Source organism: Ascaphus truei, chromosome 14 (assembly GCF_040206685.1).
Source record: "Ascaphus truei isolate aAscTru1 chromosome 14, aAscTru1.hap1, whole genome shotgun sequence".
Classification (NCBI taxonomy): domain Eukaryota; kingdom Metazoa; phylum Chordata; class Amphibia; order Anura; family Ascaphidae; genus Ascaphus; species Ascaphus truei.
Window position 1 is genome coordinate 54,521,920 of NC_134496.1, and position 72,089 is coordinate 54,594,008.

The 72,089-nt window shown below is 48.0% G+C and overlaps 1 protein-coding gene across 1 annotated transcript; it reads right to left on the reverse strand.

Moving 5' to 3' along the window:
- Positions 1 to 30,027: 30,027 nt before the first annotated feature.
- CLDN1 (claudin 1) lies at positions 30,028 to 47,102 on the reverse strand. Its single transcript, XM_075571037.1, has 4 exons — positions 46,668 to 47,102; positions 34,184 to 34,348; positions 32,656 to 32,740; positions 30,028 to 31,930 (listed from the first exon to the last, which is right to left on the reverse strand). The coding sequence occupies exons 1-4, from the start codon at positions 46,888 to 46,890 to the stop codon at positions 31,768 to 31,770; spliced, it is 636 nt and encodes a 211-aa protein (XP_075427152.1). The 5' UTR covers positions 46,891 to 47,102; the 3' UTR covers positions 30,028 to 31,767.
- Between the last annotated feature and the right edge of the window lie 24,987 nt (positions 47,103 to 72,089).

Consider the following 72,089-nt stretch of genomic DNA (forward strand, 5'->3'; position numbering starts at 1 on the left):
ATCTTTTAGGTTTAAATATCACCTCTATGCTGACGACACACAAATATACTTTTCAACACCTGACCTTACACCTGCTATACAAACCAAAGTTTCTGAATGTCTCTCTGCTATATCATCCTGGATGGCCCTCCGCCGCCTTAAACTCAACATGGCTAAAACAGAGCTCCTCATACTTCCTCCCAAACCTGGCCCTACTACCTCCTTCCACATTACTGTTGGAACTACGATCATTCACCCAGTAGCCCAAGCACGCTGCCTAGGGGTCACACTGGACCCCTCTCTCACATGCGCCCCTCACATTCAAAACATATCTAAAACCTGTTGCTTTTTCCTCCGCAATATAACAAAGATACGCCCTTTCCTCTGTTGCTCGACTGCTAAAACTCTGACTCAGGCCCTCATTCTCTCCCGTCTTGATTACTGTAACCTCCTGCTGTCCGGCCTTCCTGCCTCTCACCCGTCTCCCCTACAATCTATCCTAAATGCTGCTGCCAGAATCACTCTACTCTTTCCTAGATCTGTCTCAGCATCTCCCCTCCTGAAATCCCTCTCCTGGCTTCCGATCAAATCCCGCATCTCACACTCCATTCTTCTCCTCACTTTTAAAGCTTTATGCTCTTCTGCTCCTCTTTACATCTCAGCCCTAATTTCTCATTATGCACCATCCAGACTCTTGCGTTCTTCTCAAGGATGTCTTCTTTCTACCCCCTTTGTATCTAAAGCCCTCTCCCGCCTTAAACCTTTCTCACTGACTGCCCCACACCTCTGGAATGCCCTTCCCCTCAGTACCCGAATAGCACCCTCTCTATCCACCTTTAAGACCCACCTTAAGACACACTTGCTTAAAGAAGCGTATGAATAGCACTGGGAATAATACTGGGCACGTTACATAAAGCTTGGCCCCCTGCAGACGCACTTACCAGAATTCCCTTCTACTGTCTCTGTACGTTCTCCCTACCTACCAATTAGACTGTAAGCTCCTCGGAGCAGGGACTCTTCTTCCTTAATGTTACTTTTATGCCTGTAGCACTTATTCCCAATGACCTTTAATTTATATTATCTGTTATTTATTTGATTACCACATGTATTACCACTGTGAAGCGCTATGTACATTAATGGCGCTATATAAATAAAGACATACAATACAATATCCACCGCTACCCTCACACCTGCAATCTCGTCACAAGTCTCGGATAGCCTCCCGACTATTTCCTCGTGGATGATGCTTTGCCGCCTTGAACTTAATATGTTGAAAACTGAGCTCCTCATATTTCACCCTAAATCTGTCCGTTTTTATATTTTATATGACCCTCTTTTCCATCACAGTAAATGGTACTACCAACTACCCTGTTGCCATAGCACTTTGCCTAGGAGAGACATTTGACCCCTCCCTTTCCTTCTCCATTCACTTTCACAGCATGGCTAAAACTTGTTGTGCCTTCCTCCGTAATATTGGTAAGATCCGCTCTTTCCTCTGTCACGCTACTGCTAAAACTCTAATGCGTACCCTTATCCTCTCCCATGTGGATTATTGTAACATTGTAACGCTTGCGCTGCCCACGAGCAGGACAGGACCACGGTACTGAGGGGGGGAAGTAGCAAACCCCGCACCCAGCAGCGGAAGCGTGTCTGGCAGGCGGATTGTCAAACGTAGCCGGGTCTGGGTTGGAGAGAGCGGGTTAGTTGATACTTGCCGAGGTCTTGGAATGGAGAGGTCAGAATGGTCAAAGTCCGTTAGCCGTGGTCTGGGGTTGGAGAGGTCAGAATCATGGAAGTCGTACAGCCGTGCTCTGGGGTTGGAGAGGTTAGAATTGTGGAGGTCCGTATAGCGGTGGTCTGGGTTGGAGAGGTCCGCATAGTCGAGGGTAAGCCGGGGTCAATATCCAGAGGGGTTTCAAAGTCAAGCCGGGTCGGTACACAAAGAGTCAAACTGCAGGAAGGAACACAGGACAAGGAGCAAGGCACGACAGACGCAGGAGCTCAAGGCTACAACCAGTTATGCGCAGCGAGGTATGACAGGAACTGCAGGGTGTTTGTAGCACACAGGAACCAGTATCAAGGGAGGCGGAGCGGAGGCGTGGCCTCCGCGGGGACAAGGATTGGCTACAGGAGACAAGTGGGCTAGATGAATACTTGCCACGCAGCTGGAGAGCGGTGCACGTCGTCACGTGAGCACGCCGCGCGTGAGCCGCGCGGTGCATCCGAGGGGGTGGAGCTAAGCTCCGTGGCACACTAGAAGAGCTGCGCGTGCGGGCGCACTCTGTAAGCAGAGTGGGGGTGCGCACACGCGCTGGTGCCAGAGCGGAGGTCTGAGTAAGGAGGGAACATGTCGCAAAGGACGTGTTCCCCGATTCCTTACAAACATGCTGCTAACAGGCCTCCCTGCATCACAACTTTCTCATTTGCCATCGATACAAAATGTGGCTGCTAGAATACTTTCACTCCCAAAACAGTCTCTGCTTGTCTCCTCCTTAAATCCCTCTCTGGCTTCCCATCAAGTTTTCAATCACCCACAAAGTTCTCCTCCTCACCTTCAGGGCTCTCCACTCATCTTCTCCTCCCTACATATCTGCTTTGATCTCTCGCTATGCCCCAGCCCATATCCTGCGTTCTGCCCACACGTCTTCTTTACACCCCTTTCACCTCTACTGCCCTCTCTCTCGCCTTATACCTTTTCCCTCACTGCCCCTTACCCGTGGAACTCCCTCACACTCAGTATACACCATGCACCTTCTCTCCCCACCTTCAAGACAAACCTTAAATGAAACATCCCAATAGCCTGCGCTCATGGCTACTGTCCCACACCCACAGTGACACCTACCACCCATTGTGGCCACGCACTGCCACCTCCCGCACTTATTCCCTCACCTGCTGTCTCTGTAACTCTCCCAACAGACCACTTTGATTGTAAGCTCTGCGGGGCAGGGATTTCCTTTCCTACTGTCAATGTGTTACACTTATACTATATTTCCCTGTACTGTATTGTCTTTCTTCTAAGGTGCTAAATATAGCGGTGGGCGCTATATAGAGATTTACCTACATATGTAGCCCTGAAAAACAGGCTTCATGATTCTGAAAGGGATTGCCATGGAGATCACAGAAGACAAATATATCAATAACTGCTTCTGCCATTTTTTGGCACAGTGGTGGACACATTTTCTTTAGATCCATATAGTATTTTCCATCCACAGCCATTGAATTAACATTGATGAGTCCTGTTGGTGTGAGGTGGAGGATCAGTGAAATACTGACCTCTAGTGGTTGTTGTTGGGACGGCATCCCTCAACAACACAATACAGTATATGGAATTTATAAATGAGGGAATAAATTCGATATACAGAATGTTACATTCATATTTATAGAATTTTTAATCTTTAAATTATAAAATTTTGGAGGGGGGATCGTACAATGCATGGTGTGTCATTTGTCCCAGCGCAGTTTATACGGCTCTACATCATTTCTGTGCGCTTTTCATACTTAAATGCTTTTCCAACGCTCCTCATTTTGACTTATTAATATTTTATCATACAATTATCAATTTCCCAATAAATGTGCTAAAAAAGGTTTGCTGCTTTCTTAAGTGTGATCTTATTATTTCTTGGTGCTGAATTGTTTCCCGTAGGAACACATCTCCAGTTATATAAGGGGAAAATAGGGTTCCATATACGGAATTTCAGTTTATGGACAACGTTTCGGGAACGTATCTGTTCCGTATATACAGTACTAGCTGAGAGACCCGGCGTTGCCCGGGATGTAAATGCGTAATAAGTCGTATTATTTATTAATGGTGGAACAATAGGTGACTATTTGTTGGAAAGGTTGGATAATAATGTTGAAAAGAAAGATGGAAGAAAATGTAATACGATGTTGTATAAAAATGGTTTATTGTAAACACACCACAGTACAATGTATATTTTGGTGACATAAGTGATGTGAAAATGTGAGGCGTGTGTCCTGCTAGGGTGTGAGCGTGTGTGAGGCGGCGGGTGGGTGTTCAGTACGGGTGGCGCGTGGGTAGTGAGTGCTGGCTGTGGGTCGGGGTCCTGCTAGGGTGTGAGGCGGCGGGTGTGTGGCGAGTGCGGGTGACAGCTGGTCAGTGATATTGTTGCGTAGGGGCAGGATGCGGCAGGTGTGTGTCGAGTATGTGGGGTGGGTGAGAGGCGGCGGGTGTGTGTCGAGTGTGGCAGGTCTGTTTAGTGCGTGCGGCGGCTGTGTGGCGCGGGGATGTGAGCGGTGGGCGGGTGAAAGGCAGAAGTGCGGGTGGGCGAAAGGCAGAGGCGGGAGGGCGGACGAAAGGCGTTGAAGGAGGGGAGGTGAGGTCGGAGGGGTGGTGGGGGGTGGTGAGGGGAGGTTAAGGGGGGCGAAGGGGAGGTCGGAGGGGAGGTGAGGGGGGGGTGGTGAGGGGAGGTGAAGGGGGGTGGAGGGGAGGTGAAGGGGGGGCGGAGGGGAGGTGAAGGGGGGGCGAGGGGAGGTGAAGGAGGGGTGAGGGGAGGTGAAGGGGGAGAGGTGAAGGGGGGGTGACGGGAGGTGGAGGGGGTTGCCGGGAGGTGAAGGGAGGGGGGGGTGACAGGAGGTGAAGGGAGGGGGGTGAAGGGGGTAAAGGTGGGGGAGGGGAAAAGGGGGGGGAGGAGGGAAAGGGGGAAAGAGGGGTGGAGGGGTGAAGGGGGTGGAGGGGTGAAGGGGGTGGAGGGGGGGAAGAGGGGAGAGGGGGGGATGGGGAAAGGGAGGGGGGGATGGGGAAAGGGAGGGGGGATGGGGAAAGGGAGGGGGGGATGGGGAAAGGGGGGAGGTGGAGGAGGGGAAGTGGGGAGGTGAGGAGGGTGAGGAGGGTAAGGGGGGAGGTGAGGAGGGGAAGGGGGGAGGTGGAGGAGGGGAAGGGGGGAGGTGGAGGAGGGGAAGGGGGGAGGTGGAGGAAGGGAAGGGGGGAGGTGGAGGAGGGGGGAGGTGGAGGAGGGGAAGGGGGGAGATGGAGGAGGGGAAGGGGGGAGATGGAAGAGGGGAAGGGGGGAGGTGGTGGGAAGAGGGGGGAGGTGGTGGGAAGGGGGGAAGAGGGGGGAGGTGGTGGGAAGGGGGGAGGAGGGGGGAGGTGGTGGGAAGGGGGGAGGAGGGGGGAGGTGGGAAGGGGGGGAGGTGGTGGGAAGGGGGGGAGGTGGTGGGAAGGTGGTGGGAAGGGGGGGGGAGGGTGGGAAGGGGGGGGTTGAAAGGGGGGGAGGTGGTGGGAAGAGGGGGGAGGTGGTGGGAAGGGGGGAAGGGGGGGAGGTGGTGGGAGGTTGTAAGGGGGAGTGAAGGGAAGGTGAAGGGGGGTGAAGGTGGGGGTGGGGGTGAAGGGGGGTGAAGGTGGGGTGGAGGGGAGGTGAAGGGGGGGGTGGAGGGGAGGTTAAGGGGGGGGGGGTGGAGGGGAGGTGAAGGGGGGGTGGAGGTGAGGTGAATGTGGAAGGGAGGGGAAGTGTAGTGAGGGGTGGGTAAGGGGAGGTGGAGGGGGGGTGGAGGGGAAGTGAGTGAGGGGAAGTGATCACTCCGCTCCCCCGCTGAGTGTAGCGGCGCCGGGGGGTGGTGGAGGGGAAGTGAGTGAGGGGAGGTGATCACTCCGCTCCCCCGCTGAGTGTAGCGGCGCCGGGGGGGGGGGGGGTGGAGGGGAAGTGAGTGAGGGGAGGTGATCACTCCGCTCCCCCGCTGAGTGTTGCGGCGCCGGGGGGGGGTGGAGGGGAAGTGAGTGAGGGGAGGTGATCACTCCGCTCCCCCGCTGAGTGTAGCGGCGCCGGGGGGGGGGGGGGTGGAGGGGAAGTTAGTGAGGGGAGGTGAGGGGACGTGAAGACCGCTCACTCACCCGTCCGGCAGCTCCTACGTGGAGGCGGGGGGGGGGGGTGAAAGCGCGGGAAACAGGGAGAGGCGGAGCCTCCGGGACCGGTGGGTAAGAGAGCGGGAGATGTGCTGCTAACACTGTGAGCCCCGCTAATGTATGTAACACCCCCCCGTGTGTGTGTGTGTGTGTGTGTGTGTGTGTGTGTGTGTGTGTGTGTGTGTGTGTGTGTGTGTGTGTGTGTGTGTGTGTGTGTGTGTGTGTGTGTGTGTGTGTGTGTGTGTGTGTGTGTGTGTGTGTGTGTGTGTGTGTGTGTGTGTGTGTGTGTGTGTGTGACAGTGTGTGTGTGTGTGTGTGTGTTTTTTTTTTTTTTTGTGGACCTTTGGCCCGTCACTCCGCCTCAGGCCAATGCGAGGTGTGGGGGGCGGGCCAAGGGGGTGGTGTGAGTGTGTGAGGCCAGTGAGAGGTGTGCGGGGGCGGGCGGCCCAAGGGACCAATGAGATTGCCGCTAGGGACACCGGACATCCAGGCAGGCAAACATACAGTGCTTTCACTAATATAGTATAAGATAAGGATTCCTGTATATATGATTTCTCTAATAATGCATCATTTTACATTATTGGCGCGTTTGAGGATGAGGATTAAGTCTCTCTGTCTCTCAAGACCCCAAAGTGCTCCCTTGCAGCAAATGTAGGTATTCCTGTTCTCTTGTGTTTCCCGTTCCAAACAGAGCAAAATAACCCATGGTCGTCCATTCCAAGGGACAAAGAGCTTGGCAGGGGTGCAGAGAGCATGCTTGTGTTTCCTTACATCTAACCCAAATCTATTAGCCTGGAAGGTTTAGGCCAAACCAGACTTTATTCACACAAAGGAATGCATATGGTGCAGTAGGAGCAGGGAAGTGTTGGCCTGCAGACCTCATAACATTTATTCTGTTTATTTTCCAAAAAGATGAGAATAATAAAACGATATCTGGTGAGTAACATCACTCCCCTATGTGAGTGGCCGTAGAGCTGAGTAGCAGGATTTGAAAGGTTTCTATGTGAGGTAATACACGGCACTTACATATCTTGCCGTATGAGAAACCGTGCAGACATAAAACTACCAGCAGGTGGCACTGTAGGTATCTGTTTGCACACCCCTTGTCCCTTGGTAGATACACATTGCTGAACATTGATTGATATTATGCAGGTTTTCTCATTTTGCTTGTTAAACCTCAGATGTTTCCGTGTAGGGGTTTGTAAATGTCCACGGTCTCTCCTCATATCTAATTCTTACAGCGGCCAGAGGAGAGACAGCCATGGACCAAACACATTGTCCATTGTATTCTGGCATTGCACTGGTAAATAGGAGGGTATCACACACAGGAATCCCATATCTCCTTATCTCCTTATATCTGAGTGCCAGGGAGCTGGACTCACCCGATAATACATATCAGGACTTGCAATGGGCCGGACATAGTCATGTGGTTACTGAACCTTGTATGCTCGACATTGCAGCTTGGAATGGTGTAATAATCCATACATGCCAATGAATGACTCCTCATTGCACAATTGTAACGATGCTCGTCTCAGAGCGGGAAGCGAACCCGCAGGGCTGAGGTCGGATATACAATCACTGACCCGAACCGAGAGACAGAGTCCTGAATGAGTATAGCGATGTCGGGGTCACAGGCTGGAGATGGACAGAAACCAACAGGAAACCATTCTTCCTGGAGGATACTATACACAAAACATCCCTAGTAATGCACTCTGAAGATCCTCTAAATAAAACAACATTTCATTAATATACATCAAAAACGGTGCAGGAAACAAACCGAAATGTTACAAATTATTATATAGTACAGTATGGTTCAGTTTAACTATTCCTGATCGCACCCCTCCAGTTAATACTCCACCTAACAGAATAGGTTTGAGCAGGTATCCCACCTTACCCTCCAACTTCCTGGAGGAAGTCCAGACTATTTATAGGCAGGTTGCCAATAGCCAAGATGGCCACTGCGTCCTCAGTGTGGGCGGAAGGGTAAAGTCTCAAGCACTGAATCGGCACATGCGCGTGACCTTGGAAGCAGACCGCGCCGAGGCCTGGCAACTATACATTCACCGCACTGTACCAGTCTCCATCTGAAATCCTGTTAGCCTATTGCTAAGGGTGATCACAGGCCTGGCTTCACCATCAGGATACTATTACATGGTCATTTATTTATACTGCTGCATCTTCCGCAGTATAGTGAGTGTGAAACAATAACAATAAAATGCAGAAATATTGCAACGCTAACATCACATGGTACAGTAAAAGAATGACGTTAGACCGTATTACACTGCTTTCCGGGTACTTAACACGACGGGAATTAACCTGCAGCAAGTGGAGAGGTCCTTTTAACTGTCGTAGTTGGCAAAGAACATCAGCACCCTACCTGGGAACCGATAATCGCTACAAAGGGAATAATCGAGACTATATAATAGAGAATATGTCCCTCAGCAGTCACAGGAGCTTTTTTTGTAATGACGTTTCTTCTCTATCAGCAGTGATGTCAACAAGAATCTTAATAATAATTGTTTGATCTTGTAGAGCGCTGCTAGTTTTACGTAGCGCTTTACAGAGACATTGTGCAGACACAGTCCCTGCCCCGTGGAGCTTACAATCTATGTTTTTGGTGTGTGAGGCACAAGGAGATAAAGTGACTTGCCCAAGAGTCACAAGGAGCCGACACCAGGAATTAAACCAGGTTACCCTACTTTAAACTCAGTGCCAGTCAGTGTCTGTACTCACTGAGATAAAGGGGAAGGGCAGTGGGAACAGCGCTATTGCTAAAATTACAAAAATTAGTGTCAATTAAACAACTAATAAATATATATAAACTCCTAAAATATTAAGGCAAAGGCTGCCAGGAACAATAGGTGACACAAACCAAAAAATACACAATTAATTAAAATAAACCGGCGCCAAAAGGAATGAAATTCTGACCAAATGTAGTCCAATTCAAAGGGTTGGGATGAGTTCCATGGAAGTGTCCTCAATGCAATCTCAGACAAACAAACATGTAAGACCACAACATAAAAGAGAAGAAAAAAAGAGAAAAAAGATCATAGTGCAACTAAATACAAACAACAAATCACTGATATAGTATACAAATAAAGACAGTAATTTAATATATAATTAAAAAATACACTTAAAAACAACAAACAAATGCTTGTTGGGCAGGGAACACACTAATAAAGTGATGGCATCCAGTAGGGCTAAAACTGAAACCCTACTTACAGCAATGCTGAATGGTAAAAAGCCTGTCCCTGACGAAGTGACTGACGTCACGAAACACGTAGGGTGGACTATTACTTTTGGCAAGGACTATTTGGCTTCCATCTCCTGTTTATTTGCCTTCCCTCCCCCAGCAGCTTTGGCTGTCTCAGTGCCTGGCACTTGCGAGCTTCCCTCCCCTGTCCCAGCTCACAGCGGTGACGTCACATGGTACGCGAGACCCGAGGTCCGCGTGACGGTCCCAGTGAGGCCTTCGGCGGCTTTGAGCTCTGGTGCTCCTCCATCTATGAGCATACACGCGTCCGAGTACTAGTGAGGCGGCTGGCGGTGTGTTACCACGGGAGAGGCGCTACCCTGCGGTGCAGCAGCACATTGACGGTGTAGTGAATCCATCTCCTACCCAGGCCACGGAGGGTGTGTGATTGCAATACAGGCTTTTACCATTCAGCATTGCTGTAAGTAGGGTTTCAGTTTTAGCCCTACTGGACGCCATCACTTTATTAGTGTGTTCCCTGCCCAACAAGCATTTGTTTGTTGTTTTTATGTGTATTTTTTAATTATATATTAAATTACTGTCTATATTTGTACACTATATCAGTGATTTGTTGTTTGTATTTAGTTGTACTCACTGAGCCGCTCCTTCTCCCAGGCTCCCCTGCTTCACACTCAGTGCCAGTCAGTGTCTTTACTCACTGAGCCGCTCCTTCTCCCAGGCTCCCCTGCTTCACACTCAGTGCCAGTCAGTGTCTTTACTCACTGAGCCGCTCCTTCTCCCAGGCTCCCCTGCTTCACACTCAGTGCCAGTCAGTGTCGTTACTCACTGAGCCGCTCCTTCTCCCAGGCTCCCCTGCTTCACACTCAGTGCCAGTCAGTGTCTTTACTCACTGAGCCGCTCCTTCTCCCAGGCTCCCCTGCTTCACACTCAGTGCCAGTCAGTGTCTTTACTCACTGAGCCGCTCCTTCTCCCAGGCTCCCCTGCTTCACACTCAGTGCCAGTCAGTGTCTTTACTCACTGAGTCGCTCCTTCTCCCAGGTTCCCCTGCTTCACACTGTACCAGTCAGTGTCTTTACTCACTGAGCCGCTCCTTCTCCCAGGTTCCCCTGCTTCACACTCAGTGCCAGTCAGTGTCTTTACTCACTGAGCCGCTCCCTCTCCCAGGTTCCCCTGCTTCACACTCAGTGCCAGTCAGTGTCTTTACTCACTGAGCCGCTCCCTCTCCCAGGTTCCCCTGCCTCACACTCAGTGCCAGTCAGTGTCTGTACTCACTGAGCCGCTCCTTCTCCCAGGTTCCCCTGCCTCACACTCAGTGCCAGTCAGTGTCTGTACTCACTGAGCCGCTCCTTCTCCCAGGCTCCCCTGCCTCACACTCAGTGCCAGTCAGTGTCTGTACTCACTGAGCCGCTCCTTCTCCGTAAATGACTAAATGAGACTGAAGCCAGGAAACAAGTCATGATTCACATGAATGGAAGACAAAGGGCAAGCGCAAACATATTCATCACTTGGTTTGCACGCTGACTTGGCACCAATCTTCCGCTATATCAAGGTGTCTTTTAAACCAACCTGGGCACCCCAAAACCATATGTTTTGTCTTTGGGACCCCTTCTTTAAACTGTGTGCAAAGGAAGATGTCCAAGATTTGGATCCACAAAACATCCCATTATTAAAAAAGGAATCCCAAATAGTGACAAAAATTAGTTGGTTATCGATGCAGTAAAACTGCTTTCCTGTCCTGTCCCTCTCTATTTGACACATAATGCATTCCTTTCTCTGTGCTACTTTCTGCATAGCCCAGTGTGTGTCCCTCCTGTCACCCCAAGTTTGGGAAACACTGCCGCATATCAGGGGTGCGCAAACTTTTCTCCCTGCGCCCCCCTGCCTGCTCCCCCCCCCCTCTAGGATCTGGCGTCAAATGACGCAGTGGGGTCATGTGACGTTGCCATGGCAACACGACATCACGTGACCCCGCGGCGTCATTTGAGTTGTCATGGAGACACACCGCTGGAAGTCAAGGTAAGTGAAGTGACAGAGGCCTAGCTCAATCCCCAGCATTTAATTTAAATGCTTTCGGACCTCTGTAAACACTGCCAACCCCCCACCATTTTGCGCACCCCTGCCCTATATGGAGCATTCTGCCTCTTCTTGTATTTTGCATTAGTGTTATTTGGCCAGTAGGGGGCATCATTCATTCCTTTGCGTCAGGAATAGAGATGGGTGAACTATTCGTCAACACTCGCTGCGAGTATGGCGTTTACTTGGCGTTTACTCGCTCTTGCGATTATTAGTAGGTTCATGTTTTCCCCCTACCTGTTTGAATGTTTGCTTACACAATGGGCACCCCTGAGATACCTGGGAGATATGCAAATCGGATATGCAAATGATTCATATTAGTATATCTCCCAGGTATCTCTGGTGCCCATCTTTTGCCACGTGTCTCTGTGTGTCCTTAGATGTAGAGAGAGGACGTATACATACAGCACTTGGGACTGTAACTAAGAATAGTCTCTCTCCCCGATGTGAACAGAGGTCCCTGCTGGGGTTGCAGACATTTGCTTGGTACTTTAACAATGTGTGCATGCGAGTATTCCATCGAATATTAACAACACCGTAAATAATTTGTAGTTTCAATATTGTTGTATTTGTAAAAGTTTTTATTACTGTGTATTGTTCAGTCCCGTTGTGGGACTGTTCATATTTTACCTATAAATATACTGTTTTCTCATACGTGCCCTCTCTGCAATGTTTTTGTACTTTATATCAGACAACTGGCAAATTCAACTCTGAAAGGGCTACACATATTCTATTTCTCCGCCCTGGATAAGGACGCTATATAAATGTTGATATAAATACATATTTTGTAGGAGGCCTCTGGGATGGAGGCAGTGCAGGCACATGTGTAAGCAGAATTTCAACAGGATAATGAGACAGATACAGATGGTACCAAGAGAAAAGAGAAGGAACTGGATGTGGGTGAAACTGGGTGCGTGAGAGAAAGCCGGGAGATTAAACAGAACGGTTACCCTATCGCCCTATGCATTGTGATCACCTTTTGCACTTCCATGTGGCTTATATGGGGAGAACTTGAAAAGAGAAATGTATTTGCAGAATACTTGTGGGTAGTAGTAAGAAATCAGGAGCAGACAAAACGGCTGTTTCCAGCGTGACTCCTCATCATCTTCAGATCTTCATCCTTGTGCTTCTAATTCTAAACCCGGCGGATTCTGATTTTCCAGGGTCTGTTGCCTACATAGTGACGGCTAAGGATACATTATCCTTCATTCAAGTTGCTGACGTAGTTAATTGATTACTGTGAGTTACCCCCTTCTCAGCGGGTTGTTCAGCAGTCTCCGGGTGACTGGGAGTCAGGTCTGCAATACAGCAAACTATCCACATCATTAGTTCGGAGGGATGAGTACAGGGTTATTATTTCGGGGTTTTTGTACTATGATATTTTATTACAACACAAACATCAAATCATCGCTTGAGAGACTGGGAACTAATTTCATTCTGTATATTTGTTTTGTTTTGAGGGTCTGGTGATTAAAAAGCGCCCCCCCCCCCCTCCTTCTCTCCCTCTGTTTTCTCTGCGCTGAACACAAACAGCAAAGCCAAGGAGTGGTTCTAGCAAAGACGCGCGTTTAGCATGCTTATTCCGACCTGCGTCTCACCCTAGTTAAAGATGCCGGCTGGGGCGCAGAGATCCTGCTGTGTCTGGGCCTTTCTTGGCATTCAGTTATTCCCTTCGGACAAATTCCAGCATCATTTGAAGCCAGGTGGTCAGATGGATAACACAGGAGCAGACCACCCATTCACAGGCTCAATCATCATTACACAGAAGGAACAACTTGTTCCAGTTTGGAAACAATAAAGCAACCTGTTATCTGTGCGCTTTCTGAGGCACAGGCTGTGAAAATACTGTAAGACTGCATCACAGCAGGGCCACCGAGAGCAGAGCCACCGACAGCAGGGCCACCGAGAGCAGGGCCACCGAGAGCAGGGCCACCGAGAGCAGAGCCACCGAGGGCAGAGCCACCGACAGCAGGGCCACCGAGAGCAGGGCCACCGAGAGCAGGGCCACCGACAGCAGGGCCACCGGCAGCAGAGCCACTGACAGCAGGGCCACCGACAGCAGAGCCACCGACAGCAGAGCCACCGAGAGCAGGGCCACCGAGAGCAGGGCCACCGAGAGCAGAGCCACCGAGGGCAGAGCCACCGACAGCAGGGCCACCGAGAGCAGGGCCACCGAGAGCAGGGCCACCGACAGCAGGGCCACCGGCAGCAGAGCCACTGACAGCAGGGCCACCGACAGCAGAGCCACCGACAGCAGAGCCAGCGATAGCAGAGCCAGCAGCAGCAAGGCCACCGACAGCAGGGCCTGCAACAGCAGTGCCACCGACAGCAGTGCCACCGACAGCAGGGCCACCGACAGCAGAGCCACCGACAGCAGAGCCACCGACAGCAGAGCCACCGACAGCAGGGCCACCGAGAGCAGGGCCACCGGCAGCAGAGCCACCAACAGCAGGGCCACCGACAGCAGAGCCACCGACAGCAGAGCCAGCGATAGCAGAGCCAGCAACAGCAGAGCCAGCAGCAGCAAGGCCACCGACAGCAGGGCCTGCAACAGCAGTGCCACCGACAGCAGTGCCACCGACAGCAGGGCCACCGACAGCAGAGCCACCGACAGCAGGGCCAGCAACAGCAGGGCCAGCAGCAGCAAGGCCACCGACAGCAGGGCCACCGACAGCAGGGCCAGCAACAGCAGTGCCACCGACAGCAGGGCCACCGACAGCAGTGCCACCGACAGCAGGGCCACCGACACCAGAGCCACCGACAGCAGAGCCAGCGACAGCAGAGCCACCGAGAGCAGGGCCACAGACAGCAGGTCCACCGGCAGCAGGGCCACTGACAGCAGAGCCACCGACAGCAGGGCCACCGACAGCAGGGCCACAGACAGCAGGGCCACCGGCAGCAGGGCCACCGACAGCAGGGCCACCGACAGCAGAGCCACCGACAGCAGGGCCACCGGCAGCAGGGCCACTGACACCAGGGCCACTGACACCAGGGCCACCGACACCAGGGCCACTGACAGTGTTGGCTCAGATCTCCTCCGGGCCCTGGTTTGTTGAGCAGGAGGGATTGGTGGGGGGTGGGGGGTGAGGGGGGGATGAGGAGGCATATCGTAACTTAACCCTGCAAGTTCCCCACCTCTCTACCCCCCTCTCTCTCTCATTTTCAGTCTCTATTTCTCCCCCCTCACTCTCTTACTCTGATCTCACTCCCCCCTCTATATCCCTCCCCTCTCTTCTGCTCCCTCCTTTCTCTCAAATCCCCTCTCACTCCCCTTCTCTCTACCCCCCCTCTATCTCATGTGCCCTCAGTCTCTCCCTCTCTCACTCCCCCTCACACCTTCTCCCTCGCACACACCCTCTCTCACTCTTCCTCTCCCCTCTCTCATTTCCCCACTCCCCTCTCTTAGTCCCCCCTCTTTCAGTCTCTATCTTGCACCGCTCCAACTCCAATCTCCCTTTCTCTCACATCCCCTATCTCTCTCACTCCCTTTCTACCCCCTCCTCACTCTCTTCCTCTGTCTTCCACTCACCCTCTCTCTCTCCTTACACCCTTCCCCAGACCCCAACTGTTGAGCAGCGTGTGGTGGGATCAGTTCCTTCCTGGAGCCGAGGTAAAGGCCTGAAGGTGAGGATAGGGCCTGACTTACTGAGGGGCCTAACGTCCCGGGTCCAGACCACTGGGGTGAGCCCCCCTCAAACACCGGGACCGGGACAGTTTGAGTGTCATGGAACAAGAATCACATCTGTTTCACCCACCCACCCCCTTTCCTTTGCAGCTTTTGCTTGTCAGTTTCTCATTCCCAGCTGCATGTATTTTGCTCTGTACACACACACAGTGCCTGTGTGTTAGACACATTGTTCCAATCCCTGTCTCTGCATTATGCCAGTGTGTTGCTACAGCAACCTCAGCCTTTCTATCAGAATGGGCTAGTCTGCTCTCTCCCCTCTGCCTTGCTGACAGATGGTCTGTCCCCAGGCTATCTTGTTACCCAGAATACACTGGCACTTCCTTTTCACAATCCACACTGGCTGAGTGAGTACCTTCTGTAATTTGCTCTACTGGCAGGGCCTCATCCTCTTCACCTTTCCCCACTATCAAGCGCACTCACCATAGAGACATTCTCTCCCAACACCATCATCCACAAGTGCCTTTGTAAATCCATGCTTTTCTCAATAAAGTGAATGAAAGACAAAGAACTTGTTGTGCTTGTAAAAGGAACGAGTTTAACCTATCTGGGCTATTCATACTAAACATGACTCTGGCCTCAGACTAGTGAAAAGGAAGACCGTGTGTCTTGGAGATACACAGGAGCTGCTACTCTAAGACATTATGCTAACACAGAGCAGTCTCTTCACACAGCCTGCAGCAGCCTTACAAACAGCACGCAGCTTACACTGCACACAGCCTGCAACCTACACTCAAGGCAGCAGCACTGCAGTCAGACTGCAATATACACAGAACTTTGATTGCCTTTCTCTGTGAGTTCACCCTCTGCACAGCTCCATAGTGAGGGATTACCATCTCACCTTACCCTGCGCACGTCCCCACGGCAAGCGCCACCAAGGGCCACGCCAGAGGACACGGGTCAGAGCCACCGGACACCTGTGAGTACAGCTACCCCTACGCTGAACGCGGCAGGACACCGCTCGGCATCATCTGAGACAGTCGCCCATCGCTGACGCAGGTAAAAGACCGCACGCCACACGCACTGGCTAAAGGCCTATATACACCTACAGCATGGCAGAACTCAGGGCCTCACCAGACATCACGCAGGAGAGTGACCACTCAGACACAGAGACCGCTGTGCAACTGCAATAGGCGCAGGCAGACGCGAGGCCTAAACAGACAGTCACACTGACGCAAAAGGCGCGCGAAAAGTACAAAACTGACATTGGAGCGCACCGTGCTAAATTAGAGTTGGCCTGGGAAACTACCACACTGGGAATACGCAATGTTACTAGCGTTGGCAACTATGCGCAACAGCTCAAGCAAGCAATAACGCAATTAAGGACTGATCACTCGCGTTATCAAGAGCTGTCAGAGGCATACATTACTTACCTGACCAGGGCCAACACCAGCGAAAGCCTACAAGAAAGAGACTTACAGAGTAACATTGACCTGACACGAGACAGCCGCGTGCTAACCACTATCACGGAGGCTGAGAGTAGAGAAAGGACCTTTTGCTGGAAACCGCATCACAGCGCTCAAGCACATCCAGGCATTCATCAAGGTCAGCAAGATCAGCGCAATCTAACGTGTCCAGCGCAAGCGCCAACGCTACCAAGGCGCGAGCCACCGCAGAGGCCGCTCGTGCCAGGGCCGAATATGGTCGGAGAGATGCAGCCATAAGGGCAAAAAGAGCGCGCATAGAAGAGGAGGAGCAGAACACCGCCGCTGCTAACGCCGCCGCTGCCAATGCCACCGCCGCTGCCAATGACGCCACCACTGCCAATGACGCTGAGCATAGAAAGGCCGAATTGGACGCGGATCTAGAAGCTCTAAGCAAAGAAGAGGACGCCGCCGCTGCCGCCATAGCCCAAGCCGAAGTCTTAGAAGCAGCTGCGAGACAGGACGGCGGAGAGCAACCATACAGATGGATAGCCTCAGAGGATCCTATCCAACGCACTGAAGACTACATAAGGAGCCTCTTCAGTGTAAACACCAGCACACCATCTCAACACGGAGGGATTGACTCCACAGACACCGAAGACTTGCTAGGTCCACGAGCAGAAGACGCTGCTCCTTCAATGTTACATGCTGCCTGGGATAGCCACAGCCGCAACAGTGATCCACACGCCAGTGCGCACACGGATGCACTACAACAGGCTCGCAATCCAGGTACACTCACATGGGAGAACACAGCCCCTCACACTGACCAGCAGTCATCACGCGTCCATGCCAAGGAAGAGGCGACCGCACGGACCCTCCCAGCAACTACCTCAGAACGTGACCAACACGCCGATGCCTCAGGCCTGACACACATAGCCAAGTACATGATCCGGTGCGACCTGGTGCAAACAGGACTCACCAACTTTGACGACCGTCCTGAGAACTACCGGACGTGGAAGTTCACGTTCAAGGACGCAATCAACAGCCTGGGCTTCTCAGCAAGGGAAGAGCTCAACCTGCTATCCAAATGGCTGGGAAATGAATCCAGGGAGCACGCGAAGAGACTTTGGACGGCAATTGCGAACCACCCCCAAGTAGGTCTCGACCTAGTATGGGAAAGGCTAGAATAGTGCTACAGTAGCCCCGAAGCAGTCGAGGATTCGCTCTTCAAAAGAGTCAACAGCTTTCCCAGGATCACAACTAAAGACTACTCGAAATTACGAGAGCTCGGAGACCTGTTGCAAGAGCTGGAGTTTGTAAGAAAAGACCATTCCTTAACAGGTCTCAACGTCCTAGACTCAGCTCGCGGAGTGAGACCCATCTTGGAAAAGCTACCCTACAACCTCCAAGAAAGATGGATTTCACAAGGCTCCAAATACAAAAGGGAGAAGCAAGTCGCCTTCCCCCCATTCTCATTCTTCTTGAGCTTCATCCGCGAAGCGGCAAGGACAAGGAACGATCCCAGTTTCATCTTGGGTGCGCAAACCACACACAGTGCAAGCAGCCTGAGGAATGGGAGACCAGTGGCGAGATACGGTAACACTCAAACACCCATCTCGGTCCACAGGACGGACGTGTCTCCCACGACCCAAACTACTCCCGATCAGTCGGTCGCCGGAGACGAGGAACCAAGGGACCCAAACAGGGAATGTCCCATACACAAGAAGCCACACCCACTTAACAGGTGCTTTGGGTTCCTAGAGGAACGCAAGAGGTTACTCAGAGAATTCAGAGTTTGCTTCAGGTGCTGTGGTTCCACGACTCACCTAGCCAGAGACTGTAAAGAAGAAATCAAATGTGCAGCGTGCAAGTGACAAGCACGTAACATCTTTACATCCAGAGGCGCTGACACTCCACCAACTCAACAACCCATCCTCCATAGCGGAGCATGGCGGGGAGGAAGGAGGAGAGCCAACATCTGTCACGTCTCAGCGCACCGAGGTTTGCAGAAAAGGAAGTGACAAAATGTCCTGCTCCAAAATATGCCTTGTCGCAGTGCACCCCCAGGGACAACCTGAGAAGTCTATTCGGATGTATGCAATCCTCGATGATCAAAGCAACAGATCATTGGCGAAGATGGAGTTCTTCAACTTATTCAACTCACAAGAAAATGCCTCACCCTACACCCTCAGAACCTGTGCAGGTTCAACTGAGACAACAGGGAGAAGAGCAAGCGGTTATGTCATACGTTCAGTGGATAACAGAGTGAAGATAGCTCTCCCCACACTCATCGAGTGCAACCACATGGCCACAAACAGGGACGAGATTCCCACACCAGACTTAGCACGCCATCACCCGCACCTCAGAGGAATAGCCAACTACATCCCGCCGGTAGAACAAGGCGCCAAGATCTTGCTGCTGCTCGGTAGGGACATCTTGAGGGTACATAAAGTCTGTAAACAGCGTAACGGACCCCACAACGCACCATACGCCCAAAGACTTGACCTAGGATGGGTGATAGTGGGCAACGCGTGCACTGACAAAGGGCACGGACAAGACTATGTTGACGCCCGCAGAACGATAATAACAGAATGTGGACACACATCCCTCTCTGAACCATGTCTTGGCCATCTCCAAGTGACAGAAGGGCCAAGTGAAGAGAAGAGACAAGGTCATACCCTTGAGATCGACAAGAACATCCTCACATCAGGGGGATGTGACAATGGCCTAGGATGCTTAGTGGTTAAGACAACCAAGGATAATGAGTCGACTCCACCGAAGGAAGAAAGTAACCTCCCGAAGGTGACCGACAAAAGGATCTCCCAAAGGAAAAGAAACAATCAGACAGTTCCCTTGAGAGCAATGACACAGCTGAGACGTACAGCCATTCCTCTCCACAGAGTATCAAGCGACAAGGCAGCCAGCTGTCACGTCTGGCATAGCCGCAAAAGATTGCGCCCTGCAGGTGAAGCCACAGTGGCAAAAAGACTGTCCTCTCGCATGTCAAAAAAGAGACAGTCGCAGAGACATTTCACAAAGGGATTTACAAGGACAAAAGAGGCTGTTCTTCGTCCTGTCCTAGGAGAAAACAGCCTCCTGACGACAGTCAACAAAGAGACACAAAGGCGTATCACAAAAATACGTGGAGACGTTCTCGTGCAAGAGGAATGCACCGAGGACTTAGGGTGCATAGCGTTCCAGACCACAAGGGACGACGACAAGCAAACACCATCGATGGAAGATAGAGGATTTCCAATGTTAACGGTCAAGGAGCTCGTCAGAGAGGGACTGGGCAGTTGGGTGAACCCGCTACCATTCCGTTCACCAAGAAGGCGCCTCCCAAACAATGGAGAACATACCATCTCTAGGTTCACTTCGCACCTCTGCGACCTACAAAGGGAACCGGAGACCAAAAACAACTTTGTGGACTTCATCCAGAAGATATTCCTTACCGGCCACGCAAAGCCAGCACCTCTAATAAAGAAAGGTGAAGAATGCTGGTACCTCCAGTCATCTGGGGTCTACCACCCTCAAGAACCAGATCAAATCCGTGTAGTGTTCAGCCCCAGTGCTCAGCTCCAAGGAGTCTCCCTGAACGACGCCCTCTTTACTGGACTAGATTCAACAACTAGTCTTCCAGGAGTGTCGATCCGCTTCCACAAGGACCCAAAAGCCATCTCCTTCTGCCAAACACCAGGTGTTAGAGTGACAGGCTGCCACAACTAGCATACCTACAAGGGGATGCACTCCGTAGGTAAAACTACTGAGACAAAAGGACTGTTCTTCCATAAGTTCAAAAGGAAACAGTGCCAGAGACTTTCACCAAGAGAGACACTGTGGTGCACCCAGCTAACCTGGAGCGGTGCCTCCACTTTGCATCCTTTGCCCAAGAACCTTGGCCAAGGGACTTTGAAGCCAGTGATGCCAGCCGGTATCACATCGCTATGTGGACATGGACTTTTGCATTGTTATATTATGTTTGCATTGCACATATGTTCCACATACTTTATTATAGTGGTATCTCCAGATACCAGACGGGGAGTGTCATGGAACAAGAATCACATCTCTGTTTCACCCACCCCCTTTCCTTTGCAGCTTCTGCTTGTCAGTTTCTCATTCCCAGCTGCATGTATTTTGCTCTGTATACACACACTATGCCTGTGTGTTAGACACATTGTTCCAATCCCTGTCTCTGCATTATGCCAGTGAGTTGCTACAGCAACCTCAGCCTTTCTATCAGAATGGGCTAGTCTGCTCTCTCCCCCTCTGCCTTGCTGACATATGGTCTGTCCCCAGGCTATCTTGTTACCCAGAATACACTGGCACTTCCTTTTCACATTCAACACTGGCTGAGTGAGTACCTTCTGTAATTTGCTCTACTGGCAGGGCCTCATCCATTTCACCTTTCCCCACTATCAAGCGCACTCACCATAGAGACATTCTCTCCCAACACCATCATCCACAAGTGCCTTTGTATATCCATGCTTTTCTCAATAAAGTGAAGAAAGACAAAGAACTTGTTGTGCTTGTAAAAGGAACGAGTTTAACCTATCTGGGCTATTCATACTAAACATGACTCTGGCCTCAGAATATTGAGCATTGAGCCCCCTCCATCGGTAGCCCCCGATATCTCAGACTCTTTGTATATATATATATAATATATATATATATATATACACACATACATACACATATACACATATATACATACAGTCATGTGACAAAGAAAGTATACCCTCTTTGAATTCCATGGTTTTACATATCAGGACATAATAACAATCACCTGTTCCTTAGCAGGTCTAAAAATTAGGTAAATACAACTTCAGATGAACAACAACACATGACATATTACACTGCACTCACTGGTCAGGTAAATTGTAAAATAGGGTTTAATGCATCACACAAGCATCAGGGGATGAAATCAGCATGTCTGATGAAACGCGTAGGGTTTATGTGTTGTGGATGACCTAGCGTTTGTTTAGCAAGCTACCGCCACCTCACTCAAAGACTGCTATCATTCTTCGGTCCTGCTACTTCCGCCTTCCTCCTTCCCCCTTGCTTGGAACCAGGGACATCTGGTGTGCGTTCCCCGGGGAAAGAATTTGTGAAGCTACTGATGCCGAGAGTTCCTGCTGGATGGAGACTCACGAGGACTCTACCGGTCTGCGGAGCAGCTGAACAGAGGAGAGGTTCTTGCTGACTATTCGGAGCATGAGTAATGATCTCATACATGCTTTTTTACCTTCATTGTTTGTGAGTTTGACCATTGAGTTTTTGAACATTAAATCCATTTTTTATACAGTAACGCACTAGGATTGGGCGCGCTTTTTTCTTTTCTTTATATATATATATATATATATATATATATATATATATAAATATATATTCATCATGTAACTGGTTAATTTAAGTTGTTAGAATTATATTGAAGAATGATTAGCTGCAATGATAAGATAAAAATCAGTCACAGGTAGATGTGGAAATGTTTGTCAGCTAAATTGTAAGAGTTTGAATTCAAAGGTTAATTAAATTTATTTATTTATTTATAAAATGTGTTACCAGGAAGTAATACATTGAGAGTTACCTCTCATTTTCAAGTATGTCCTGTGCACAGAGTTAAGACAAATAATACATGGTTACAAATAGTTACATAAATGAACAGGGTATACATATAATACAAGACATGGCATGCACAGTATAGATACTGTACTGTAGCTTGTAGTAACAGACAATACAATGGAGTTAGGTCTTAACATAGGATTAACTGTGGTTACTTTGTGACACAACAAAGAGTTTCTTCTGCACAGTAAATATTGTAAATACAGCTCAACCCCTTTATAACGCTGTGCTTGGGGTCCAAAGTTAGAAATAATGTACAATTGTATGCATTGTACAATAAAGTATTTAAGATACCAATAATCGTGTTGTAAAGTAGTCATAAATACGAAAATTGGGAGCCACGCTTGCATCGCGATATAAGCGGATTCGTGTTGTAACGGACTGCGTTATAACGAGGTTGAGCTGTATGAAGAAATAGTGTTATAAGATTGATAATTAACTAAGAGTATTTTGAGCTCAGAGAGGGAAAAAGAAGTGAGACTGTTTGAGAGAAAAGTATGAAGATTGCATTTGAACTTATGAAATTCAGAATCCCTTTGCCACCAAGCAAAGACCAAGCTAAGATTCTCCCCTCCATAGCGATATGCCTGACTGATGCAAACCTGATGATGAACTGAAATTATGCTGTGAAAGAGGTTTTCTATTTTGTCCCTGATTAAATTAAGAAAAGAACTGTACCATGGACTATTTGATATATATTGAATTTAATGAAGAAAATCTTCATTTTGCGAACCAGCAAGTCCAGAAAGACTGATCTTCTTTAAGGGGTACATACAGGAAAGAAAGGAGCGATGTTTCGTACCAACCGGGAAGTCCGAAACTTCGCTCCTTTGCATGTACCCCTGATGCTTGTGTGATGCATGAAACCCTATTTTACAATTTACCTGACCAATATATATATAGAGAGAGATTGCAGTGTGTGTATAGTGAGGTGCTTTAGTGTATTAACAATTTTATTTTAATAAAAAATCTATATAGCTATACAAGTGTCCATTATTTATTTATTTTATAAGCCTACATTTCGCCTCGGGCCTTCAACTCTTCCAACCAGGGCATTATTGGCCAGTAACGCCCTGTTCTGAGAGGATTATTACTCAAATGATATATCACTTCTGCACAAAAGCGATGCAATGTAATCTCTTTTTTAGAGCTGGAGGTTAGGATGTGACACGTGTATCCCATCCAGTAGTATTGCAGCTGTAGGCATATCCAGGCTTAGGGTTGCAAGCACTTCCAGGGGCACCAGAAACAAACACCCAAACACATTCGCTCAGACAGAAATAATAAGTATCTCCAGTCAGTCTGTCCTGACATGTCCTGACATGTCTTGTTTGCGATGCCAGACATTCACATTCTGAGAATTTACTGTGAAACCCGAGCCCACAAATCTGTGTTCTGGACCAGTTGTATAACAGGAATGTCCCTGAAAACAAGCAGTGAGCTCTGTGGCTTTGGTGCGGAATTGTCTCTAATTATCTGCTGGGACGTTTAATGCACAGGTAAACAGTTATTTGCAGGGAAATGATACACCCGGTGAACGTGATTGTGGGAGCGTTGCTATGCTGACCATGGGGGCATATATAAATACAAGTCCCATTTATGCACGTTTTGCAGAGCTCTATTTATTAGATATACAGTATTTTATACATTATACGGGACTGGCTAGTCTGATTCTTTCCATTTTCATCCTCAAGGTCAGGTTTTAAGGATACCCCTGTTTGAGGTAGCTCAGTCATTTTGATTGAGGACAGGAGTTGACAAACACTGCGCTAGGTAACTAAGTGCGGTTTGCCTCTGGGAACATTTTTGGGGTATATCATTCATTTGATAATAAGGATCGGATGGTCACTCTCCCAATGACTTAAATGCTTCTAGATATATATTTGGCCTCAATGAAAGTGCCATCTACTGCAGCGGGGGTACCAGCTCCAATCCTGAAGGGCCACTAACAGGTCAGGTATTAGGGATACCCCTGCTTCAGTCATTTTGATTGAGCCACCTGTACTGAAGCAGAAATATCCTTAACCTGACCTGTTGATGGCTCTTGAAGACTGCAGTTGGCCGCTCCTGTTCTACAATAGCTGTGATTTTCATGATTTGCTTTTACGAACCTTTTGCTGATTTTTCACCGGGTTTGTAACAGTGAATGAAACATTGATTAATAACTTGGCATTATTTGTAACGGCCATCATCGTAAATAACGCAAATGACCTCATTACATTCCATATTCCCTAAGGCTAACGCCAGGAAATAATACTGCATTACTTAAGTTTTACTCAGGGCAGATTTACCTTAAATTTTTCGTCTCGCCCTCTCCTCAATAAATGTAATACCTGCCTCTCCTCAATACACTTTAATCATCCCCCTGACGCAGCCCACACACAAAATGGCACTCCCCCCCTGCGCAACACACACACAAACATGGCTCCCTCCTCCTGCGCAACACGCAAACAAAATGGCACTCCCCCCCTCCTGCGCAACACACACACAAAATGGCACTCCCCCCCTGCGCAACACACACACAAGCATGGCTCCCTCCTCCTGCGCAACACGCACACAAAATGGCTCCCTCCTCCTGCGCAACACGCACACAAAATGGCACTCCCCTCCTGCGCAACACATACACAAAATGGCACTCCCCCCCCCTGCGCAACACACACAAACATGGCTCCCTCCTCCTGCGCAACACGCACACAAAATGGCTCCCTCCTCCTGCGCAACACGCACACAAAATGGCACTCCCCCCCCTGCGCAACACACACACAAACATGGCACCCCTCAATGCGCAGTATATACACACACAACATGGCACCCCCCCTTGCGCAGTATACACACACACATGGCACCCCCCTGCAGCACGCACACACACACACAAAACATGTCCACCCCCCCTGCAGCACACACACACACAACATGGCACCCCCCCTGCAGTGCACACAAAAGGGCACCCCTCACACACACGGCCCTCCCCCCGCGCAGCACACCACATGGGACTCCCGCGCAGCACACACAACATGGGACCCCCCTGCGCAGCACACACATACGCAACATGGCACCCAACCTGCAGCGCCCACATCGCACCCCCCTAAAGCGCACAAACACACAACACGGTACCGCCCCTGCAGTGCAAACACTCACACACACAGCACACACACCCTCTCAAATCTAGTCTGGATGTGAGTAACGCTATCCTGGAACCAGGGTCACGTATGATGTGTGAATAATTTCAGTTAGTTTAACTCATGTCTTCCCTCTTCCAAAGCACAACACGTCCTTTTGTCTTTCTTAACTTTATTGAAGGAAAGTCATAGGAAGAAAGGTACTGGCAGATGTAGTGTGGGCAGGGGGCGCTTCTCTGTCTGAAGTGCTAATATCAGGGTAAGACTGTGTAAAAAACAGAAAAGCCTTGCTGGGGCTAATAGCAGGCAGGCACTCACTCAGTGTCCTGGGTGGAAAGGAAGTAAGGGCTGAGTGTCACACAGGAAAAGTATGGGACTGAACTAACTGTCAGCAGGGACGGGGGGAAATAGAATAGCCCATTCTAGGAGAAAGGCTGAGGTTGCTATAGCAACTCACTAGCTAGGGCTGTGGAAGGAAATAATGAAACAATGTAGCCTTCTCACGTGCAGGTAGCTGCTGGGACAGACGAAATTACAGGCAGCTGAACTAAGGCGAGTTCAGGGTGCTGGCTTCGGAGGGAGGGCGAGATTAAGTGCGCGCGGGACGTCCGAAACAATGTATTTAAAGTTAATAGCGGTTGTCAGGGTAGCAGCTGCCCTGTCGCCGAAGTTCGGAGTTGACGCTGGCTACAGTTTTAATAAACAACTCAAGCTGTTTTTTCAAACTACAGCAGCGTCACTGGGACCTCGGCAGCCAATGAAATCATTCTTGAAAATGATTTCAACAGTGCAACACCCCAAAGCTGAGGTCTGTAGCCCCGCCTTCTGAAAGCTTGAAAAGGTCTGCTGGGGATGATGTGCGCACATCGCCATGGGCGTCCGCAGGGGGGGGCGCTTGCCCCCCCCTGGATCCTCGCAGTCGCAGCATTAATTTAATAAAATATGCTGAGGGAGGAAGAGGCAGCTGAGCCGCGGCCCGGGATTGGATGGGAGGCGGGGCTAGCTGCAGCAGTCACGCAGGGGTGGGGGCCGCCACGTGCTCTCCCGCGCTGACCGCTGTAACTCCCCATCCGGACCAGCACCCAGACTCTCCCTCTGACCCCGCTCCCTCCTGCACCCCGGCAGACGGCAGTGTGGCCGCATTATCGCATAAGGTAGGGAGTGGGACACGTGGGACCAGGGAGAGATGGCATGGAGATGCGGGGGAGAGACTGAGATTGGGGGGGCAATTTGGCAAAGAAGCTTGGGGGGGGGGGCGAGGGAGATTGGGGGTGGGGGGAGGTTGGTGGGGCAAAGAAGCTTGGGGGGGGGGCGAGGGAGATTGAGAGATGGGAGATGCAGGGGGGGTGAGATGGGAGATGCAGGGGGGGGGGAGAGATGGGAGATGCAGAGGGGGGGGAGAGATGGGAGATGCAGAGGGGGGGGAGAGATGGGAGATGCAGGGGGGGGAGAGATGTGAGATGCAGGGGGGGAGAGATGTGAGATGACGGGGGGGAGAGAGATGTGAGATGCAGGGGGGGAGAGATGGGAGATGACGGGGGAGAGAGATGGGAGATGCAGAGGGGGGGGGAGAGATGTGAGATGCAGGGGGGGAGAGATGGGAGATGCAGAGGGGGAGAGATGTGAGATGCAGGGGGGGGAGAGATGTGAGATGCAGGGGGGGGGGAGAGATGGGAGATGCAGGGGGGGGAGAGATGGGAGATGACGGGGGGGAGAGATGGGAGATGACGGGGGGGGAGAGAGATGTGAGATGCAGGGGGAGGGAGAGATGGGAGATGACGGGGGGGAGAGAGATGGGAGATGCAGAGGGGGGGGGGAGAGTGTTTGTATGTGTATATGTGTATGTGTCAAATATAATAAATAAAAATATTTTTTATTTGCAATGGTTTTTTATTTTATTTAAAAAATACATTATACACACGCATACACATGCAAACACACGCATAAAAACACACACACAACACACATGCAGGGGGGGAGAGATGGGAGATGCAGAGGGGGAGGAGAGAGATGGGAGATGCAGAGGGGGGAGAGAGATGTGAGATGCAGGGGGGGGGAGAGATGGGAGATGCAGGGGGGGAGAGAGATGGGAGATGACGGGGGGGAGAGAGATGGGAGATGCAGAGGGGGAGGAGAGAGATGGGAGATGCAGAGGGGGGGAGAGAGATGTGAGATGCAGGGGGGAGAGATGGGAGATGACGGGGGAGAGAGATGCGAGATGCAGAGGGGGGGGGAGAGATGTGAGATGCAGGGGGGGAGAGATGGGAGATTCAGAGGGGGAGAGATGTGAGATGCAGGGGGGGGAGAGATGTGAGATGCAGGGGGGGGGGAGAGATGGGAGATGCAGGGGGGGGAGAGATGGGAGATGACGGGGGGGAGAGATGGGAGATGACGGGGGGGGAGAGAGATGTGAGATGCAGGGGGAGGGAGAGATGGGAGATGACGGGGGGGAGAGAGATGGGAGATGCAGAGGGGGGGGGGGAGAGTGTTTGTATGTGTATATGTGTATGTGTCAAATATAATAAATAAAAATATTTTTTATTTGCAATGGTTTTTTATTTTATTTAAAAAATACATTATACACACGCATACACATGCAAACACACGCATAAAAACACACACACAACACACATGCAGGGGGGGAGAGATGGGAGATGCAGAGGGGGAGGAGAGAGATGGGAGATGCAGAGGGGGGGAGAGAGATGTGAGATGCAGGGGGGGGAGAGATGGGAGATGCAGGGGGGGGAGAGAGATGGGAGATGACGGGGGGGAGAGAGATGGGAGATGCAGAGGGGGAGGAGAGAGATGGGAGATGCAGAGGGGGGGAGAGAGATGTGAGATGCAGGGGGGGGGAGAGATGGGAGATGCAGGGGGGGAGAGATGGGAGATGCAGAGGGGGGGGAGAGAGATGGGAGATGCAGGGGGGGAGAGAGATGGGAGATACAGAGGGGGGGGAGAGTGTGTTTATGAATAATGTGGTGCAACTGCATGCAATGGTGTTTTTTTAATATTTAATATTGCTTTATTAACCTTCAAGCTTTCTCAAATTTGCTTGAAAATGCACCTTTGCCCACTTTTTTTTCAAAATTTTCTCGGGGGGAAAACCCCCCTTATGCTGGTTGGGCTCGCTCGCCACGGTGCACTCACCACCACTTTCACGCCGGGCACTGGCCGTTAAAATTATGCCCCCCCCTGAAAAAATTTCTGCGGACGCCCATGCACATCGCCCAGCAGACTGACATGCGCACACGCGGACGCGCGCCCTCCACCTCCTGTCTCTGGCACCCTGAACTCGGCCTAAGGAGACAGCAACTGTTTGTGAGCTGCAAATGACACAGGAATAAGATAATCCTGTTCCAGGACAGAAGCCGCCATGCTGCGTTATCAGACAGTAACCATATGCTAACGAGCCCAACCGTTATTTTTGCATATGGTTACTTTAGAGAATAAAGCATCATTTGATGCCTCGTTGCCATGGGCGATTCATAGCCGAAGACCTGGCCGGCACCAGGAATGTGAGTTAGAGGCCTCAAGCCTCCCCCGGCATTTAATTGAAATGCCGTGGGGCCTCTGTAACCGCCGCGCCCCCCTTAGAAATTGTCCCGCCCCCCAGTTTGCGCACATCTGCTTTTAGAGAATAAGGTATTAACTGTTCTTGTTTTAGGTAACATCAGATTAATTGCATTGATTTAAAGCAACTTAATGAGTCCAGCCCATAGGCCCCTCATACAGTGAAGAAAGCCATGTGATTATAACGTTGACATTATTGAATAGGGATTTTGAGTGTTGGAGTGAGTTTAAGTGTTAATGTCCCCAATATTTTTTCAAAAATTGTCTTTATCATTTTTTCGAACACGCTACTCATTAAGAAACGCAATCCTATCAGTTCTAGAGCGCGTGTAAGAAACGCAGTCCTATCAGTTCTAGAGCGCGTGTAAGAAACGCAGTCCTCAGTTCTAGAGCGCGTGTAAGAAACGCAGTCCTCAATTCTAGAGCGCGTGTAAGAAACGCAGTCCTCGGTTCTAGAGCGCGTGTAAGAAACGCGCTCCTCAGTTCTAGAGCGCGTGTAAGAAACGCAGTCCTATCCGTTCTAGACCATGTGTAAGAAACGCAGCCCTATCAGTTCTAGAGTGTGTGTAGGAACTTAGGGAGGAAACCCATACCAGAATACAACCAGATTTGTAATTTTTTTTTACACAGTCCCTGCCCCTTGGAGCTTACAATCTATGTTTTTGGTGCCTGAGGCACAGGGAGATAAAGTGACCTGCCCAAGATCACAAGGAGCTGACACCAGGAATTGAACCAGGTTCCCCTGCTCCACACGCAGTGTCATTGTTGCTTTACTCACTCATTTCTAAATCACAGCTGTACTATTTTGTAGAAAACCTGCAAAGCTCCGAGCACACTGTTGGCACATTACACGCTTTCCCGGAGCTGCTTTATAATTGAGCCCTTATCATTGCATCTTTGGGATCGCTAAAGGATTATTTCCTTAGTTCAGCGGTGCGCAATGTGGGGCGCGCCCCCCAAAGGGGACGTAAGATTTTTAGGGGGGGGGGGGGGCATGGGCTGTTGCAGGGGCCCTGCACTCTTCCCCGAGGCATTCAAATTAAATACCGGGGGATCGATCACGTGGGGCCTCTGCAACGCTATTACTTACCCTGACTCTGCCGGCGTCACTCGTGTCCATGGCAACGCGGCGTCATTTGACGCTGCAGGGTCATGTGACGTCACCCGCGTCAAATGACGCTGCGGGTGACGTCACATGACCACGCGGCATCATGTGATGCTGCATAAAGGTAAGGGAGGGGGCGCGAGCGCCAGCGGAGGGAAGGCAGGGGGGGCGCAGCTGCAAAAGTTTGCGCTCCCCTGCCTTAGTTCATGCAGGTGCCATCCCCACAAATTCCCTGCCGCTGAGCATTTTATAACAAACTGCTCAGTCAGGCTGCAGGCTGCGAAACCGCGAGGCTATTAAACGCGATCGGTTACAATACGGAGTGGGTGCGTAGGTGAGCGCTGTCACTTTATTACAGCGCAGATATCCTTTGCTAAGTCGGACGGAACGCTGTGATTACAAATGTTAAGAAGCCGCCACAAACAAACCAAGCAAATGATTCTTGTAAAAATCTCATTTATTGAAAAAGATTACCTCTATAAAAAGAAATCCATAAAAGCAGCTTCAATATAGAATGACAGAATCCCGGGGACGGAGACTGTCTGAGACTGTCTGAGACTATCCGATCTGCACTGTGTGTGCCTTCTTTTGTCTCATTCTGCCTTGGGATAAAGGCGGCTTATTTATGTGTAGATGAAACTGACAAAGTATTATATATAAAAAAAAATAGATTTAAACAGAAATCAAACTAAAATCTAACAATGTACATTGTGTTCAAGGGGTGGAAAAAGAATTATAATAGTTTATTTATCTATATAAAAGAAGTTACAATATATAGAATACTGAATGACATTGGCAGCATTATGGTCAGTGAACAAATAAACCCCGTAACTCCCTGCTTCAGCACAGGTGGCTCAATCAGTGACCCAGTCTTTGACTGAGCCACCTGTGCTGAAGCAGGGATATCCTGAGGATGAGTTGGGAACCTCTGCTTTAACTGCTTAACCCTATAACGCATTGCTCTATATAAGGGTTTTCAAAAGATTGTATTTGCAGCAGTAATGAGACTAACACACCATGCTATTTATATAGGACTTACTAGCTTACAGTAACATAACAGCTACTGCAGAAACAATGGGGGTTTTATAAGCTTCCAAGTCACTTTACAATGACACCGTTTAAAGAGATTTATAAGGTAATGATATTGTTTCCTCTGGTGCCAGGCGGCCATTTAAAGGGCCTGTCAGTTTCAGTCACATTTTATTCAACACAATAAAAACTTTATTACTTTAGGTGGTTTGTCAATATTGTGGAGTCAGAACAGTCCCCTTTATTTAAAAGGGGCGAGCTGTACACCCTGTAACTCTTACATTTATACAATGCAGGAGCAGCAACTTTGGGGTGTAGAGTTTTCTGGGGAATGTGCACCGCTCCTAGTTGCCCTGTATGGAGGCGGGATTGCCCTGTATGGTGGCAGGATTGCCCTGTATGGAGGCAGGATTGCCCTGTATGGAGGCAGGATTGCCCTGTATGGAGGCAGGATTGCCCTGTATGGAGGCAGGATTGCCCTGTATGGAGGCAGGATTGCCCTGTATGGAGGCGGGATTGCCCTGTATGGAGGCAGGATTGCCCTGTATGGAGGCGGGATTGCCCTGTATGGAGGCAGGATTGTCCTGTATGGAGGCGGGATTGCCCTGTATGGAGGCGGGGTTGCCCTGTATGGAGGCGGGGTTGTGGGCTCTTGATGCCACGCATGGTATGTCTTTAGCGAGGATCTCTCTGTGGGCACGCCAGCTGCAGACGCATAACCCTATTAATACCTACAGTATTTTGCTCCATGCACTTCAGCTCGTGGTTTGGGGACTGTCATTATGAGGAATTAGGGGTGAGTTACCAGGCACACAGGACTTTGTTTTTTTGTACTGTTTACAAACTAACATTGATTTTGTTAAATGCGCGTAGTGAAATTGTCAGACTTTTCTTTTAACAGGAATCCCCACTAGTTAGGCCCGTAAACATGTCACTGCCCTGTGTTTGCTCCGGTGCTAGGAGAGTTTGCACCGGTATCCCCTTCGCTGACAAAGGTGGCAGCGTTGCATTCTGTGGCTGGCATCTCTGGCAGTGAAGGGGTTAATGATGGGGGTTAGCAGTAAACGGAACCCTTGTCACAGTGGGGGGGAAGGATGTCCGGGGGTCCCGCCGGTGGCAGCGGTTACATTCAGCGTTCTGCGGCCTTGCGTTACACGTACTCCTTTCCTGCAGGAGGCGCGCTTTTGTTGTAGGCTCTTGACGCTGGATACGATGTCTCCTTCCTGGGACAGGAGCAGCACAGCATAGCACCACCCATGATCGCCAACGCAGCCGCGGCCCACCCAATAAACAGAGCCGGCCCAAACTCATACCTGGGGAAACAAGTACAGACTGTTAAAAGGGGGAAATGAAAACAAAGGGTTCTTGGCAGAATAGTAATGTCCGTGTGCTGTTAACTGTCCTCTCTCATGAAATAAATTGGGATCCCAGTGGCAAGTTGAGCTGTGAACTTGGGCAAGTTACAAATCTCGCAGTGATGTGCCCCCACCCAGCAAGGTGTTACAGGACTGACTGGTCCAATATATGGGACTAGGAGAGACTTTCAGTCTTAGGGTAACTGGAACTTCCACAAGCCTCATTTAACCAGTTTAGTCTTCGATGTATTGCTCTGTGTCTATGCCACCCGTGTGTGAAAACTCCAGCCATCAAGGGCTGCCGACAGATCAGGTTTAAGGATATCCCTGCTTCAGCACAGGTGGCTCAATCCGTGGTTCAGTTGAAGACAGCCACTGATTGAGCCACCTGTGCTGAAGCAGGGATATCCTTAAAACCTGACCTGTTGGTGGCGCTTGTGGAGTGGCGTTGCCCGCCCCCGTTACTGTACTTTAATCTGTGGAAAAGGTTGATACAGTATAACAATAATGTTACTAAAAGTAAGTTCTTTATAAAAAGATTGGTGAGAAGGCCGACACAATAATGGTGTATTCCAGGCTGCGTTTGAAGCTGTGAACACATGCAATGCAGTTTTGTCTTTTATCTGACACTAATAAAACAATGGGGAGAAGATGCATGAAAGTGAAGAGATACTGTAGCTTACTTGGAGTTGCTGGGTGTGAACACATTGTAGAAAGCCTGTGCAATTCTATGCCCAAACCAGGCTGTTGCTATCAGGACACAGAGGCCTAGAAGAGAAATTTGACATCAAATATTGAACGGACTGTTTGAAAGAAAAGGAAAAAAAATAGCACTTTCTGTAGAGCGCATGAAATGGGTCTCCCAACACCAGAACCGGGGAAACACCTCTGCAAAGAGCACCAGAGTTCCCTTAGAAATAAGAAAACATCGCTTTCTTCTGGCAGTAAAGTAGTTAATATTTTTCAGAAACGTTTGCTCAACATTTGGCAGATCATCAAGACTTAAAATGTTCGACATTCTAGTTGAGCCCAAATCTGTTACTGCTTCCCTGTATAGATATAGGGGGTTACCGCTTCCCTGTATAGATATAGGGGGCTACTGCTTCCCTGTATAGATATAGGGGGTTACTGCTTCCCTGTATAGATATAGGGGGTTACTGCTTCCCTGTATAGATATAGGGGGTTACTGCATCGCTGTATAGATATAGGGGGCTACTGCTTCCCTGTATACATATAGGGGGTTACTGCTTCCCTGTATACATATAGGGGGTTACTGCTTCCCTGTATACATATAGGGGGTTACTGCTTCCCTGTATATAAATAGCGGGTTACTGCTTTCCTGTATACATATAGGGGGTTACTGCTTCCCTGTATACATATAGGGGGTTACTGCTTCCCTGTATACATATAGGGGGTTACTGCTTCCCTGTATACATATAGGGGGTTGCTGCTTCCCTGTACCTTAGACTGGTCTCATTTTAAATGAATACAGGATGTTTTATATTACTGGTTCCTTTATCTCCAACGATAGGAGAATAAAAAACATAGGGTTCTATGTTTTAAGGAAAGTACGTTGATGCTAACTGGCATTTGTATCTGCAGCTCTCTAAAGCAAGGCATTGAGATGTCCATCAGCTCGTGATTTGGGGAGAGTCAGTCGGAGTAGTTTGGGAGAAATGAATGCACATACAGGGTTAACTGGTCCAGGGTTTCTAATTCCCATAACAGGGCATTTCCTCTACAGGTAGTGAGCGGCTCTGTACAGGGAATACAAATAGCAAGACTAGAACTGGCTGAGTGAGCCCAGGTCCCCTCAGGGTGAAGGGTCACCTTATCACCAGAAGGAAGCCACTGGTGACCTAGGTCTCTAACACTAAAACGTAGACAGGGACTGTGAGTTCTACGTACAGTGCTGCGCAACATAAGCGTATGTACAGAGCATGGACTGGGGGTAGCCACCAACAGGTCAGGTTTTCAGGATATCCCTGCTTCTGCACATGTGGTTCAATCAGCGTCTAGGACATTTGGCCACTACCAAACGTTGCATTCCGCTCCATCAGTGGCGCAGTCGATGATTGAACCACCTGTGCTGAAGCAGGGATATCCCGAGAACCTGACCTATTGATGGCCCTTGAGGACTGGAGTTGGCCACCCCTGGCATAGACCATGGATCCAGCTCCAGGTCGCCCACGCAGGGGCCCTCATTCTTACCAGCGATAATGAAGAGCACGCCGCCGACAATGCCGACCTTCGCCTTCTTCACCTCGTCGTCTTGAAGACACGTCAAACATTTCATCCCAACCGCAGAGATGCACACGGCAAAGAAGCCCGCAATAATCCCGCATATCATCAGTGCTCGGGTGGCCTGCGTGGTACCTGCAAGCACACGGTGGCGTTTGTTACGTGACCTTGTTTCACTGTGACATATTTTGTTCATCTTTTCAAACATGACTCAAGGAACTGTTGCAATAGCTGTGTGGTGATTAGCTGGAATAATATACTGTAGTACTGTTTAAGTTAGTGCTTAGCTGGAATAATATACTGTAGTACTGTTTCAGTTAGTGCTTAGCTGGAATAATATACTGTAGTACTGTTTCAGTTAGTGCTTAGCTGGAATAATATACTGTAGTACTGTTTCAGTTAGTGCTTAGCTGGAATAATATACTGTAGTACTGTTTCAGTTAGTGCTTAGCTGGAATAATATACTGTAGTACTGTTTCAGTTAGTGCTTAGCTGGAATAATATACTGTAGTACTGTTTCAGTTAGTGCTTAGCTGGAATAATATACTGTAGTACTGTTTCAGTTAGTGCTTAGCTGGAATAATATACTGTAGTACTGTTTCAGTTAGTGCTTCTGGTTCGGTTACGCATATGAACGTGACTTGATTTAGAGGCACAATGCGGAGGAGATAGGGGAGCAACAATACGCAAGAGCATCTTTGGAGAGCAATATATACACTCTATTCTGCAGATAAAACAATACTTGTGTTATCTGCATGTAATGTATTAATGCTCCCGTGGAATGTGTTTGGAGTACCGATAGAAGAGGTACTGGTAAATTGAAGCCCATAGTTGAGAGGTAGCCAACTCCAGTCTTCAAAAGCCACCAACAGGTCAGGTGTTAAGGATAGCCCTGCATCAGCACAGGTAGCTCAATCAGTGGCTCAGGCTTCGACTGCACCACCTGTGCTGAAGCAGGGATATCCTTAACACTTGACCTGTTGCTGGCCCTTGAGGACTGGCGTTGGCCGCTCCTTCCGTAGTTTCTCTGGAAATGTGTCTGCGGATTTTTTGGGCGGTGCTGCTGTTATGTTAGTAGCAGTGAAGGGGCCGACTGGTGTTGTTATGTTTCTACTCATCCCAGATTAGGTGACCATGTAATAACATCTTTTAAAATCTCTCGGTTTGGGACTTCAAATACTCTGCCAAGTCTTGTGTTGAAAAGTAGCAACATGTTTAACATTTAAGCAAGTCTGGACCCGACTCCCTGTTTTCTTTGAAAGCTCACCCAAAATACTCTGAGCCAAAGCAGCACTTTGTGCGATATGAACGGACGCGCCTCTTCCACACACACATTGTCATGGGCACAACGTTTTCTCTGGGAATATACAGTTACCTTAATGACAACAAATGGCATTTTTACAGGAATTTTTCAGCCCTTATATTTTACTGTTCGTACATTTCAGCATTTTAAATTAGCTTCTGTTTCCACCGAGGAAAGAAAAACCATTAACTGCCAGTATCTGCGTGCGTTTAAACGCTTACTCTTCTCTGCGCATAGAGAACTGGAAAGCCAAAAGGACCGTTCACACTATGATAAAGAACTCCTTCAGTATGAGCACAATCCGATGGCTTAGACAAATCCTCAGACCTCTCTTACCCCATAATGCTGGAAATAACGCTATGTTAGTTTGCTGATGAGTTTATAAAATTAATTTATTGGAAAAATATATCCACAGCTATACAAAAGACACAAACATCACACATACCCAACTGGGGACACTGGGGGATACCCTGCACTGGGGGACACCCTGCACTGGGGGACACCCTGCACTGGGGGATACCCTGCACTGGGGGACACCCTGCACTGGGGGACACCCTACACTGGGGGTACCCTGCCTAACTAGTCGCAGGGACCTACTTGCAGAGGTTTCCCCTGTTCTCTCTTTGCCCAGTGCCTACAGGACTGGTTTTCAGGCCTGAGACCAGCACTGGATTGGACACTGCAGTTTCTCCCTGTCACAGCAACACCTCTGTAACTCTATGCAGGCTCTGTCTGCTAGGGGTCTCCCTCCCTGTCTGCTAGGGGGTCTCCCTCCCTGTCTGCTAGGGGTCTCCCTCCCTGTCTGCTAGGGGGTCTCCCTCCCTGTCTGCTAGGGGGTCTCCCTTCCTGGCTGCTAGGGGGTCTCCCTCCCTGTCTGCTAGGGGGTCTCCCTCCCTGTCTGCTAGGGGGTCTCCCTCCCTGTCTGCTAGGGGTCTCCCTCCCTGTCTGCTAGGGGGTCTCCCTCCCTGTCTGCTAGGGGTTCTCCCTCCCTGCCTGCTAGGGGTCTCCCTCCCTGCCTACTAGGGGTCTCCCTCCCTGCCTACTAGGGGTCTCCCTCCCTGCCTTCTAGGGGTCTCCCTCCCCACCTTTTTATACACTTAAACCATAATATTGCAAAACTCAGGGCCAGGAGCTGCCTACATGCCCGGCCCTGATTGGTGGGTAGAATTGCAACATAACATTTGCCAGATAACAAGGACATGGGGAAATGTCACAGACCAAGTTGCAACAATTCTACTGCAAACATATTAACCCTGATTCCTGGGGAGCTGGAACCAAGCAAAGACATATTTATATACATAACATATAATACAATACCAATGTATTACTGACAGGTAGGGGTAATGGCAGACTTAACCTTTATTAACAGCAGCCATAATTCCCCCTACCGTCACAGCCGCTATAGTTAACGCTATGCTCTATACGGCAGAACACGTGACTTAACGGTACTGTCCTTTGAAGATCCGCACACAGGATTACGTGACGCTTGGGCTAACGGTTCTTGTTATCCAGCTGAACGTGGATCCCTTTCTGAATATGCCTGCTGATCACACCGCTTTAACGCAAACCCTGGGTGCAAGTAATGCGCGGCCAGCAGAGGTCCTCGCAGACAGCTATACACGGTAATGAGTGGCGCAGACAGGTATACACGGTAATGAGTGGCGCAGACAGGTATACACGGTAATGAGTGGCGCAGACAGCTATACACGGTAATGAGTGGCGCAGACGGCTATACACGGTAATAAGTGGAGCAGACGGCTATACACGGTAATGAGTGGAGCAGACGGCTATACACGGTAATGAGTGGCGCAGACGGCTATACACGGTAATGAGTGGCGCAGACGGCTATACACGGTAATAAGTGGAGCAGACTCTATACACGGTAATGAGTGGCGCAGACGGCTATACACGGTAATGAGTGGCGCAGACGGCTATACACGGTAATGAGTGGAGCAGACGGCTATACACGGTAATGAGTGGCGCAGACGGCTATACACGGTAATGAGTGGAGCAGACGGCTATACACGGTAATGAGTGGAGCAGACGGCTATACACGGTAATGAGTGGCGCAGACGGCTATACACGGTAATGAGTGGAGCAGACGGCTATACACGGTAATGAGTGGCGCAGACGGCTATACACGGTAATGAGTGGAGCAGACAGGTATACACGGTAATGAGTGGAGCAGACGGCTATACACGGTAATGAGTGGCGCAGACGGCTATACACGGTAATGAGTGGAGCAGACGGCTATACACGGTAATGAGTGGAGCAGACGGCTATACACGGTAATGAGTGGCGCAGACAGCTATACACGGTAATGAGTGGAGCAGACGGCTATACATGGTAATGAGTGGAGCAGACGGCTATACACGGTAATGAGTGGAGCAGACGGCTATACACGGTAATGAGTGGAGCAGACGGCTATACACGGGAATGAGTGGAGCAGACAGGTATACACGGTAATGAGTGGAGCAGACGGCTATACACGGTAATGAGTGGCGCAGACAGCTATACACGGTAATGAGTGGAGCAGACGGCTATACACGGTAATGAGTGGCGCAGACGGCTATACACGGTAATGAGTGGAGCAGACGGCTATACACGGTAATGAGTGGAGCAGACGGCTATACACGGGAATGAGTGGAGCAGACGGCTATACACGGTAATGAGTGGAGCAGACAGGTATACACGGTAATGAGTGGAGCAGACAGGTATACACGGTAATGAGTGGAGCAGACAGCTATACGCGGGAATGAGTGGAGCAGACGGCTATACACGGTAATGAGTGGAGCAGACGGCTATACACGGTAATGAGTGGAGCAGACGGCTATACACGGTAATGAGTGGAGCAGACGGCTATACACGGGAATGAGTGGAGCAGACGGCTATACACGGGAATGAGTGGAGCAGACAGGTATACACGGTAATGAGTGGCGCAGACAGGTATACACGGGAATGAGTGGAGCAGACAGGTATACACGGTAATGAGTGGAGCAGACAGGTATACACGGTAATGAGTGGCGCAGACAGGTATACACGGTAATGAGGGGAGCAGACGGCTATACACGGTAATGAGTGGAGCAGACGGCTATACACGGTAATGAGTGGAGCAGACGGCTATACACGGTAATGAGTGGAGCAGACGGCTATACATGGTAATGAGTGGCGCAGACGGCTATACACGGTAATGAGTGGAGCAGACGGCTATACACGGTAATGAGTGGAGCAGACGGCTATACACGGTAATGAGTGGAGCAGACGGCTATACACGGTAATGAGTGGAGCAGACTGATATACACGGTAATGAGTGGAGCAGACGGCTATACACGGTAATGAGTGGAGCAGACGGCTATACACGGTAATGAGTGGAGCAGACGGCTATACACGGTAATGAGTGGAGCAGACGGCTATACACGGTAATGAGTGGAGCAGACGGCTATACACGGTAATGAGTGGAGCAGACGGCTATACACGGTAATGAGTGGAGCAGACGGCTATACACGGTAATGAGTGGAGCAGACGGCTATACACGGTAATGAGTGGAGCAGACAGGTATACACGGTAATGAGTGGAGCAGACGGCTATACACGGTAATGAGTGGAGCAGACTCTATACACGGTAATGAGTGGCGCAGACGGCTATACACGGTAATGAGTGGCGCAGACGGCTATACACGGTAATGAGTGGAGCAGACGGCTATACACGGTAATGAGTGGAGTAGACGGCTACACACGTAATGAGTGGAACAGACAGCTATACACGGTAATGAGTGGAGCAGACGGCTATACACGGTAATGAGTGGAGGAGACAGCTATACACGGTAATGAGTGGAGCAGACGGCTATACACGGTAATGAGTGGAGCAGACGGCTATACACGGTAATGAGTGGAGCAGACGGCAGACGGCTATACACGGTAATGAGTGGAGCAGACGGCTATACATGGTAATGAGTGGCGCAGACGGCTATACACGGTAATGAGTGGAGCAGACGGCTATACACGGTAATGAGTGGAGCAGACAGCTATACACGGTAATGAGTGGCGCAGACGGCTATACACGGTAATGAGTGGAGCAGACAGGTATACACGGTAATGAGTGGAGCAGACGGCTATACACGGTAATGAGTGGAGCAGACGGCTATACATGGTAATGAGTGGAGCAGACGGCTATACACGGTAATGAGTGGCGCAGACGGCTATACACGGTAATGAGTGGAGCAGACGGCTATACACGGTAATGAGTGGAGCAGACGGCTATACACGGTAATGAGTGGCGCAGACAGGTATACACGGTAATGAGTGGAGCAGACGGCTATACACGGTAATGAGTGGAGCAGACAGGTATACACGGTAATGAGTGGAGCAGACGGCTATACACGGTAATGAGTGGAGCAGACGGCTATACATGGTAATGAGTGGCGCAGACGGCTATACACGGTAATGAGTGGAGCAGACGGCTATACACGGTAATGAGTGGAGCAGACGGCTATACACGGTAATGAGTGGAGCAGACGGCTATACACGGTAATGAGTGGAGCAGACGGCTATACACGGTAATGAGTGGAGCAGACGGCTATACACGGTAATGAGTGGAGCTCTTCCCCGATGTACGGTGGGTTTCTGTCATGTATTGCACTGGTACCTCGCAGGTTACAGGCAGTCCTCGGTTATCCGACACAATGCGTTACTCAAAATGGCGTTGTAAAGCGAAACGTTGTAAAGTGAAACACGTTTTCCCCATAGGAACACTGTTTAAATGAAAGGTTCCGTTCCTGAAGGCATTTTTAACACTAAAATACACCACATATTTTATGCAGGCAATAGGATAAGCAGCACACACATAAATTATATAGTGTATATACTGTATTATATATATAACATAATAAATAATATATTATATAGTATAATATAATATTATATAGTATAATATTATATATATACGCTCTTACGACGCTTTGCAACGTTGTTTATGTGAATGTGTATATATATATATATATTATATACACATACACAACGTTGCAAAGCGTCGTAAGAGCGTTGGATAAGCCATTTTGGCATTGTAAAAATGAATATAGGTATGCATTGCATAGCGTTGGATAAGCCATTCGTTGTAAAGCGAAGCGTTGTAAAACGAGGACTGCCTGTACGTGCATTAAACTCTTTCCTGTTATTCCGTGGGGATTAGTGGGACAGGCCACGTTTCACTGACCTTGCTTCCCATTGCAGGCATTTCCTGCCCGTGCTCTGCATATTATCCTGCTTTCTATGTACCTGTCTGCTTACCCAGGCTCGGGACTGGCCTGCACAGCTGACACTTTTATCTGTCTGACACAAATCTTTACCCGGAGGAGATTACACCTCACACGTATTGACGCAAAAACGGGGGAAAATTATTTGATACATCCCATTAAAATATATTTCTTGTAACTCACCCTATAGGGAAAGATAAAGGTAAAATAACCTGACACTTTGGCCAGATCCACGAAAGGGCGTTAGCAATCATATGAATGGGAGAGCGGGTGAGCTGAAGCTTAGCACCGTTTTGTAGACCTGGGCCTTAGATGTCAAGAAACAGCTGAAACGCCTCCGCATGTGTTATTTACCCCTCTTGATAGTAGCCACCAGTGCCTAAAATGTGTGTATATTAGAATGTAACACACATTCCTGCAATCATCACACCTAATCACTGCCCTGAGAAGCAAGCTTCCACTCTGGCTTGTTGCCTGTCCAGCAGCAGAGGGGTTAATATGCTGAGCACTACAGGTGCGATTTTCGGCTGTTAAAGTCTTCCTTTTACGTTGGTGAGGTGGGACAGTTTGTACAAGCACATCACGTTCTCCGGGGGGGGGGGGGGGGCACTGTGTTTTGACGAGTTTGATCTTGCCTGATCTGCAGCTCCGTTTAAGCCTGTCTAAGGGGAGACCTGTTCAGTATTGCCCAGATCCTAACTTGGTACAGGCATACCCCGCATTAACATACGCAATGGGACCGGAGCATGTATGTAAAGCGAAAATGTACTTAAAGTGAAGCACTACCTATTTTCCACTTATCGATGCTTGTACTGTACTGCAATCGTCATATACGTGCATAACTGATGTAAATAACGCATTTGTAACAGGCTCTATAGTCTCCCCGCTTGTGCACAGCTTCGGTACAGGTAGGGAGCCGGTATTGCTGTTCAGGATGTGATGACAGGCGCATGCGTGAGCTGCCGTTTGCCTATTGGGCGATATGTCCTTACTCGCGAGTGTACTTAAAGTGAGTGTACTTAAAGCGGGGTATGCCTGTAAAGAGCAGGATTTAGACGTGCAGAAGGTGTTCTGCGATTTAGTGCAGCATAAGATCAGCACGCCGGCTTCCCTCTGCTTTTAGGTTTCACAACAGAATAGAATTTCCTTATTAAAGAGAAGAGTTTACGTTTAAAACAGGTTTTGCCGTTATATGTCCCCTGATAAGCTGAAGCCCGACAGGAACACCTTCTGCTAACTAGAGAAGTGCCCATTTTCCACTGAAGTCCATAAATCACACGAAATCCACCCCCCCCACCCCCCTCCATACATTGTTGCTTCCTATTGGCCCAAAGACACAGGATTTAAATATAATGAAGTACCACAGACAGGCCAGAGCTGCCCCTCCCGATAAGTAGCTGGCGATTCAGCTGTCAGATCATACTGATTCTTCCATCTGTCAGATCATACTGTGGATGTATCACATTTTGTTTCTCAGCACTTCATTTCTCTAAGTGGCAATCATATTAATACAATAATTGCATGAAAGTGAAGTAACAGCAAATACATTTGTTTTGTAAACAAGTTTGCCGCGTCCGGAATCCATTGCGCTTCTGACCACGGGCCTCAGATCTCATGGAACTTGACGATTCTCTGATACAGGAGGGCTGAGAGCTTCTCCATCAATAGGACATCATTGATTTTATGGGGTAACTGAGAGATGGAGGGGGCTATAGGTTTTTTTTCCAGGCAGCTGCTTTCAAGCATGGAGCTGCTGTGAGAATATGAGAAATACACTTTGGGGTATGCAGACTTCATTTCTCTAGAGGTTTGGCTAGGATCAAGATAGTTGGGTGTAGCGCAATTTTATTTTCAGTGATCCACTAGAAAAATTACCTTAGTGTTAGTGCAGAAGGGCTGGAACTGGTCAAAAACTACCTTAACATGTGAAATAGTACCTACATAACCACATAGATAGATCCCTTTTAATGTAAGTGAAAAGCTTGGGGTAATTGTTCTAGTTCAGTGTTAGGTGGGATTTAGTAATATGAATCCCAAGATACTCTAAACTAGAATCTTGCCAGTTACATTTTGTTTAAGCAGGTCGATTCCCTTTGTGGGAATGGAGATATTTAGGGCTTCTGATTTGTTCGTATTCGTTTTATAGACCGAAATTGAGCTAAATTCTATTTGAGGGTTATGTAAGTTTGGCAGAGAGATAATAATAATACATCCCAAAGGTTCAATAGTTAAAGCAAATAAAAGTGGTGACAAAGGGCACCCCTGTCTGGTACTATTGGAAATGTGTATAATCCCTGGATCTCTCCAAGAAAGCTTCAGCGAAGCTAAAGGATTTATGTACAAGGCTAATATTCCAGTTAAGAATGGGCCTTGAAAACCAAACTCCCTGGTGTCTTTACGAGAAATGGCCATCCAATCTGATTAAATGCTTTCTCAGCATCAAGGCTTGGGCCTCGTCCGCCGTGTCTGTGCGCGCGACAGCGTGCACGGCGCGAACAAGGTACAGCCCTCTATGGGGCAGGCCCCAGTCAGTGCGTGTGTGCATGCGTACAAAGCGCAACCAGCTTTCCCATAGACGAAGCGGGCGAGTGATGGCAACGTCACGGCGGCGGTTCAGCCAATGAGGGCGAACCAGCCGCTCAACGTCATGGCCGTGCCCACACCCCCTGTCGCGAGTGTATTGAAGTCTTTCAGATCGCTTGGTTGAAGGGCACGAGCGCCGCCAGCGCTCCGTCACGAGCGTGACACGCTCACTGGCGCCGTAGCCTAACAGTAGTATTAAGAGTTTTCATCCTCTTTTACTTTCGGGGACTCCTCTCCTTCAACTCGTGTTACCCGTAATATAATTCATGTTTGTTTTGCATTTTTTCAAGTGATTTAAAATCTGGAGCCCTATTTCTGAGAGGTTATCGTTGATGTTCACTATGTTTTTCCTCCTAATGATTGTATATCTCTTGGTGCTCATTATATGGGATTGTTGCCTAGTATTTCCTTATACTGTAACGTCCTTGGCCACAGACTGACCAGGTATCTGGCTGATCCCCCTTGCTCCAGGTCCACCCACTGGGTTTGATACCCTTCTATTCTGCATCATCTTCATGCGGTTCTAGTCCTTCTCTTTTGACCCCACGGGTGTTGTCCCCCATGTCCTCCACTCCCCTTTACATTTAGTTTTACTCCTCCATTTAATCTTAATAATTTCAGGTCCCCTCCATGGGAAAGTGTTTCATGTGCAAGTTGCATTACAAAATGTAGTTATGATTTGTGTAAGTATAAGGTTGCCCGTAAAATGTGCATTATCCTTTATTCTCTATGTCTGGGCCTAATTTCTCAGTCCAGAAGCGTAATTTGGCTCTATCAGAATTCAAAAATGCGTTCTATTTACACAAGAAACCCTCTTCAGGAAGCCTACTGCCCCGGGGTATATCATGTTACCCATCACTGCACTAGTACAGGGCAGCCATCTCCAGTCCTCAAGGGCCACTCGCAGGTCAGGTTTTAATGATATTCCTGCTTCAGCAGAATTGGCTCAATCAGTGGCTGTCGTTGACTGAGCCACCTGTGCTGAAGCAGGGATATCTTTAAAAACTGACCTGTTGGTGGCCTTTGAGGACTGCAGTTGTCCGCCCCTGCACTGGTATGTTACCCGCGTCAGGGCACACCTTCTCTCATTCTATTAGTCTAGGAACCCGCTAGAAAGAACAAGATATACTGTACTCGGTGAACTTGCTGTACAACGAAAAACCAACATGCATCTGTAAAACAGCGCTGCCCCGAAATGTGCTCCCAATTATCCAACCATCCAAAGACAACACTCCGTTAGGAAGGATGTGTTTTCCTTTCTGTAAAGAACAACACATAACTCTGGTTCTTTAGAAACCGTACCTTGGTCCCCAGCTGGGTTACGCTTATCTTACTGTATCATTTTATTGTGTGCTCATGTGTGTGTCCTTTAAATAAATGCAGAGTCCTCTCAATGCTCGCATTCCTCGTTCAGAATAAAGGAGTGTTCATAGAAAACAGTCGTACGTAAACGCAGGAGAGCACAACAGCTTTAAACAAGGGTTCAAGCAGATTTACAGAATGTTTGGCATATTTATGAGCAGAAAGGGAGATGTTTATCACAGATCGGAAGCTGCAAACAGAGAAATGTGAGGATAATGAGGCTCTTTCCATTATCGCCTTGCTCACACTCGCCAACGTGTAGCATCTTTTCGGGAGATTGGGGTGAGGTCATTATTTTCAGGGAGGCTGCACCAAAATGAGGGTGTATTGCTCATATACATTGAGATTTGGTTAGTATCCCAATTCAGCAAAATATTGGTTTGTAATCTGGTTCAAATCCCTCTGAGGCCAAAGGGGTTAATTATTATTTTTATAATCACAGATAATATTTGAATCACATCCAAGTTTCCAAACTGTTCATTATATTCCATTCCTTTAGTAAAAACATGGATTGGAGGATCCCGTGTGCGTTAGATTTATGCGCTGTTTACCGATGAACATTCTCCCATCAGACAATACAAACAGCGCAAATCTGCATATCCCGTTTACAGCGTCCAAGTCTACGACGACTCCCATATGACTTTAATAAGACTTTGGTGTTCCCTTAAGTGTGTACGAGTTATACATGTATGTTTTTATGTATATCTTTATTTATATAGCGCCATTCATGTACAGAGCGCTTCGCAGAAGTAATAAACGTGACAGTAATAGTAATGTTCATCTCATATTCTATCGGAACTGAGCTTATTATAAAGAATGTCTTTTATTCCCCACTGGAGATGTGCTCAATTTTTAGCTGAATTAAGCAAAACCGAGTGAAATTTGCAAACATTTTTTTCAAAACATTAAAAGTTAATTTTCACGTCACGTGTCCCTAAATTCAGGTCACGTCACATGACGCTTTATATATTGCCATTTTTATGAATTCTGGTGAAAATTGGCAAAAATATTGGGCAGTGTTTCTTTTGAGAAAATTCAGTTAAAAGAAAGTGCCATTTTTGAAAATCTGTGAAAACACTGTCACAAATCACAGATTTGAAAACATTTGCACATCTATAGTCTGCGCACACCGCATTAACGTTACAATTTGTCACACTCCAGTTTATCTCCAATATGTGACTGCCCCACTGGGGCAGAGAGACAATCTTTATATACAAACCTGGAAGTAATGGGTTGTGGACCATCATGATTAGTACTCAGCACCTCTCAGTACACAGTCACCATGTGAGAGGTTCTGAGCAGTGTAACATGTTGTAATTGGCCATTCATTGTACCACATGCAGCACTGGGAGTGTTATTATAGGCTATTTAGGATCCTTGTTTACATTAAACATTTTAATGAATATAATGCATAGAATTAAAAGCCCTCTGTGTTGGGGCTAGGGTTACATTGTTACCTAGTGTGGTATCTTATTAGTTTGCTTATGTCAAAAACCCTATTACTGAATCATGCTGACTTTACTAAAAAATATATATTTGTGTATATATATTGAAGCACCTTTGTTACACCACATGCATACACTTTTTGGTAGCATCCACTGGAAGATTAATGCCACTCATATGCTAGGCAGGTATATTATATTCTGTCTCCTGTCTGTCCTCTTTTCCTCTGTAATGCCATCACAAGCCCCTGCATGCAACAAGTGTAAGCATGTCCATTAAAAGATCTCCCTACATTTACTGCAGCTACAAGTGGAAATCACACTGAAGTGTCTGATCCCATCTTCTTTGCCCTTCATTTGGTGCCTGGGGACCCCTTCTGCTTCACCTCATTGCAATGCCATTTACTGCATACGGTATGAAGAGCACATTTGCATGTGACATTGTCCAGCATGGACCATAGTAACCAACCTCCTAACCGTGTTATTATTAAATGTCATCAAAGGTCTACTTACTGTCTAACTTCAGCAAAGAGTCGAAGGTCTTGCACTGCATCTGTCCTGTGCTCTGCATGACACAGGACATCCAGAGTCCTTCATAGGTGACCTGGGCTGTGATAATGGCATCTCCAGAAAAAGAGGACATTTTCCACTGGGGGATGGCTACGGAAACCATAAAACCAATCCAGCCTAGACAAGCCAGAGCAAATCCTAACATCTGTAACCCTGTGTTGGCCATCCTTTACCCCAGGAGTTACTGATTAAGAGGTAACACTAACAGGTGCTTCCTTCTCTAATGGGCTATAGTCAAAATAGGAGGTTTAATTATCTAAGTCTAAAACAAAGATTGCCTGTGGAGAAAAGTTTGCCTTGTCTCCTACAGTATAAGAACAAGGGAAGGGTTTGCTGATGAGCAGAGTGTCAGTCCAGCACCTAATGAACAATACTGCTTATCTGTCTTATTTAAAGTCTTCTCAAATGTCCTCCTAGTGGCACCCCATAGAATAACATCAGACTGGTGGGGTAGTCACTCCCATTGCTACATTCTTACCATGGAGGTCACCAGTCACCAGTCACCAGTCACCTCCCACCATGGCCTCAGCTTGTTGTTTTCTGTTTGCATTGTGGCGAGCTGGTGGCTAAGTTGCCCTGAAATCATTGTTTTGGTCTTCATTTATAATGCATGTTTGCAAAGCCAGGTGTTCTCCACACAGAGAGATAACACGCATAGAAATGAATAAGCGAGCCTGAACAATAACATGGAAAAATAGATGAATCGGGCAATCAACACATCTATTTCTGGTACACGTATGTCAACGTATTATAATGTTTTTCCCCTATTGCTTTATAGCGAGACTGACTAAGGTTAGGAAACTCTTGGCAGTTGTAACTGTGGTGTGAGAACAGAAGGTGTGGGCACCGCACAAAGCCACCATGGCAGACCTGCTACATGTCGTTGGGCTGACGAGGTCACTTAAAGTGGGATTACAAACTTCCCCCCACCCCCCACTTTACCTATGTAGCAGGCATGGCGGCCTTGTTATTACGTGGGGCTTGATGTTATGGGGGTTTCGCTGAGCCTCTTACCTGGTCCGACACGGCATCCCTTCCTCAGACGTCGTGGTGTCACGTGATGATGGGACGCTGTAGGAGGAGATGTTGCCAGACCAGGTATGAGATACTCAGAAGCCCGGCGCTCTCCCCAATCAGTTTCATTGTTGTGGGGAAACGTGCACGGCCTCAGGGCCGTCTTAACCGCATTATAGCCCCCGGGCAAAGCAGCGCGCTGGGCCCCGCCAACTCTCCGCTACAAGGTGTCATTCTTCTCCTTCTACCGAGTTAGCGGAAGATTTGGACGTTGAGGCGGGTGATCGGAAAATTAGTGTTAAATTCTGGTCTGTGCATAGATTAGCATGGGGGCCCCTATTCTCATGGCCCCCCCGGGCAACTGCCCAGCGTGCCCATGCGTTAAGACGGCACTGCGCGGCCTCTGTAACCACGGGGCTTGGTGCTGGGCCGTGGATGGAACCTACAACTAAGCCGGCCATGTTAGTAGGTACACTGCATGTTTTGGGTCATTTAAACCAGCTGTACCTATTCAACACACAGTTTTTTTGTGTGTGATAGTTTAAAGGCCCTCTATAGAAATTGCTTGGAAGCACGAGTAGAGGAACTACATATTTTTATGTGCAGAATGTTGGCGGGTCTGGGATCAATAAACCGATATCAACACTTCATCATTTGGGAGACGTCCCTCCTGCTCCCTATATCCCTAAATCACCCCCACGGCTACATCAGAAGCTGCTGCAGCCACTTCTCTCTCCTCCCTTTGTACAGTATGAGTTAGTTTGCACAAAGCACAGAGAGAAGATGGGGAGAGAAGGAAATGATTTTGGATCCGGACATATTAACTGTGACCCACAGAGAATTAATAAAATATATACATTCATGCCATTGGATTTAGTTATGAGAAGATTCATCTGCTCTTGGAGGAACGATTGCACCGCAAATGATGCACGCTCTACACCTGTAACTTTATTGTACAGCGGGCAGGGCCGCCGAGAGCGGGTTCGGGCCCTGGTGAAAATACATTTTTGGGCCCCCCAGCAGGTCTTTTCTCTCCCGCACTTAGCTGGTGATGTCGCACAGTGTCACGTTGCCATGGTAACATCAAGGAACCTCTGTTCATTTAATGTAACCATGTATTATCAAAACTCTGTGCCCAGGACATGCGTGAGAGCGAGAGGTAACTCTCACTGTATTACTTCCTGTAACACATGTTATAACTCTGTGCCCAGGACATGCGTGAGAACGAGCGGTAACGCTCAATGTATTACTTCCTGTAACATGTTATAACTCTGTGCCCAGGACATGCGTGAGAACGAGAGGTAACTCTCACTGTATTACTGCCTGTAACACATGTTATAACTCTGTGCCCAGGACATGCGTGAGAACGAGCGGTAACTCTCACTGTATTACTGCCTGTAACACACGTTATAACTCTGTGCCCAGGACATGCGTGAGAACGAGAGGTAACGCTCAATGTATTACTTCCTGTAACACATGTTATAACTCTGTGCCCAGGACATGCGTGAGAGCGAGAGGTAACTCTCACTGTATTACTTCCTGTAACACATGTTATAACTCTGTGCCCAGGACATGCGTGAGAACGAGCGGTAACTCTCACTGTATTACTTCCTGTAACACATGTTATAACTCTGTGCCCAGGACATGCGTGAGAACGAGAGGTAACTCTCACTGTATTACTGCCTGTAACACGTTATAACTCTGTGCCCAGGACATGCGTGAGAACGAAAGGTAACTCTCACTGTATTACTTCCTGTAACACACGTTATAACTCTGTGCCCAGGACATGCGTGAGAACGAGAGGTAACTCTCACTGTATTACTGCCTGTAACACATGTTATAACTCTGTGCCCAGGACATGCGTGAGAACGAGAGGTAACTCTCACTGTATTACTGCCTGTAACACGTTATAACTCTGTGCCCAGGACATGCGTGAGAACGAGACGTAACTCTCACTGTATTACTTCCTGTAACACGTTATAACTCTGTGCCCAGGACATGCGTGAGAACGAGAGGTAACTCTCACTGTATTACTGCCTGTAACACGTTATAACTCTGTGCCCAGGACATGCGTGAGAACGAGAGGTAACTCTCACTGTATTACTGCCTGTAACACATGTTATAACTCTGTGCCCAGGACATGCGTGAGAACGAGAGGTAACTCTCACTGTATTACTGCCTGTAACACGTTATAACTCTGTGCCCAGGACATGCGTGAGAACGAGCGGTAACTCTCACTGTATTACTGCCTGTAACACATGTTATAACTCTGTGCCCAGGACATGCGTGAGAACGAGAGGTAACTCTCACTGTATTACTGCCTGTAACACGTTATAACTCTGTGCCCAGGACATGCGTGAGAACGAGAGGTAACTCTCACTGTATTACTGCCTGTAACACATGTTATAACTCTGTGCCCAGGACATGCGTGAGAACGAGAGGTAACTCTCACTGTATTACTTCCTGTAACATACGTTATATCTCTGTGCCCAGGACATGCGTGAGAACGAGAGATAACTCTCACTGTATTACTGCCTGTAACACATGTTATAACTCTGTGCCCAGGACATGCGTGAGAGCGAGAGGTAACGCTCAATGTATTATTTCCTGTAACACGTTATAACTCTGTGCCCAGGACATGCGTGAGAACGAGAGGTAACTCTCACTGTATTACTGCCTGTAACACGTTATAACTCTGTGCCCAGGACATGCATGAGAACGAGAGGTAACTCTCACTGTATTACTTCCTGTAACACATGTTATAACTCTGTGCCCAGGACATGCGTGAGAACGAGCGGTAACTCTCACTGTATTACTTCCTGTAACACATGTTATAACTCTGTGCCCAGGACATGCGTGAGAACGAGAGGTAACTCTCACTGTATTACTGCCTGTAACACGTTATAACTCTGTGCCCAGGACATGTGTGAGAACGAGAGGTAACTCTCACTGTATTACTGCCTGTAACACGTTATAACTCTGTGCCCAGGACATGTGTGAGAACGAGCAGTAACTCTCACTGTATTACTGCCTGTAACACGTTATAACTCTGTGCCCAGGACATACGTGAGAACGAGAGGTAACGCTCACTGTATTACTGCCTGTAACACACGTTATATCTCTGTGCCCAGGACATGCGTGAGAACGAGAGGTAACGCTCAATGTATTACTGCCTGTAACACGTTATAACTCTGTGCCCAGGACATACATGAGAACGAGAGGTTACTCTCACTGTATTACTGCCTGTAACACATGTTATAACTCTGTGCCCAGGACATGCGTGAGAACGAGAGGTAACGCTCAATGTATTACTGCCTGTAACACGTTATAACTCTGTGCCCAGGACATACGTGAGAACGAGAGGTAACTCTCACTGTATCACTGCCTGTAACACATGTTATAACTCTGTGCCCAGGACATACGTGAGAACGAGAGGTAACGCTCAATGTATTACTTCCTGTAACATGTTATAACTCTGTGCCCAGGACATACGTGAGAACGAGAGGTAACTCTCACTGTATTACTGCATGTAACACGTTATAACTCTGTGCCAGGACATGCGTGAGAACGAGCAGTAACTCTCACTGTATTACTGCATGTAACACGTTATAACTCTGTGCCAGGACATACGTGAGAACGAGAGGTAACTCTCACTGTATCACTGCCTGTAACACATGTTATAACTCTGTGCCCAGGACATACGTGAGAACGAGAGGTCACTCTCAATGTATTACTTCCTGTAACATGTTATAACTCTGTGCCCAGGACATACGTGAGAACGAGAGGTAACGCTCAATGTATTACTTCCTGTAACATGTTATAACTCTGTGCCCAGGACATACGTGAGAACGAGAGGTAACTCTCACTGTATTACTGCCTGTAACACATGTTATAACTCTGTGCCCAGGACATGCGTGAGAACGAGAGGTAACTCTCACTGTATTACTGCCTGTAACACATGTTATAACTCTGTGCCAGGACATGCGTGAGAGCGAGCGGTAACTCTCACTGTATTACTGCCTGTAACACGTTATAACTCTGTGCCCAGGACATGTGTGAGAACGAGAGGTAACTCTCACTGTATTACTGCCTGTAACACGTTATAACTCTGTGCCCAGGACATGCGTGAGAGCGAGAGGTAACTCTCACTGTATTACTGCCTGCAACACATGTTATAACTCTGTGCCCAGGACATGCGTGAGAGCGAGAGGTAACTCTCACTGTATCACTACCTGTAACACATTGTATAAATAAGTAAATAAAACAAGGAGGCGGCTGCTACAGCTAAGTGCCTTCCCATCGCGCCCGATAGCGCGCAAATGTATACGTAGTTGCACACCGGCTCCCCTTCCGGAACACCGGGCCCCGGTTATTTGTACCATGGCTGACTCAAATGTATTTGATGTCTCAATCATGTCACAACATTTTATCAGCTAATGTTGTGTGTTAATAAAATAAATACTCACAAAGTACAATACAAGGAGAGAGTAATAGTGGTAATAATGCTTTAATTACATCTTCGGGCCTTCAAATGGATCTTTAAATACAGACATTTGGTTGAAGAAAAAGCCCATAGAACTTATTTGTAAAGCAGCAATACGGGTTTCATTTTTTAAAAATGTTTTTTTCATTTTCATTATGGGATTGAAACGGGGTCTCTGGAGCTGACCAGTGTTAATTTCCTTCTCTGCGGCCGCCGATAGGGGTGGACAGCCAGGACAGGTGTCCCGGGGCCGCCGACAGGGGGGTGGACAGCCAGGACAGGTGTCCCGGGGCCGCCGACAGGGGGGACAGCCAGGACAGGTGTCCCAGGGCCGCCGACAGGGGGGGGACAGCCAGGACAGGTGTCCCAGGGCCGCCGACAGGGGGGGGACAGCCGGGACAGGTGTCCCGGGGCCACCGACAGGGGGGGGGGACAGCCGGGACAGGTGTCCCGGGCCCAGAGGCTGCGGGGGGGCCTGGGAAATCTGTCTGCGGCCCTGGCAGTGCCTGTGCTTACAGAATGGCATTAACCTTTCGGATTGTGATGCCATTGCTTTGTAATACTTGGATTGTCTGGTATTACAGACAAAGCCATATAATTACTGCATGTAAACGTGTTTTGTTCAACTAAAGAAGTCTGATGGACAATGGAAATAAACATAGCAAAAACATTGTCAGGTTTGGAAGAAGAGTTAACCAATTCAGTGCCAGCGGTGTCTGGAAAACATTTCCGAAACACTCGTACAATTTAGTAGGGTGGAATTGTGATCACATATTTGAAGCACACCCGCTTCCACGCACAGATTGGGGGAAGAACAAGGAATGTGCTATTCCAATTACTGCATTTAACACGTATATTTATTCTGATGGCTGAGTCAGCCAAGTTTATACAGCCTCTTAGGCATAAGGTTTCTTAAAGAGGAAATGTGAGCAAAACGGGAGCTCAGGAAACTTCATATACCCCATTATAATACATTACATCTGCAATTACTTAACGTGAATCTCACTTCTAAGTCATAAACTAAAACTACCGCAACCCAATAAAATCGTATGCCATCCACAGTCACAATAGATACTAGATATTATATTTCGGGACCCCGAAGAGTGAGTCAATAAATCCTACTGGTCATATCCTGATACTCGGTTAATATGATACAGAATCATAATGTTATCTGAGATGTATTCAGTGGTTTCAAAATAATAATCACTTCTAAGTTTAGAAATACAACTAGTCATAACTATGAAATGTATTTATACGCCACGTGACTGCCACGAAACCAGCAAAGAGCAGAGGTTGCGAGTTTTAACTTGTAGGAAAATATCAACAATCCCTGAAGTTGCAGAAAAGTAAAAACGCTGTTTTTGTGGGAAGGCTTTTCATCTATTTATATAATTAATTTCATTGTACGTATTATTTTCTCAGATCAACACAACGAATATCCCGGAATATACCATACTGTGCTTGTACGTAAATGCTATACACAAGTTTTACCTTTATTGGCTAACGTTGTTTTATGGAGTGTAAAAAAGTGTAAAAAAGTCCCTAAAATAAAGTCCCTAAAATACTATAAGTATTTTACCAGACATATATAATACCTTATTAGTGTTATTCTCAGTGCGCTTTGTGCCAGTCCCTTTACAGGAGATTTGGGCGTTCTCCTGCCGACGGCTGTGCGGGAATCGCAGAATACACCAGCGCACATTCCTAAGGCCTCAGCACTGAGCCAAAGCAGCCGCAATGAGAGCGGCTTTAGCTAGGGGCTCGCGCACGCGTCCGCACGCTTGGGGAAGCGTGTGTCTGACGGAGGTTTCAGATTTGGCGCTCGCCGGAGCGCAGGGCCGGTCATGTGAGCGGTTCGCCCAATGAGGGCGAACCAGCTCCGTGACGTCACTGGCCCGCCCCCAGACCTGCCCCTGACACGCCCACGGACGGCGCGCTGTGTAAGGCCAGGGAAAGCACCCGCTTTCCCTGAGCCTCAGCGCGCCTCCACACGGAGAAAATCACTATGTCCCAGGCCTAACTTTCTGTTTTATGGAGATGGTAGATAAGTTAGGGGAGCAGTTATTGGAATCACATATAGTAATAGCGTGTGTATGTGTTGCATGTTCTCTGGCACTAAATTAAAACTGCCAGGTCAGTGTTATTGCTGCTAAAGCACAAATGCATAAAGCAGAACCCAAGGGACGCGCTTCAATGTTAATAAAGTTTTATTAATGCAAAACCATCTTTGACTTTCAAAGTATCACTCTCTTACTTTGTGCATGTAAAGCCTGGCGGCGAAGGAAACACACAGCTCACTAACTGCTCACTAAGCGCGGTGTAAGCGTCTACCGCCATACTGCGGCGGTGAGGGACCAGCGGAGCGCGGTATAAGCGTCTCCCACCGTACTGCGGCAGTGAGGGACCAGCGGAGAGCGGTGTAAGGGTCTCCCACCGTACTGCAGCAGTGAGGGATCAGCGCAGCGCGGTGTAAGCGTCTCCCGCCATACTGCGGTGGTGAGGGACCAGCAGAACGCGTTGTAAGCGTTTCCCGCCATACTGCGGTGGTGAGGGACCAGCGGAGTGCAGTGTAAGCATCTCCCGCCACACTGCGGTGGTGAGGGACCAGCGAAGCGCAGTGTAAGCGTCTCCCGCCATACTGCGGTGATGAGGGACCAGCGGAGCGCAGTGTAAGCGTCTCCCGCCATACTGCGGTGGTGAGGGACCAGCGGAGCGCGGTGTAAGCGTCTCCCACCATACTGCGGCGGTGAGGGACCAGCGGAGCACGGTGAAAGCGTCTCCTGCCATACTGCGGTGGTGAGGGAGTCAGCGAGTCTCCCGCCATACTGCAGCGGTGAGGGACAAGCGGAGCGCGTGTGTCTCCCGCCATACTGCAGCGGTGAGGGACGAGCGGAATGCGGTGTAAGTGTCTCCCACCATAGTGCGGTGGTGAGGGACAAGCGGAGCACGTACGCGTCTCTTGCCATAGTGCGGCGGTGAAGGACCATCGGAGTGTAAGCGTCTCCCGCCATACTACGGCGGTGAGGGTCGAGCGGAGTGCGGTGTAAGCGTCTCCCGCCATACTGCGTTGGTAAGGGGCAAGCGGAGCACATAAGCGTCTCCCACCGTACTATTTGCATAACGCACAGGGTTACCTGCATACAGGAATTAGTAGGCTGGCAGACAGTTTCATTTTCAAATGTTGTTAGATAAATAAAGCTGTGACCTTCATTTTATTTCCACAAAACGGTGTATTCCCCATTTGTAGGTGGGGGCAAAATCTAGGGGTAGGGACACTAATCCTTTAATGCTTAGACCTCAAAAGCAGATTATCTTCAGATTGTGCAACCACAGCAAAAACCCTGCGGAGAGAACCTACCAAAATGATGCCTGCGATAATCCGGTGTGTTCACCTTTCTCCTGTATGTATCAAGTCGTTTTGCATAAGTGTTTCTTAGCATCAATCTGTCAAGCAGCTGTATAGTGGTTATTGCCTGATGTGAGCAATTTGGAGAACATATATGGAGCAACAGAAAGCGTTAGGGTTTAGGGATGAATACATTTATGTCACGTCTCATTTAATCTATATGGGCGACTATCCAACTCTCGCTCACAACTTCTCTACAAATTGTATTCTTCCATCATTTTGATACTACTGTACCAAGATTTCCGGACATTCAAAGCCCTGCATAATCGGGTCCCAGATACCTGGAAGAGCGCCTGATTCCCACACGCTCGCTTTGATCCGCAGGTGAAGGACTCCTAACTGTTCCCAGACTTCTTTTGGGGCCCGAGGTTTTAGCCACGCTGCTCCTTTCATAGAACAGTAATATTTTGCTTAAACCACCAATGGGATCTTCTCCAAAACACCCATACATGGCAAAGAAAATATAGTAAGGCAGCAACACAATAAAATATAAGTCAAACGGAATCATATTTTACTAAACATAATTATTACAACTGAAAACATTCATATGTTTATTTCCCAAATGTTAAAGATCAGAGAAGTAAATAGCTGGTAGTACTTTTGCTTTATGAGGATCATACAGGGAGATAGATATATAGCCTAACATAAGAACTACCAATACTGGCTAATACCAAATGGTCCATCTTTGTCAAAATAGTGCGGTGCTCGTGGCAGATGGTGATCTTTTCCGGACCATTGAAGGAAGCAGTCGTCAGACCTGTACTAAAAAAGCCTTCATTAGACCCAAACTGCATGACTAATTATAAATCCAAATGAAACCTTCCTTCCCTGAGAAAGTGGCTGCAACCCAAAGGGAAACCAGACTTTCAACAGACCTGACTTTCTGACCCATTCTGGTCAGGATTTAGAAGACTGCATAGTACTGAAACAGCCTAGGCACGAGTGCTTAATGATCTTCTTGTGGCGAGGGACCGAGGTGACAGACAGAGACATCTTAGTCCTTCTTAATACCTCGGCAGAATTTGATACCGTAGATCATGGGATGTTAATGGAGCGCTTAAAGGATTAATGTGCACTTTGTGACACAGTGCTCAACTGGTTCAAATCTTGTCTCACTTGATACACAAAGAGTATCTCCAGGAGTATAGTCCGGTGCATCAATGCCCCGGTCATGTGGAGTGCCGCGGGACTCTATCATCTCCCATTTTATTTGAGGTGTACATGCTACCACTTGGTGGCATTATCAGGCGAAATGGCCTGGGCTATCACTGCTATGCAGATGACACTCAACTCTACTTGTCCTTTGCAGTGGGTACTAAGGACCCATTCTAAATCCTCAGTGGATGTCTAGCTGAGCTCCTTCATAGTATTAATGCCAGTCGGTTGAGTTTGAATCCTGATAAAACAGAGATGCTTGTGGTGGGTCCTCATCCTCTGATAACAAGACTGCAGCTAGGTCAACCACCGGCCTTACGCTTGGGGGTTCTCAACTGCTAAACTCTGACCATGTCCAGAATCTTGGTGTTGTCCTTGATTGTGGCTTGACATTTTAACATCAAGTGTACGCCATGATCAAATCCTCATTCTTTCACCTGAGGAACAAAGCCAGGATTAAGCACCTCCCAGAGGATCTCCCTGTGCTGGTTCATGCCTTTGTGTCCTCTTGCTTGGACTCCTGCAAGGCCCTTTAGCTCGGTCTTTCGGAAACAGAGCTGCATTGTGCTGGTGCAGAACACTGGGGCCAGGTTGTTAACTAAGCAGACACGTTCTTGCCACATGACACCTGTTCTCCGTTCTCTGTACTGGCCGCCTTTAAAAGGGTGAATCTGTTTCTAGATTTGGCTTGCTGACTTTCACAGCCCTACATATTCAGGACCCCAGATACTTGGAAGAGCTCCTGACTCCCACTCGCTTATTTTCATCTGCAGGTGATGGACTCCTAACAGTTCCCAGAATCTCCCTGGCTTATTTTTGGGCCCGAGCATTTTTGGGCCACGCTGCTCCTATTCTTTGGAACGCTCAGCCTTGAACAGTTCCAGAGCCCTCCCACCCGTCCCCTGGATATCTTTAAAAACGGGCTCAGGACTTACCTGTTTACCTAGGCGTTTGATGAGTGAACCCTAACCTCTCCGGCATTCAATTCTTACAGTGTCATTCTATTCTATATTCTGTTCATCCTACATTTTTATTTTGTGTTTGGTTTTTTACCAAATTATAGCTTTAAATGTGTTCCTTTTATTTTTTGTAATTTAGCTTTAAACGTGTGAAGCACTTGGGGTGCCACTGCGAGAAAAGCGCTATTTAAAGAAACTTATTATTATCATCATGTGCAGTATCCTGCCTTCCACAGTGACAAGTACTGGAGGATTCTGGGTAAGCACATCACCTACTCTCTGCCTCCAGCTATATCCATGCTGCTAATATCCATGTACAGACTTATTCTCCAGGGAAAGATCAGTGTGGGAGAGCACCTGGTTACCATTATGTAAAAATAAATAAAGTTAAAAAAATGTTGAGATGAGGGGATTTCTGCTTTAAATCTGATATAATATGTAACTATAATTTCAGTGTAACTGTGCCATCAGTTCAGCGGTAGGTTGGAGGTGCGTCATTGTGTTACGTGATGGCGTGTTGTAATGGCAACGTCATGTCGAGTCGCCATGGTGACGCAGCATCACATGATTGCTCTCTTACAGAGGCCCGCTCTCTCAATCAGTTTCATTGTTATGTGGAAGAGCCTGGGGCCCCTGTAACCGCGATGAATAGCACAGCACCGGCCCACAGCGCAGATTGGGCATGTGCCAATCCGCCGCTGCTTCAGTTGATTAGTTTCACCTGAGTGGGATAAGGGTTAATAAGACTGGTACCTGCCCAAGAGCTGGGAAATGATTGTACACCGGGGTTTGTCACAACATGTTACCTTGTCTGAAACTGAGCCTTTTTACACCAATAACAGGGTGTGGAAGAAAAATGCCTAGTCTGAGTTACTTTAACCTCTTCACAGCTGGAGACACCAGAGAATTGCTGTGATTGGGACCTTACATCGCGATATGTGATATATAAACTGATCTGTTGCAGTTATCACCATTTATGAACGTTGCTCTCATCTCCTGTTTTCAAATGTAAGGTAACATTTCAAAACTTTGCAGTTTGGGGCCAAAATACATTGCAGTGAAAAGCACAACACCAAATATCACACAATATGCAACACGCTGACTGATACAAAAGCAGAACATCACATATCACACATCACACAATATGCAACATGCTGACTGATGCAAAAGCAGAACATCACATATCACACATCACACAATATGCAACATGCTGACTGATACAAAAGCAGAACATCACATATCACACATCACACAATATGCAACATGCTGACTGATACAAAAGCAGAACATCACATATCACACATCACACTATATGCAACATGCTGACTGATACAAAAGCAGAACATCACATATCACACATCACACAATATGCAACATGCTGACTGATACAAAAGCAGAACATCACACATCACACAATATGCAACATGCTGACTGATACAAAAGCAGAACATCACACATCACACAATATGCAACATGCTGACTGATACAAAAGCAGCTTCTTCAAATCGCACTTTGTTTTCGCTACATGGAAATTATTTTCCAGCTGCAGAAGGGAGAGCGGGGGCTGTTAAAACTTGTTCCTCGTGCAAGCTTACCTCTCCCAGTTCTGCTTCCCGGGAGGTGACACACCCAACTCTGAAATGCAGCTCCAGGGCGTGGAAAATCATCAGCAACATTTCTGTCTGTTATCTACAACAGGGGCGCGCAAACTTTTGCTCCTGCCCCCCCCCTGCCTTCTGTACCCCGGTGCTCACGCCCCCCCCCCCTTCGCTTGATGCGTGTGACGTCATGCCTCATGACCCCGCTGCGTCGTTTGAGACGTGTCCAGACGCCGGGTGAATCGCGGTACGTTGAGGTTGCAGGGGCCTCACGCGATCCACCGGTATTTAATTTTAATGCCTGGGGGAGGAGCGGGAAGCCTCTGCAACCACACGCGCCCCCCCAGAAAAATCTCCCACCCCCCAGTTTGCGCACACCTGATCTATACCTCTGAACGCACACTCACTGTGAGGGTGGCACCAGCTGCCCCCGAACGGGTTGCACCATCCATTACCAGTAACCCATACGTGGTCACAAAGTCAACATAATGGGAAAGCAATGGTTCTGACCCACAATCTTAGGCTAAGTATATTATCAAGCCCATTACTGCTGGGATCCATTCACATCTGTGCGTCCTCCGGGTAACAGACAATCTTTTTCAAGTTTGAAAACCCAATTTTACGTTATAAATGCTGTTTTCAATCAATGTATCTGCTGTGAGCTAGGATGCTTTTGGGTGTAGAGCAGGGATGAGCAAACTGGGGGGCGCGAGATTTTCCGGGGGGGGGGGGGGGGGGGGGCACGGCGTTTACAGAGGTCGATGAAGATTTGGCTCGGGGGTTCACTAAACGACTGCAGCGGAGTATTGACTCAGTTTCTGTGACTTTGTAAATGGTTGCTATAGAAACAAAAAATGCATGTTACATTATAATACAGAAAAAATGTAATTTAGGGTTGTTAAAATTGCTACAAGTATTGTCTCAAAGTACAGAACTAATTTATTAAAGAAAAACACACGTTAGATATTGCTTGGTCTGCAGCCTGTTACATCTGTGTATGCCCTCTATTAAAAGTCCTGTGAAGCCATCTTTCTCTAGAAAAATTAAACATCATTCATTTCAATAGAGTTCAATAGAGCTGAAATCTTCCCAAGCAAGGAGAAGATGGCAGGTGAGGATATTATATAGGTATTGTGACTTAGTTACATCATATTGTAGTAATCCTATTAACTATAATTCCTACATTAAAAACAAATAACAAAAATAAAACCGAGGGAATTCAAATGTGAGCTCAGTTTCCCGATGTATTATTGGCGCTGACTTTAAAGCATCGTGTGTTTGTGTGAAAGTTATATCTGCCGTACCCTACACTGCAAATAGCAGCTCTACTGACACTTCCCGGCCAAGTGTGGAATAAACCGCGCCCCCACATTACACTCCCCATCCTTCAGTATACTCCCCATCCTTCAGTATACTCCCCATCCTTCAGTATACTCCCCATCCTTCATTATACCCCCCATCCTTCAGTATACTCCCCATCCTTCATTATACCCCCCATCCTTCATTATACTCCCCATCCTTCAGTATACTCCCCATCCTTCAGTATACTCCCCATCCTTCATTATACTCCCCATCCTTCAGTATACTCCCCATCCTTCATTATACTCCCCGTCCTTCATTATACTCCCCATCCTTCATTATACTCCCCATCCTTCAGTATACTCCCCATCCTTCAGTATACTCCCCATCCTTCATTATACTCCCCATCCTTCATTATACTCCCCGTCCTTCATTATACTCCCCGTCCTTCAGTATACTCCCCATCCTTCAGTATACTCCCCGTCCTTCATTATACTCCCCATCCTTCAGTATACTCCCCATCCTTCATTATACTCCCCGTCCTTCAGTATACTCCCCATCCTTCATTATACTCCCCATCCTTCAGTATACTCCCCATCCTTCAGTATACTCCCCGTCCTTCAGTATACTCCCCGTCCTTCAGTATACTCCCGTCCTTCAGTATACTCCCCATCCTTCAGTATACACCCCATCCTTCATTATACTCCCCATCCTTCAGTATACTCCCCATCCTTCAGTATACACCCCATCCTTCAGTATACTCCCCGTCCTTCATTATACTCCCCATCCTTCATTATATTCCCCATCCTTCATTATACTCCCCGCCCTTCAGTATACTCCCCATCCTTCAGTATACTCCCCGTCCTTCATTATACTCCCCATCCTTCAGTATACTCCCCATCCTTCATTATACTCCCCATCCTTCAGTATACTCCCCATCCTTCATTATACTCCCCGCCCTTCAGTATACTCCCCGTCCTTCAGTATACACCCCATCCTTCAGTATACTCCCCGTCCTTCAGTATACACCCCATCCTTCAGTATACTCCCCGTCCTTCAGTATACTCCCCATCCTTCATTATACTCCCCATCCTTCATTATACTCCCCATCCTTCAGTATACTCCCCATCCTTCATTATACTCCCCGTCCTTCAGTATACTCCCCATCCTTCAGTATACACCCCATCCTTCAGTATATTCCCCATCCTTCATTATACTCCCCGTCCTTCAGTATACTCCCCGTCCTTCAGTATACTCCCCATCCTTCAGTATACTCCCCGTCCTTCAGTATACACCCCATCCTTCAGTATATTCCCCATCCTTCATTATACTCCCCGTCCTTCAGTATACACCCCATCCTTCAGTATATTCCCCGTCCTTCAGTATACTCCCCATCCTTCAGTATACTCCCCGTCTTTCAGTATACACCCCATCCTTCAGTATATTCCCCATCCTTCATTATACTCCCCGTCCTTCAGTATACTCCCCGTCCTTCAGTATACACCCCATCCTTCAGTATATTCCCCGCCCTTCAGTATACTCCCCGTCCTTCAGTATACACCCCATCCTTCAGTATACTCCCCGTCCTTCAGTATACTCCCCATCCTTCATTATACTCCCCATCCTTCATTATACTCCCCATCCTTCAGTATACTCCCCATCCTTCATTATACTCCCCGTCCTTCAGTATACTCCCCATCCTTCATTATACTCCCCATCCTTCAGTATACTCCCCATCCTTCAGTATACTCCCCATCCTTCATTATACTCCCCGTCCTTCAGTATACTCCCCGTCCTTCAGTATACTCCCCGTCCTTCAGTATACTCCCCATCCTTCATTATACTCCCCATCCTTCATTATACTCCCCATCCTTCAGTATACTCCCCATCCTTCATTATACTCCCCGTCCTTCAGTATACTCCCCATCCTTCAGTATACTCCCCATCCTTCAGTATACTCCCCATCCTTCAGTATATTCCCCATCCTTCATTATACTCCCCGTCCTTCAGTATACTCCCTGTCCTTCAGTATACACCCCATCCTTCAGTATATTCCCCGCCCTTCAGTATACTCCCCGTCCTTCAGTATACACCCCATCCTTCAGTATACTCCCCGTCCTTCAGTATACTCCCCATCCTTCATTATACTCCCCATCCTTCATTATACTCCCCATCCTTCAGTATACTCCCCATCCTTCATTATACTCCCCGTCCTTCAGTATACTCCCCATCCTTCATTATACTCCCCATCCTTCAGTATACTCCCCATCCTTCAGTATACCCCCCATCCTTCAGTATACACCCCATCCTTCAGTATATTCCCCATCCTTCATTATACTCCCCGTCCTTCAGTATACTCCCCGTCCTTCAGTATACTCCCCGTCCTTCATTATACTCCCCGTCCTTCATTATACTCCCCATCCTTCAGTATACTCCCCGTCCTTCATTATACTCCCCGTCCTTCATTATACTCCCCATCCTTCATTATACTCCCCATCCTTCAGTATATTCCCCATCCTTCATTATACTCCCCATCCTTCATTATACTCCCCATCCTTCAGTATACTCCCCATCCTTCAGTATACTCCCCATCCTTCATTATACTCCCCATCCTTCAGTATACTCCCCATCCTTCATTATACTCCCCGTCCTTCAGTATACTCCCCATCCTTCAGTATACACCCCATCCTTCAGTATATTCCCCATCCTTCATTATACTCCCCGTCCTTCAGTATACTCCCCATCCTTCAGTATACTCCCCGTCCTTCAGTATACTCCCCGTCCTTCAGTATACTCCCCGTCCTTCAGTATACTCCCCATCCTTCATTATACTCCCCATCCTTCAGTATACTCCCCATCCTTCAGTATACTCCCCGTCCTTCAGTATACTCCCCATCCTTCAGTATACTCCCCATCCTTCAGTATACTCCCCATCCTTCAGTATACTCCCCGTCCTTCATTATACTCCCCATCCTTCCTTATACTCCCCATCCTTCATTATATACTCCCCATCCTTCAGTATACTCCCCGTCCTTCAGTATACTCCCCATCCTTCAGTATACTCCCCATCCTTCAGTATACTCCCCATCCTTCAGTATACTCCCCGTCCTTCATTATACTCCCCATCCTTCATTATATACTCCCCATCCTTCAGTATACTCCCCGTCCTTCAGTATACTCCCCATCCTTCATTATACTCCCCATCCTTCAGTATACTCCCCATCCTTCATTATACTCCCCATCCTTCATTATATACTCCCCATCCTTCAGTATACTCCCCGTCCTTCAGTATACTCCCCATCCTTCAGTATACTCCCCATCCTTCAGTATACTCCCCATCCTTCAGTATACTCCCCGTCCTTCATTATACTCCCCATCCTTCATTATACTCCCCATCCTTCATTATACTCCCCATCCTTCATTATATACTCCCCATCCTTCAGTATACTCCCCGTCCTTCAGTATACTCCCCATCCTTCAGTATACTCCCCATCCTTCAGTATACTCCCCATCCTTCAGTATACTCTCCATCCTTCAGTATACTCCCCATCCTTCAGTATACTCCCCGTCCTTCAGTATACTCCCCATCCTTCAGTATACTCCCCATCCTTCATTATACTCCCCATCCTTCAGTATACTCCCCGTCCTTCATTATACTCCCCATCCTTCATTATACTCCCCATCCTTCAGTATACTCCCCGTCCTTCATTATACTCCCCATCCTTCATTATATACTCCCCATCCTTCAGTATACTCCCCGTCCTTCAGTATACTCCCCATCCTTCAGTATACTCCCCATCCTTCAGTATACTCCCCATCCTTCAGTATACTCCCCATCCTTCAGTATACTCCCCGTCCTTCATTATACTCCCCATCCTTCATTATACTCCCCATCCTTCATTATTCTCCCCATCCTTCAGTATACTCCCCGTCCTTCAGTATACTCCCCGTCCTTCATTATACTCCCCATCCTTCAGTATACTCCCCATCCTTCATTATACTCCCCATCCTTCAGTATACTCCCCATCCTTCATTATACTCCCCGTCCTTCAGTATACTCCCCATCCTTCAGTATACTCCCCATCCTTCAGTATACTCCCCATCCTTCATTATACTCCCCGTCCTTCATTATACTCCCCGTCCTTCAGTATACTCCCCGTCCTTCATTATACTCCCCGTCCTTCAGTATACTCCCCGTCCTTCAGTATACTCCCCATCCTTCATTATACTCCCCGTCCTTCATTATACTCCCCATCCTTCAGTATACTCCCCGTCCTTCATTATACTCCCCGTCCTTCAGTATACTCCCCATCCTTCAGTATACTCCCCATCCTTCAGTATACTCCCCATCCTTCAGTATACTCCCCGTCCTTCATTATACTCCCCGTCCTTCAGTATACTCCCCGTCCTTCATTATACTCCCCGTCCTTCAGTATACTCCCCATCCTTCAGTATACTCCCCATCCTTCAGTATACTCCCCATCCTTCATTATACTCCCCATCCTTCATTATACTCCCCATCCTTCAGTATACTCCCCATCCTTCATTATACTCCCCGTCCTTCAGTATACTCCCCATCCTTCATTATACTCCCCATCCTTCATTATACTCCCCGTCCTTCAGTATACCCCCCATCCTTCAGTATACTCCCCGCCCTTCAGTATACTCCCCATCCTTCATTATACTCCCCGTCCTTCAGTATACTCCCCATCCTTCATTATACTCCCCATCCTTCATTATACTCCCCATCCTTCATTATACTCCCCATCCTTCAGTATACTCCCCGTCCTTCATTATACTCCCCATCCTTCAGTATACTCCCCATCCTTCATTATTCTCCCCATCCTTCAGTATACTCCCCATCCTTCATTATACTCCCCATCCTTCAGTATACTCCTCATCCTTCATTATACTCCCCATCCTTCATTATACTCCCCATCCTTCAGTATACTCCCCATCCTTCAGTATACTCCCCATCCTTCAGTATACTCCCCATCCTTCAGTATACTCCCCATCCTTCAGTATACTCCCCATCCTTCAGTATACTCCCCATCCTTCAGTATACTCCCCATCCTTCAGTATACTCCCCATCCTTCAGTATACTCCCCATCCTTCAGTATACTCCCCATCCTTCAGTATACTCCCCATCCTTCAGTATACTCCCCATCCTTCAGTATACTCCCCATCCTTCAGTATACTCCCCGTCCTTCATTATACTCACCGTCCTTCAGTATACTCCCCATCCTTCAGTATACTCCCCATCCTTCAGTATACTCCCCATCCTTCATTATACTCCCCATCCTTCAGTATACTCCCCATCCTTCAGTATACTCCCCATCCTTCAGTATACTCCCCATCCTTCAGTATACTCCCCATCCTTCAGTATACTCCCCATCCTTCAGTATACTCCCCATCCTTCAGTATACTCCCCATCCTTCAGTATACTCCCCATCCTTCAGTATACTCCCCATCCTTCAGTATACTCCCCATCCTTCAGTATACTCCCCATCCTTCATTATACTCCCCGTCCTTCAGTATACTCCCCATCCTTCAGTATACTCCCCATCCTTCAGTATACTCCCCATCCTTCATTATACTCCCCATCCTTCATTATACTCCCCATCCTTCAGTATACTCCCCATCCTTCATTATACCCCCCATCCTTCATTATACTCCCCGTCCTTCATTATACTCCCCATCCTTCAGTATACTCCCCATCCTTCAGTATACTCCCCATCCTTCATTATACTCCCCATCCTTCAGTATACTCCCCATCCTTCAGTATACTCCCCGTCCTTCATTATACTCCCCGTCCTTCAGTATACTCCCCATCCTTCATTATACTCCCCATCCTTCATTATACTCCCCATCCTTCAGTATACTCCCCATCCTTCAGTATACTCCCCATCCTTCAGTATACTCCCCATCCTTCATTATACTCCCCATCCTTCAGTATACTCCCCATCCTTCATTATACTCCCCATCCTTCAGTATACTCCCCATCCTTCAGTATACTCCCCATCCTTCAGTATACTCCCCATCCTTCAGTATACTCCCCATCCTTCATTATACTCCCCGTCCTTCATTATACTCCCCATCCTTCATTATACTCCCCATCCTTCATTATACTCCCCATCCTTCAGTATACTCCCCATCCTTCATTATACTCCCCATCCTTCAGTATACTCCCCATCCTTCAGTATACACCCCATCCTTCATTATACTCCCCATCCTTCAGTATACTCCCCATCCTTCATTATATTCCCCATCCTTCAGTATACTCCCCGTCCTTCATTATACTCCCCATCCTTCATTATACTCCTCATCCTTCAGTATACTCCCCATCCTTCAGTATACTCCCCATCCTTCAGTATACCCCCCATACTTCATTATACTCCCCGTCCTTCATTATACTCCCCATCCTTCATTATACTCCCCATCCTTCAGTACACTCCCCGTCCTTCATTATACTCCCCGTCCTTCATTATACTCCCCATCCTTCAGTATACTCCCCATCCTTCATTATACTCCCCATCCTTCAGTATACTCCCCATCCTTCAGTATACTCCCGTCCTTCATTATACTCCTCATCCTTCAGTATACTACCCATCCTTCATTATACTCCCCATCCTTCATTATACTCCCTATCCTTCAGTATACTCCCATCCTTCAGTATACTCCCCATCCTTCATTATACTCCCCATCCTTCAGTATACTCCCCATCCTTCATTATACTCCCCATCCTTCAGTATACTCCCCATCCTTCAGTATACTCCCCATCCTTCATTATACTCCCCATCCTTCAGTATACTCCCCATCCTTCATTATACTCCCCATCCTTCATTATACTCCCCATCCTTCAGTATACCCCCCATCATTCAGTATACTCCCCATCCTTCATTATACTCCCCATCCTTCAGTATACTCCCCATCCTTCATTATACTCCCCATCCTTCATTATACTCCCCATCCTTCAGTATACTCCCCATCCTTCATTATACTCCCCATCCTTCAGTATACTCCCCATCCTTCATTATACTCCCCATCCTTCAGTATACCCCCCATCATTCATTATACTCCCCATCCTTCAGTATACTCCCCATCCTTCATTATACTCCCCATCCTTCATTATACTCCCCATCCTTCATTATACTCCCCATCCTTCAGTATACTCCCCATCCTTCAGTATACTCCCCATCCTTCATTATACTCCCCATCCTTCAGTATACTCCCCGTCCTTCAGTATACTCCCCATCCTTCAGTATACTCCCCATCCTTCCTTATACTCCCCATCCTTCAGTATACTCCCCATCCTTCATTATACTCCCCATCCTTCAGTATACTCCCCGTCCTTCATTATATACACCCCGTCCTTCAGTATACTCCCAATCCTTCATTATACTCCCCATCCTTCAGTATACTCCCCATCCTTCAGTATACTCCCCAACCTTCATTATACTCCCCATCCTTCATTATACTCCCCATCCTTCAGTATACTCCCCATCCTTCATTATACTCCCCATCCTTCAGTATACTCCCCATCCTTCAGTATACTCCCCATCCTTCAGTATACTCCCCATCCTTCAGTATACTCCCCATCCTTCATTATACTCCCCATCCTTCAGTATACTCCCCATCCTTCAGTATACCCCCCATCCTTCAGTATACTCCCCATCCTTCATTATACTCCCCATCCTTCAGTATACTCCCCATCCTTCAGTATACTCCCCATCCTTCATTATACTCCCCGTCCTTCATTATACTCCCCGTCCTTCATTATACTCCCCGTCCTTCAGTATACTCCCCGTCCTTCAGTATACTCCCCGTCCTTCATTATACTCCCCGCCCTTCAGTATACTCCCCATCCTTCATTATACTCCCCGTCCTTCATTATACTCCCCATCCTTCATTATACTCCCAATCCTTCATTATACTCCCCATCCTTCAGTATACTCCCCAACCTTCATTATACTCCCCATCCTTCATTATACTCCCCATCCTTCAGTATACTCCCCATCCTTCATTATACTCCCCATCCTTCAGTATACTCCCCATCCTTCAGTATACTCCCCATCCTTCAGTATACTCCCCATCCTTCATTATACTCCCCATCCTTCAGTATACTCCCCATCCTTCAGTATACCCCCCATCCTTCAGTATACTCCCCATCCTTCATTATACTCCCCATCCTTCAGTATACTCCCCATCCTTCAGTATACTCCCCATCCTTCATTATACTCCCCGTCCTTCATTATACTCCCCGTCCTTCATTATACTCCCCGTCCTTCAGTATACTCCCCGTCCTTCAGTATACTCCCCGTCCTTCATTATACTCCCCGCCCTTCAGTATACTCCCCGCCCTTCAGTATACTCCCCGTCCTTTATTATACTCCCCGTCCTTCATTATACTCCCCATCCTTCATTATACTCCCCATCCTTCATTATACTCCCCATCCTTCAGTATACCCCCCATCATTCAGTATACTCCCCATCCTTCATTATACTCCCCATCCTTCAGTATACTCCCCATCCTTCATTATACTCCCCATCCTTCATTATACTCCCCATCCTTCAGTATACTCCCCGTCCTTCAGTATACTCCCCATCCTTCATTATACTCCCCATCCTTCAGTATACTCCCCATCCTTCATTATACTCCCCATCCTTCAGTATACTCCCCATCCTTCAGTATACTCCCCATCCTTCATTATACTCCCCATCCTTCAGTATACTCCCCGTCCTTCAGTATACTCCCCGTCCTTCATTATACTCCCCGTCCTTCAGTATACTCCCCATCCTTCATTATACTCCCCATCCTTCAGTATACTCCCCGTCCTTCATTATACTCCCCATCCTTCAGTATACTCCCCGTCCTTCATTATACTCCCTATCCTTCATTATACTCCCCGTCCTTCAGTATACTCCCCATCCTTCAGTATACTCCCCATCCTTCAGTATACTCCCCATCCTTCATTATACTCCCCATCCTTCAGTATACTCCCCGTCCTTCAGTATACTCCCCGTCCTTCATTATACTCCCCGTCCTTCAGTATACTCCCCATCCTTCATTATACTCCCCATCCTTCAGTATACTCCCCGTCCTTCATTATACTCCCCGTCCTTCAGTATACTCCCCATCCTTCATTATACTCCCCATCCTTCAGTATACTCCCCGTCCTTCATTATACTCCCCGTCCTTCAGTATACTCCCCATCCTTCAGTATACTCCCCATCCTTCAGTATACTCCCCATCCTTCATTATACTCCCCGTCCTTCATTATACTCCCCGTCCTTCATTATACTCCCCGTCCTTCAGTATACTCCCCGTCCTTCAGTATACTCCCCGTCCTTCATTATACTCCCCGCCCTTCAGTATACTCCCCATCCTTCATTATACTCCCCGTCCTTCATTATACTCCCCATCCTTCATTATACTCCCCATCCTTCAGTATACTCCCCATCCTTCATTATACTCCCCATCCTTCATTATACTCCCCATCCTTCAGTATACTCCCCATCCTTCATTATACTCCCCATCCTTCAGTATACTCCCCATCCTTCATTATACTCCCCATCCTTCAGTATACCCCCCATCATTCATTATACTCCCCATCCTTCATTATACTCCCCATCCTTCATTATACTCCCCATCCTTCATTATACTCCCCGTCCTTCAGTATACTCCCCATCCTTCAGTATACTCCCCATCCTTCATTATACTCCCCATCCTTCAGTATACTCCCCGTCCTTCAGTATACTCCCCATCCTTCAGTATACTCCCCGTCCTTCAGTATACTCCCCATCCTTCATTATACTCCCCATCCTTCAGTATACTCCCCATCCTTCAGTATACCCCCCATCCTTCAGTATACTCCCCATCCTTCATTATACTCCCCATCCTTCAGTATACTCCCCATCCTTCAGTATACTCCCCATCCTTCAGTATACTCCCCATCCTTCATTATATACTCCCCATCCTTCATTATACTCCCCATCCTTCATTATACTCCCCGTCCTTCATTATACTCCCCGTCCTTCATTATACTCCCCGTCCTTCAGTATACTCCCCGTCCTTCAGTATACTCCCCGTCCTTCATTATACTCCCCGCCCTTCAGTATACTCCCCGTCCTTCAGTATACTCCCCATCCTTCATTATACTCCCCGTCCTTCAGTATACTCCCCATCCTTTATTATACTCCCCGTCCTTCAGTATACTCCCCGCCCTTCAGTATACTCCCCGTCCTTCATTATACTCCCCGTCCTTCATTATACTCCCCGTCCTTCAGTATACTCCCTGTCCTTCAGTATACTCCCCGTCCTTCATTATACTCCCCGCCCTTCAGTATACTCCCCGTCCTTCAGTATACTCCCCATCCTTCATTATACTCCCCGTCCTTCAGTATACTCCCCATCCTTCATTATACTCCCCGTCCTTCAGTATACTCCCCATCCTTCATTATACTCCCCATCCTTCATTATACTCCCCGTCCTTCATTATACTCCCCGTCCTTCAGTATACTCCCCGTCCTTCAGTATACTCCCCGTCCTTCATTATACTCCCCACCCTTCAGTATACTCCCCGTCCTTCATTATACTCCCCATCCTTCATTATACTCCCCATCCTTCATTATACTCCCCATCCTTCAGTATACTCCCCATCCTTCATTATACTCCCCATCCTTCAGTATACTCCCCATCCTTCAGTATACCCCCCATCATTCAGTATACTCCCCATCCTTCATTATACTCCCCGTCCTTCATTATACTCCCCATCCTTCAGTATACTCCCCATCCTTCATTATACTCCCCATCCTTCAGTATACTCCCCATCCTTCAGTATACCCCCCATCATTCAGTATACTCCCCATCCTTCATTATACTCCCCATCCTTCAGTATACTCCCCATCCTTCATTATACTCCCCATCCTTCATTATACTCCCCATCCTTCAGTATACTCCCCGTCCTTCAGTATACTCCCCGTCCTTCATTATACTCCCCGTCCTTCAGTATACTCCCCATCCTTCATTATACTCCCCATCCTTCAGTATACTCCCCGTCCTTCATTATACTCCCCGTCCTTCAGTATACTCCCCATCCTTCATTATACTCCCCATCCTTCAGTATACTCCCCGTCCTTCATTATACTCCCCGTCCTTCAGTATACTCCCCATCCTTCAGTATACTCCCCATCCTTCAGTATACTCCCCATCCTTCATTATACTCCCCGTCCTTCATTATACTCCCCGTCCTTCATTATACTCCCCGTCCTTCAGTATACTCCCCGTCCTTCAGTATACTCCCCGTCCTTCATTATACTCCCCGCCCTTCAGTATACTCCCCATCCTTCATTATACTCCCCGTCCTTCATTATACTCCCCATCCTTCATTATACTCCCCATCCTTCAGTATACTCCCCATCCTTCATTATACTCCCCATCCTTCATTATAC

Excerpts from the sequence above, each read along its gene's own strand:
- CLDN1 (XM_075571037.1), bottom strand. The coding sequence starts at position 46,890 with ATGGCCAACACAGGGTTACAGATGTTAGGATTTGCTCTGGCTTGTCTA. Across the intron at positions 32,741-34,183 it reads CGTGCTCTTCATTATCGCTG|GCCTCTGTGTCCTGATAGCA; the intron begins GTAAGAATGAGG and ends TTTCTCTTCTAG. Across the intron at positions 31,931-32,655 it reads TTCACACCCAGCAACTCCAA|GTATGAGTTTGGGCCGGCTC; the intron begins GTAAGCTACAGT and ends TTGTTTCCCCAG.